This window comes from Triticum aestivum, chromosome 2A (genome assembly GCF_018294505.1).
Source record: "Triticum aestivum cultivar Chinese Spring chromosome 2A, IWGSC CS RefSeq v2.1, whole genome shotgun sequence".
Classification (NCBI taxonomy): Eukaryota; Viridiplantae; Streptophyta; class Magnoliopsida; order Poales; family Poaceae; genus Triticum; species Triticum aestivum.
In genome coordinates, this window is record NC_057797.1 from 110,252,323 (window position 1) to 110,313,270 (window position 60,948).

Genomic DNA, 60,948 nt, shown 5'->3' on the forward strand with positions numbered 1-60,948 from the left:
GCATCGAAAATGAAAAGGTTCATCGATTTTTGAAAAAGTTTAACAGATTTGAAAAAAGGATCATCAAATTCGATGAACTTTTTCCGTTGAATTAGAAAAATGAAAGAGAAAAAGAAAAAACGGAAGAAAGAACAAAATGATAAAAAAAAGGTTACAGATCACCACATCGGTGGGATTGGTGTGGTTGGCTATCGAAGCTAGCTTGCACGAGTACGTGGGGGGTTCGAATCCTGCCGATCGCTTTTTTTTTTGCGCCAGTTTAAAACAGAAAAGGAAGGGAGTATGGGCCAGCCCAGCTCGACGTGGGAGGTGTGCGCCGGAAAAGAATTCTATGAGACCAGGTCTCACGCGAGACTCATCCTGATGGATGACACGTGACATTCACAAATCACAAAGCATCCCCCACTTAAAATCAAGGGGGGAGAGAATAGATGCTTTGTGATTTGTGAATGCCACGTGTCATCCATCAGGACGGGTCTCACCTGTTAACCGTGAGACCTGGTCTCATATAATTTTTTCCCGTGTGCGCCCGTTTGCATAGATCGAAGGAACGGGCGCAAAGGGCGCCGTTTAGGGTTTGCCACGTCTTCGCGCCACGTAGATCGCCAAATAGGAAGCCCACATCGAGTCTTTGTCATACTAATAATCAGGCTGGTTGTGTTGTCTACAAATTTTCTAGGTTGGCTCGGCTATGGGGTTTTCTCTTTCTTTCTTTTTTGTCTGCAACATAACCAATTTTTCTTTTACAACATTGATTGCTTTCTGGTTCTTGAACTACAGTTCTTTTTGGCTCTGCCGGTTTCTCTTACCTCTCTACCTTTTCTTTTTTTCCGGTTTTTATTCTCTTTTTACCTATTTTTATTATTTCTTTTCATTTTATTATTTTCTTATATAAATCTATTTTTTATACATTTTTTAAAATGTATGTTGAACATTTTTAATACACTGAACATTTTTGTAATATATGCTAAAACAATTAAGTACACGGTGAATTTTTTTCAAATATACGGTGAATTTATTTTTTTCATAACATAATGAACAATTTTTCAAAAAAGGCGGACATTTTCTAAATGCACTTTGTACTTGTTTTGTCATATACATTGAACATATTTCAGCAGTAATTAAATGCATTTTCTTTTAATTTTTTAAACAATCAATTAGTCAAAATATGACTGCAACATGGTATCTTTCTATTTTTTTCGTCTAGCATTTACCTTTTACAATTCTTCTCATGTCAGCATTTTTGTTCAAGAAAAATGAATGCCCAAACAATCAACGCACGAATGAAATAGTAAATAAAAAACTGAAATAGTCAGCTAAACACAGTCAGAAAAATGGAGGAGGAACACACGCTAGAAAGAGAAACATAATGTATGAAACGGGAAAAAGGGGTAAAAAAGTTAATGGGCCACAAAATGGTTGATTTAGAATATCTATCTTTTGCCGAATCAGATTCAAAGAGTAATGGCTGAATCAGATTCCATGAAAGTTGTGAACTTTTGCACTGGGCAAACCCAATGATGGGATCCTGCAGCAGCAATGTGTGCATAATGTGTGGATGTGGTTACTATGATTGGGAAGGTCGACTTTCTACATTGTCCTTGAGAAGCTAATGGCCCGACTCATGAGATAGCTAAATGTAGTTTTTTGAATAAAACTTACTATACTTGAGATGATGATCCCCCTAGTTGGCTATACTCAAAATTTCTAGACGATGTAATGTTACTTAACAATCAATAAAGCTAGCCATGGAGTCCTTACAAAAAATAATATCTATCTTTTAATTATCAAAGAATTGTTCTATTTATTTTGACTATTTTTTATACTCCAAGCATAAAAAACTAAGCAGAAGAACAGTTGATGTGTATTTTAGATGGGCGACTCCCAGCCCACTATTAATGGACATATGCAGATGCGTCCGCCAGCGTTTGACACCGTTTATTTGGTAATCCCACATAGGAGTTGTTTTAGAGCATCTTTAATAGATGATGTAGATGCTTATACATCTTCAAGGCCTAAAAACCCATCTTCAGATGATATAAAATACAACATTTGAAGATGCAGATTTTGCATATCTATCTCTAGGAGATGTAAAACAGTCGGTTGCACACCAACCGTCCAACGACTTTCATTTTTGTTTCGCAAGCCGCCCACCGACCGCCGCCAGGGCCATGGCCGACTCCGACGACCCCGCCGCCTCCTCCGGCGCAGCCACCCACCCCGCGCGGCCTTCACGGCGCGACCACCTTCCCCAATCCTGCCTCCGCCTCCGCCTTGTCGTCGCCCCGGTTTTACCCCACCCCGGCCCGTCGCCATCGCGGGCGCACCGCCGGTGAGGAAGCAGCGGGCCGCCAATCCCCGCAGTGGAGGTGTGAAGCGGCCTTCAAGGCGCACCCCGACGATGAACCCATCTCGGGTGGCCAAAAAATCAAGGCGGCCGCGGTTGCGTCGGCCGATTCGCTGCCTCCGGTGGCCATGGCGTCCGCATCCGGTCAAGGAACTCCTACTCCAGTGGTCATGGAGGATGTCATGGGCACGCCCACGGCCACCGCATCCAACGTGTTCGACGAAATGCCGTAAAGGTAAAAAAAATCTGATTTCCTCTTGTTTGTTCTTTCAATTTCTGATACGAATAGAATGCGAGGATGATTATGTGTACGTCCATTTGTTTTCTTGATGATGAAACTTTCATGCACGCGACAAATGTGTCAAACGATGATTATTTCTCTCAAGAATATGCAACAAGACTTCAACGTATAAAAACGTCGACAAAGAAATCATTGATGATTATGATCATACCACCGTCCACAATGGCACTAGTGACAAGGAGAGGACGGAAATTGAGTGATATGTTTGATGTTCATGTGCATTTTAATTTGTTGGGCCAAGAAGCTTGTTTGAGACAACACACTTTTGGTTGTATGATTTCCAATTTTAATTGATATGATGCATTTTTATTGGTAGAAATCTGAAATTTATTGCTATTTGAATGTTCGGATGCGGCTGTACACATCTGCGCGGCAGTTGGCCGGTTTTACATCTCCAATTTGCATCATATATTGGAGTTGCCCTTTTTACATCATCAATATACGTCACGTGTTGAAGTTGCCTCTTTTTTAGGATGTAAAATACACTTTTTAGTGATGTAAATTACGTATACACCATCCAGTTTTACCTCTCCAAATTTGCCTGATGTTCTTACGTATAGCATTGCTCGCTTGAACCAGCTCAGCATAGGCGATGGCGTAACCTCTAACTCAGTATCCAAACAGGCCAATTTTTTTTTTTTTGCGGGTGCAAACAGGACCATTGTTCGTTGGTGCACCCAGCCATTTTCGTTCCGCTTCCGCTGGCTACACGTGTGGCATATACGACATGCACCCACACATCGTGTGTTATGTGAGTAGGAGGCAGCCCACACGGGCTGTGTATGGACGGACATTAGAATTGCTCATACGTGTGGACGCGGCTACTTCGTGCCACACGTCCAACAAATACTACTCATCTCCACCCCGTGCGTGTGGCACGAAACAAAAATGCCCACACGTCCTGACACAGCTACGTTTGGTACCCCGCGAGATGACGATTTAGTTGCCATCCTGGTTGGCAGATGTAGTTATTTGGGATGGCAAGTGTAGTTGTAAAAGCATGGCAACTCTATCTGTTTTGGTTAACTATAGTTGACATGTCTAATTTATGGTAGTTGTCGCGTGTAATCAAACCGTAGTTGCCGTGTGTGATTAACTACTTGCCACATATGGTCAAAACAGTAGTTATCATGTGTGTTTACCTAGTTGTCACGTGTGGTCCAACCATAGTTGCCATGTATTGTTAATCACAGTGTCCATGTATGTTTATCTGGTTGCCACGTACGCGCAACTGCAGTTGCCGTGTAGCAAAGAATCACAGTTGCCATGTGTATGTACCGAGTTGCCACGTTCACGTAACTGCAGTTGCCGTGTAGCAAAGAATCACAGTTGCTATGTGTGTGTACCGAGTTGCCACGTTCGCGTAACTGCAGTTGCCGTGTAGTAAAGAATCACAGTTGTCATGTGTGTGTACCGAGTTGCCACGTTCGCGTAAGTGCAGTTGCCATCCACAAGGTAGGAGTGTCGTGTGGGCGAAAAGCAGTTCGCCAACACGCGCATGACCTAGGTGGTGGCTGTGTGGGCGAAAAGCAGTTCGCCCACACAACGCAGCTGGCAAACAGCGTGGTGCGGGCGTGTGGGCAAAATCTCCAACGCCCACACACCAGCCCCGTCCTACGTGGCACACCAAATCCACCTTTTCGTGTCAAGATTCGTGTAAAAGACAGTGAACGGTGATCCGGACGTGTGGGCGAGTTGAGTAACGCCCACACGTGTGGGCGTTAGTGTTTTCGTAAAAGTAAAACAGTCATTCGTACCCCGGTCAAGGTCTTGACCCCCTGCTCCCTCGAAATTAGCACCGCTACAGAGAAAAGCACTGCTACAGAGAAGTGGACACTGCCAGACCATGCAGGCCAGCGCTAGCTGGAGCAGGATTTAATTTGTGAATAATCGCACACATGATGACGCATCCTTGTGCCCTGTGTCACGCTCGTGTACTCGTACCAAGGTGGTGGTGAAGTGGCCGGGTGGTCTTTGCGTTGCATAGGATGCCGCCGTTGGTGGACGCTTTCGGCACTGACAGCCGTAAAAGGACCCCATCAAAAGAGGCCGCCACTGAATCCGACTCCCACTGCCACTGCCCAGGTCCCAGCGCCAGCACCACCAGCAGCAGCTTTGAACGAAAAGAAAAGGACGGTGACTGACTGCGCTCGGAAAATTAACCGATTATAGATTCCGGCCCAAAAGGGCAGATGTGCCGGGCGAGGCAGGTCATTTGTGTGTGACGCCGAGCTCCGATCACATCACGCACGCTCGTGCGTTGCACCCCAGTCCGTGTGGCGAAGCCGGATGGATCATGGATGGACGGGCACTGCGAGCACCCAAGCGACGACACAGCCTATCTAAGTCTTCTATATTTTTTTTGCGGGTGCTCCCGAGTCTTCTTTGCAGAGGTAATAAAGAGGATGAAACCTACAAGCAGCTTTAACCACGCTGATTTCCCTAATTCGGTGGTAGTAGCTTCTTTGCCTTTTCTATTGCAGTAGTTTTCTATTAGCCGGCTATCATTTTACATCTTTCTGGCCATTTCATCCCCTGGCCATGGGTGCATGGTCGATCCCGGCTCTTGTCGACAGGAGGGATTCATTTTCAGATGCCTCTACAAGTCTTGTCAGAGTCTGTGTCCTGCTCAGAAACATGAGACGGCGGCGGCTTCTTGAAGATGAAATAAGGTTCTTTCTGCCTAGCTCTCGTCTCGGTGTTGCGTCTAATATCGTCGGAGGGCGCATGGAGGTGTGTCTCCGGCATATCTCATGGGATTCGGTCGTTGGTTGTCTTTGGTGGATCCGTTCGGACCCGATCTTTGTTCATGTCTTCAGGTTGGATCCTTCCGATCTAGTCTTCTCTTCATCGGTGGCGGTTGCTGTTCTGGTGCGTTGGTCCTATGGGGGCCTAGCACGACGACTTCCCGACTGTCTACTACAACAAGTTGTGCTCGGCTTCAGCAAGGGAGGGCAATGACAGCGGCGAGTCTTCGGCTCGCTTCAGTGCTTATAGTCGTCGCTAGGTGGTTTACGAATCTGAATGTATTTTTTATTATTTCTTATGTTCGTTGTACTCCCATGATTGGAGTTGAATAGATTGGAAGTTTTATGCGAAAAAAAACTTTGTGCTATCTTCTTCTGTTTTACGGTCTTCCTTGTATTTTGGGTCATATTTTGACCTTAATTTTAACTAATAGAATATAAATTATATGTAGCAAAAATTATATCATCAAAAACTATATTTAAATACAAATCCAACAATATAATTTTTAGCAACATGCATTAACATTTTGCTAATCAAATACGTAGTCAAATTCAAAACGCGACGGGGGCTGGTAAACTCGGACGAAGGTGTAACACGTAGGGGGGATTGATGTCGAGTAGTCCTGGCCATGGGCAGCCCAGCCCGGCCTGAAAAAGCCCGACCCGGCTCGGCCCGACCTTGTCCATGGGCCGGGCTCGGGCCTAGGTTTTGAGCCCAAAGCCCGGGCCGGGCCGGGCCCAGGCCCGTCGATTTTGCAATTTAAGGAAGAGGCCCGGCCCGTGGCCCGAGGCCTGACGGGCTTTTAGTATGATGGGCCGGGCTCGGGCCCGATTTTTAGGCCCGACGGCCGGGCCGGGCCTGGGTTTTTTGCGTCGGGCTTTGGTTGGCCCGGCCCGAAGCCTGGCCCGGCCCGAGGAATGGCTATGTATAATGTCGAGCATTTTTTTTGAAAGATCCAGCATCGCCGGCTTCATTGATTTAGCAGGAAGGAGAGTACAAAGGTTGATCGGAACGATCAGGAAGAGAAAATAAGGAAGAGATGGTCAAGCGACCATCATCTTGTGCAGGAAACATTGAAATTAATCTTCTCCCAACATTTCCCCGAACGGGGTCTCTAGTTTCTACGCTCCTGCCAATCTCCATTGTTCGAAGTTACTACTGATCTTTGCACATATCCGTTGATGACATGGGGTCGCCCCCCTGAAGGTGCAGTCATTCCTCTCATTCCAGATCTCCCACAAGATCATAATGATCATTGATCTGATTGCTCTTCTGTTTTGTGGTAAAGTCCGGTTGATGGTCTGCTGGCATACCTGAGCAGATGAGGTGGGGTCCCTGGTCGAGGGTGACAGGGAGGAGCATCCAGATCGCCTTGCCGTGTGCAGCCAAATTTCCCGCGCAAAACTGCAATCCCAAAACAAATGTGTGGACGTTTCAAGATTGTGGAGGCACAGTTGACAGAAGTAACTGTTCGGCCAACCCCTCCTCTGAAGTCGATCGTTGCACCAAAGCCTGTCCTGGAGGAGCAGCCACATGAACATCTTGTGCTTGTTTGGAGCCCACACCTTCCAGATTAGATAGTTGAACATGGGCTGACCCGAGAGATGAAATTATGTATTGTATGCTGAATTTGCAAAGTAGTAACCATTGTTGGTGTGCCGCCATCGAATGCGGTCGTCTTCTTGTGGGCTCAACACTGTGTTTTCGGCCTGTATCATGCGCCACATGGATAGAAAGTCTGGTGCAATGGCCATGGTGTCACCATGCTGCAGATCTTTAATCCACCGATCATTCCGGAGGGATGCTTCAACACTTCTACTTTTTCTGCGGGCGTGATTGTAGATTGTTGGGTAGGAGATTGCCAGCGGGGAATCGCCTAACCAATTGTCTTTCCAGAAGTTTGCTTTGCGGCCATTCCCAATCTGAACTTTTGTTGCCAAACTGAAGATCTGTCGGTCCTTCTCCGACACCGGGGGTTGTAGCTGCACCCACGGCCTTGCCGGTTGATCCCATGCTAGCCACTGCCATCTGAGGCGAAGGGCAATGCTGAACTTGTTTAGATCTAAGATGCCCAACCCTCCTTGACGCACTAGGGAGCAAACCTTCGACCAGGCCACCTTGCACTTACCCCCCGCGAGCTCGTCATCCTGGCTCCATAGGAATCGCCTTCGGGCCTTGTCTATCTCTCGTATGATCTTCTTTGGCACTTTTTGCACAGTCATGGCAAAAGTTGGCAGGGCGGAGAGGACGCTGCGTACCAGAACCCTCCTACCTGCCAAGTTGAGTAGTTTTCCTTTTCAACCTGCCAGACGCGCTTTAATCCTGTCTATCAAGAACTGGAAGTGGCTCAGCCTCAGCCTGGCCGTCGAGATCGGCAAGCCAAGGTAGGTCAGCGGGAACCCAGTCAGAGAGCCGCCGAAGCCCTGTAGCACTTCCGACAAATTGATGTCGTCGCACCGAATGGCTGCTACTGAAGATTTGGTTTGGTTGAGATGCAACCCCGTCGCTTCCCCAAATTTTGTCAGCAGATCGAGCGGCGCATCAACCTCGCCCTTGGATGGATTGGCGAATATGACCGCGTCATCTGCGTACAGGCAGACCCTCATACTCGTACCCCGGCCCGGCAACTGGGCCAGCGTCCCCCTCTCCGCAGCCGCTACTAGCAGACGATGAAGCGGTTCAATGGCGATGACGAAGAGGAGCGGGGAGAAAGGGTCTCCCTGACGCAGGCCTTGGCGGTGCCAGAACTTCTCACCCGGCTCGCCGTTCATCGGGATGAAGGAGGAGGCTGAAGATAGCAGCATGGCGGTCCAGTCCCTCCAACGTGAGCTAAAACCCAGTTTCTGCAGCAGTTCCAGTAAGTATTCCCAGGAAACTGAATTGAAGGCCTTGGCAATGTCCAGTTTGAAAAGAAGGGCTGATTTTTTGTCCCTGTGAAGCGCTCTAACGCAGCCCTGTACATACTGATAGCTATCATGGATGCACTTGCCCTTTTGGAAAGCAGTTTGCGCCGGGGAGATGAGGTCCTTGAGTTTTGGGGCCAGCCGCATAGAGAGAACCTTAGCTATCAGTTTCAACATGGAGTGTATGAGGCTGATAGGCCTGAAGTGGCACATCTCCGTTGCTCCATCTTTTTTCGGCAGCAGTGCTATGAACGCGTTGTTTAGATCATCAAAGTTTGCTCTGCTAGGTCATAGAATTTCTGAAAAACTGCCATAATGTCGTGCTTGATGATGTTCCAACTAGCCCTGAAAAAACAACCGGTGAAGCCGTCCGGTCCAGGCGCTTTTTCAGCCGCTGAGGCCTGAATTGCCGCCCACACTTCATGCTCGGTGAAAGGTAGATCGAGCCCCGTCATGTCGACTACCGGCAGGTGCAGTTCGTCCCAGTTTAGAGTGCAGTTGCGCTGCCAGCTCCTTCCCAAAGCCTCTATAAAGTGGTCTCGCACGGCTGATGCCTTCTCCTGGTGTTCAGTGATGTCTGCGATGCCCACCCTGATCGAATGAATGTAGTTCTTCCTCCTTCTTGCTCTGATTTTTGCATGGAAAAATTTTGAGTTTGCGTCGCCAGCTTTGAGCCACATGATCCTGGATGCCTGTCGTTTTCTGGCTCTCTCAATGGCGGCCAATCCAATCACCTTGAGTTTAAGCTGCTTGCGCAGCTGGCGCTCCTGCTCCGTCAGGTGCCTGGCCTCCTGTGCCAAGTCCAACTGCAATATCACCGTGTTTGCAATGTGGAACTGCATCTTGGCGCCTCCAAAGAGCGATCTACTCCAGATTTCTAGGTCAGCCCCAGTCCTCTGTAGCTTCCTGCCGATGTGAATGAATGGGCAGTCGTGATTCACCGGTCGATCCCAGGCGTGCTGCATTGTCTCGCGGAAGTGCGGAAATTGCGGGCAAAAGCTTTCAAACCTGAACCTAGCTTTCCTAACTAGCGGCGTACCATTGGCTAACAGGAGGGGGCAGTGATCGGAGAAGGACGTAGAGGCCGCCGTAAGCAACACGTCGGGGAACATGTCTTCCCATGCTAAGTTGCAAAAAACCTTGTCAATGTTGCGTAAAGTAGGTGCTTCTCGCTCATTACTCCAGGTGAATCGCCTATTTCTGCACTTGACTTCTCTGACCCCTGCGTAGTCGATCACTCGGCGAAAGCGGCCCACCATCCTTCTGTTGATCAGGCCGTTGCTTTTGTCTCTGGCTTGGTAAATCATGTTGAAGTCGCCATTAAGCATCCACGGATCCGATGGGGGAGGGGCCACGCTGGCAAGTTCAGAAAGGAAAGTTTTCTTTCTATTCATCCTCTGTCGGCCCATAGACGGTTGTCATCCAAAAGAAATCGCTGCTGCCGACGAATTGGACCCTAACCGTGATGGAGAAACTAGCGATCATGTGCGATACTATGTCGACTACTTGCTTATCCCAGAAAATGGTTGCACTGTCTCTAGTGCCTGTTGCGGGTAAAACCACACAGCCCTGAAGCGAAGGACCCCCTACTTGTACTGCTACTTGTGTGGACCAGGATTTGATCTTTGTTTCCTGTAAATTTAGGATTGAGATTTTGTTGGCGTGAGCCACCTAATGTCGAGCATTGGTTGTCTTACTATCACGATAGAAGAAATATGCACATATGTGGATACTTAAAAGTTATGAAGTTAGAACAACCATCCATTTTTGTAAGAAACTGACCAAGAGTCAACCAATAATGAGCAGAAAAATTAGAATGTTATTATTTGCACAAATTCAATCAATCAAAGTTATCTGTAGAGTCAAGATTGCCATGCATACGAGAAAGTATAAAATACATGAGGTACAGAAGGAGAAGAACCTCGACAACTTTTCCATATGATAAAATTAACAAATAAAGCAACGGAAACACAAACAATACTCTGAAAAGTTGGTGGGCAATTTGGAAACATATATGCTTTAAAAGAAGGTTCCTCGCAGGTTTGATGACAGCTTATTTGTTCTCGTCAAAATAGCAAGACAGAAGAGCGTGATTAAAGCTTATTTGTTCCCATCTATCCAGTAGTAACTTCCAAGGAAAAATATGCGAACATATCCTTGATGTAAACAAATTAATTTCCATCGGTAGTCACATCACATCATAGGCGATTTTGAAGTAAAGGTTTACCTCATACGAAGAACTAGACCCTCTTTTTTCTTAATTGGTGGATGAATGGAATCATTTCTTCCAATCAACCTCCATGCTACAAAAATCAAGTAAAACCTAGTGCAAATTCATGCGTTGGAACTGATTTTGCCTCGTCAACAGGTGGGTTCATTGGACCGTCGGTGGGCACCAATACATTCAAATCGGAGACTCGCAATATTAAGCAGCAACAACTTCACTAATTCTTTTGACGCCTAAGCAAAAGAAATACATTTTGAGTAGGCAATAACTCTTATGATTGATTATATTGGACATGTAAGCTAAAAAGTTTTTGGGTCTCCTGAATCAGAGAGTATCATTTACTAGAAGCTATGAATCTCACTATCATGATGCAAGCTAAAACATTTTTAATATCCAAAATCCGAGACTCTCCATTATATGGTTTCTCAGTTAAATGTTTGGTTTCCAATTGTAATTATGGTTTTCCAGGCCAGATAAAATATAATTAAATGTACAAAATAATTGTCCAACTCATAAAGACACAATCATGGCGCCCTTCGAATAGATAGGGATGATCCAATATAGGACCGATGACAACAATTGTCAGGGTAAATACATAGAAATAGTTCTCCCTCCGATCCATATTAGTTGACTTGATTTAGTACAAAGTTCTAAATCAAGCCTGACGCACCAGGTCATCGTCCGTTGCATATAGGCCCACAAGCGACCCCCGAAGGCCTGACGCACCAGGAGTCAACGGCCCTAGAGATCTTAGAATCTTAGAAGAAGCGAGCCCACATGTCGGTGTCAAAACCGGCGGATCTCGGGTAGGGGGTCCCGAACTGTGCGTCTAGGCCGGATGGTAACAGGAGGCAAGGGACACGAAGTTTTACCCAGGTTCGGGCCCTATCGATGGAGGTAAAACCCTACGTCCTGCTTGATTAATATTGATGATATGGGTAGTACAAGAGTAGATCTACCACGAGATCAGAGAGGCTAAACCCTAGAAGCTAGCCTATGGTATGATTGTTGTTATCTATGTTGTCCTACGGACTAAAACCCTCCGGTTTATATAGACACCGGAGAGGGTTAGGGTTACACAAAGTCGGTTACAATGGTAGGAGATCTGAATATCCGTATCGCCAAGCTTGCCTTCCACGCCAAGGAAACTCCCTTCCGAACACGGGACAATCTTGTATATTCATAGTCCAGGAGTCCGGCTGAAGGTATAGTTCGGCCATCCGGACACCCCCTAATCTAGGACTCCCTCAGTAGCCCCTGAACCAGGCTTCAATGACAACGAGTCCGACGCGCAGATTGTCTTCGGCATTGCAAGGCGGGTTCCTCCTCCAAGTACTTCATAGAAGATTTTGAACACAAAGATAGTGTCCGGCTCTGCAAAATAAGTTTCCACATATTGCCATAAAGAGAATAATATTTACACAAATCTAATCTGCTGACGTATGCCGTAGCGTGACACACCACGGCCAAGCCTTTATTCGAGTCGTTTCATTATCCCACCTCAGCGTGTTATGCGAGGCGGTTTCCTTGGCACGTCTTTGTCAAAGCAGAGATCGTGTCCCCTTATTCCGGTATTCTCATCAATACGGGCATGGGTAACCCAACTGCTTCTAGGACTCCTAAATCATAGGCAAGTCCAAACGGACACGGAGAGGACGCTTGATATTCACCCTCTTTATAAAGGGACAAGGCTTTTATTTTTCCCTCCCGTGCTCAATCGAGTCCTTCCCCCGCCTCAAGCTCAAACGCCCAAAGCTCAGGTCAGGTGCTCCGAACCTTCAGTCATGTCCGGATCTAGCCTTCAAGGCCGATGGGTGCCTTCCTCCGTCATGGAAGAAGATATCAAAAAGTTGAGGGAGGCCAGATATCTGACCGCCGAGATTTTGCATCGGCTGCCTCCCCGGGGCAGGCCGTCCCCTCCCCCGAACCCAACGAGAGCATCGTGTTTGTCTCCTACTTCCTCCGAGGTCTAGGCCTTGCTTTGGATCCTTTCGTCAGGGGCTTGATGTTTTACTACGGGCTAGATTTCCATGATCTGGCTCCGGACTCCTTTCTTCATATCATGACATTTATTGTCGTGTGCGAGGCCTTCCTCCAGGTTACCCCTCACTTTGGCCTATGGCTCAAGACCTTTGAAGTAAAGCCGAAGATGATCGAGGGGCAACATGCGGCGTGTGGAGGTGCCTCAATACGCAAGATGACGGGAGCTTCATGGCCCAAAGGTTCCATTCCAGAGGTGTCTGAATTGTGGCAACAGGAGTGGTTCTACATCACGGCCCCTAGAAGTGCCAAGTGGGCGGCCGCCCTTGTTTTCCGCCTGGGCCCTCCACCACAACTGATGTCATGGATTAGCAGAGGATTGAGCTGGGGTCCAGCCAAGGACGTACCTATACTGCAAAGCCGCATTCAAGATCTCTTCAATGGAGATTTCAGTTTGGTTGCGGTAACACAAGTTATGCTGGTTCGTCAAGTCCAGCCTTGCAAACGTCGGCCCCTTCGCTTGTGGGAGTTCAATCCCGAGGGACCGCGTGCCATTCAAAATTTCCTCGGCCTGACGCATGAGGATATGTACAAGTCATTCTTCGGACCTCGGGTAGAGTGTCCAGAAATCACCGAGGACATGGGCCTGAGCAGTAACCGTGCCGCCGAACAGGTAAGAAATCTTCCGGCCGAACATATTGTCTCTCATTTGTCACGAAGTTATTTCTGAGAGTTTGCTTTTTGATTAGGACTGGCTAGCAAAGGCGAAGTTGATTCGGTGTTCGGCCCCCCTCCCTGAGGGTTTGGAAAATCCGGTACTGGAAAAGATACTCCAGATCGCACCTTGCCCTAAGCCCTTGAAGGAAGATACTGCGGAGGACAATAAGGGCGGACACGGGCCCCCAACGCTGCCCATTCTAACCGAGGGAGCGGGCGTCTCCATGAAGGAAGACAACCGGAAGAGGAAAAGGACCGCGCCCGGGGATTCGGAAGCCGAAGCTTCCAAACGAGAGAAGAAGTCTCCCACCGAGGGTCCTACCTTATGGGGTGCTGTTGCCGCACAAAGTTCGTGGGGGGATCAATTCTCCCACGAGTCGTAAGTGACCCGAAATACTTTATCAGTACAGATATGCCATCTTTTTCTTCTGAGAAAATAAACACCGCATATATCTTTGCAGTTCGGGCCTTAGCCCCTCTCAAATGAGCTCGTCTTCGGGGATCTTCTTCCAGAGATGATGGAGAGCGAAACGCCTCCTTTGGACTCCTCCGCTCCGGAAGCGGGTGACCCTGAAGTGTCGTCGCGGAGGGCCTCTCCGAGTCCGGCGAGGCCAGAAGGTAATCCCGTCGACCCCCGGAGCTCCCAGTGTCCGGCTCCCAAAGAGAGCAGACAAAAGAGTCTGGTGTTGGGGAACGTAGCAGAAATTCAAAATTTTCCTACGCGTCACCAAGATCTATCTATGGAGAGACCAGCTACGAGTAGAAGGAGAGTGCATCTACATACCCTTGTAGATCTCTAAGCGGAAGCGTTCAAGTGAACGGGGTTGATGGAGTCGTACTCGTCGTGATTCAAATCACCGATGACCAAGTGCCGAACGGACGGCACCTCCGCGTTCAACACACGTACAGCCCGGTGACGTCTCCCACGCCTTGATCCAGCAAGGAGAGAGGGAGAGGTTGAGGAAGAATCCATCCAACAGCAGCACAACGGCGTGGTGGTGGTGGAGGAGCGTGGCAATCCCGCAGGGCTTCGCCAAGCACCATGGGAGAGGAGGAGGAGGGAGAGGGGCAGGGCTGCACCAACGAGAGATCAAATCGCGTGTTATGGGCAGCCCCTAGGCCTCATATATATAGGGGCAAGGGAGGGCTGCGCCCCCTTTAGGGTTTCCCACCCCAAGGGGCGGCGGCCAGCCTCCAGATGGCATCTGGTGCGACGGCCAAGAGGGGGGGGAGGAGTCCATCCTCCCCAAGGCACCTCGGAGGTGCCTTCCCCCTTGAGGACTCTTCCCTCTAGGGTTCCCTAGGCGCATGGGCCTCTTGGGGCTGGTGCCCTTGGCCCATGTAGGCCAAGGCGCACCCCCTACAACCCATGTGGCCCCCCGGGGCAGGTGGCCCCACCCGGTGGGCCCCCGGGACCCTTCCGGTGGTCCCGGTACAATACCGATGACCCCGAAACTTGTCCCGATGGCCGAAACAGGACTTCCTATATATATATCTTTACCTCCGGACCATTCCGGAGCTCCTCGTGACGTCCGAGATCTCATCCGGGACTCCGAACAACATTCGGTAACCACATACAAGCTTCCTTTATAACCCTAGCGTCATCGAACCTTAAGTGTGTAGACCCTACGGGTTCGGGAGACATGCAGACATGACCGAGACGTTCTCCGGTCAATAACCAACAGCGGGATCTGGATACCCATGTTGGCTCCCACATGTTCCACGATGATCTCATCGGATGAACCACGATGTCAAGGACTCAATCGATCCCGTATTCAATTCCCTTTGTCTATCGGTATGTTACTTGCCCGAGATTCGATCGTCGGTATCCAATACCTTGTTCAATCTCGTTACCGGCAAGTCACTTTACTCGTTCCGTAACACATCATCCCGTGATCAACTCCTTGGTCACATTGCGCATATGATGATGTCCTACCGAGTGGGCCCAGAGATACCTTTCCGTTTACACGGAGTGACAAATCCCAGTCTCGATCCGCATAAAACAATAGGTACTTTCGGAGATACCTGTAGTGCACCTTTATAGTCACCCAGTTACGTTGTGACGTTTGATACACCCAAAGCACTCCTACGGTATCCAGGAGTTACACGATCTCATGGTCAAAGGAAGAGATACTTGACATTGGCAAAGCTCTAGCAAACGAACTACACGATCTTTGTGCTATGCTTAGGATTGGGTCTTGTCCATCACATCATTCTCCTAATGATGTGATCCCGTTATCAATGACATCCAATGTCCATAGCCAGGAAACCATGACTATCTGTTGATCACAACGAGCTAGTCAACTAGAGGCTCACTAGGGACATATTGTGGTCTATGTATTCACACGTGTATTACGATTTCCGGATAATACAGTTATAGCATGAATAAAAGACAATTATCATGAACAAGGAAATATAATAATAATACTTTTATTATTGCCTCTAGGGCATATTTCCTACAGTCTCCCACTTGCACTAGAGTCAATAATCTAGTTCACATCGCCATGTGATTAACACTCACAGGTCACATCGCCATGTGACTAATACCCAAGAGTTTACTAGAGTCAGTAGTCTAGTTCACATCACTATGTGATTAACACTCAATGAGTTTTATGTTTGATCATGTTGCTTGTGAGAGAGGTTTTTAGTCAACGGGTCTGAACCTTTCAGATCCGTGTGTGCTTTACAAATCTCTATGTCATCTCCTAGATGCAGCTACCACGCTCTATTTGGAGCTATTCCAAACAACTGTTCTACTTGGAGCTATTCTAAATTATTGCTCCATTATATGTATCCGGTCTCTCTACTCAGAGCTATCCGGATAGGTGTCAAGCTTGCATCGTCTTAACCTTTACGACGAACTCTTTTACCACCTCCATAATCGAGAAAATTCCTTAGTCCACTAGTTACTAAGGATAACTTTGACCGCTGTCTTGTGAGCCATTCTTGGATCACTCTTGTACCCCTTGACTGACTCATGGCAAGGCACACTTCAGGTGCGGTACACAGCATAGCATACTGAAGAGCCTACGTCTTAAGCATAGGGGACGACCTTCGTCCTTTCTCTCTATTCTGCCGTGGTCGAGCTTTAAGTCTTAACTTCATACCTTACAACTCAGGCAAGAACTCCTTCTTTGACTGGTCCATCTTGAACACCTTCAAGATCATGTCAAGGTATGTGCTCATTTGAAAGTATTATTAAGCATTTTGATCTATCCTTATAGATCTTGATGCTCAATGTTCAAGTAGCTTAATCCAGGCTTTCCATTGAAAAACACTTTCAAAATAACCCTATATGCTTTCTAGAAATTCTACATCATCTCTGATCATCAATATGTCAACAACATATACTCATCAGAAATTCTATAGTGCTCCCACTCACTTCTTTGGAAATACAAGTTTCTCATAAACTTTGTACAAACCCAAAATCTTTGATCACCATCAAAGCATACATTCCAACTCCGAGATGCTCACTCCAGTCCTTAGAAGGATTGCTGGAGCTTTGCATACTTATTAGCATCTTTTGGGATTGACGAAACCTTCCGGTTGTATCACATACAACCTTTCCTCAAGAAAATCGTCGAGGAAACAATGTTTTGACATCCTATCTGCAAGATTTCATAAATAATGCAGTAATCGCTAATATAATTCCAACAGACTCTTAGCATTGCTACGAGTGAGAAAATCTCATCGTAGTCAACTCCTTGAACTTGTCGGAAAAACATCTAACGACAAGTCGAGCTTTCTTAATGGTGACATTTACCATCATTGTCCGTCTTCCTTTTGAAATCCATCTGTACTCATTAGCCTTACGACCATCGAGCCGTTCTGCCAAAGTCTACACTTTGTTTTCATACATGGATCCTCTCTCGGATTTTATGGCCTCAAGCCATTTATCGGAATCCGGGCCCACCATCGCTTCTCCATAGCTCGTAGGTTCATTGTTGTCTAGCAACATGACCTTCAAGACAGGATTACATACCACTCTGAAGTAGTACGCATCCTTGTCATCCTACGAGGTTTGGGAGTGACTTGATCCGAAGTTTCATGATCAATATCATAAGCTTCCACTTCAATTGGTGTAGGTGCCACAGGAACAACTTCCTGTGCTCTGCCACACACTAGTTGAAGAGACGGTTCAATAACCTCATCAAGTTTCCACCATCCTCCCACTCAATTCTTTCGAGAGAAACTTTTCCTCGAGAAAGGACTCGATTCTAGAAACAATCCATATTGCTTTCGGATCTGAATTAGGAGGTATACCCAACTGTTTTGGGTTTCCTATGAAGATGCATTTTTATCCGCTTTGGGTTCGAGCTTATCAATCCTGAAACTTTTTCACATAAGCGTCGTAGCCCCAAACCTTTAAGAAACGACAACTTAGGTTTCTCTAAACGGTGTCGTCTCAACGGAATTACGTGGTGCCCTATTTAAAGTGAATGTGGTTGTCTCTAATGCCTAACCCATGAAAGATAGTGGTAATTCGATAAGAGACATCATGGTACGCACCATACCCAATAGGGTGCAACTATGATGTTCGGACACACCATCACATTATGGTGTTCCAGGCGGTATTAATTGTGAAACAATTTCCACAATGTCTTAATTGTGTGCCAAAACTCGTAACTCAGATATTCATCTCTATGATCATATCATAGACATTTTATCCTCTTGTCACAATGATCTTTTACTTCACTCTAAAATTACTTGAACCATTCAATAATTCAGACTTGTGTTTCATCAAGTAAATATTCTCAACATCTACTCGAATCATCTGTGAAGTAAGAACATAACGATATTCACTGCATGCCTTAGCACTTATTGGACTGCACACATCAAAATGTGTTACTTCCAACAAGTTGCTATCTTGTTCCATCTTATTGAAACCGAGGCTTTTTAGTCATCTTGCCTATGTGGTATGATTTGCATATCTCAAGTGATTCAAAATCAAGTGAGTTCAAACGGTCCATTTGCATGGAGTTTCTTCATGCATATATACCAATAGACATGGTTCGCATGTCTCAAACTTTTCAAAAAATGAGTGAGTCCAAAGATCCATCAACATGGAGCTTCTTCATGCGTTTTATACCATTATGACTTACATGGCAGTGCCACAAGTAAGTGGTACTATCATTACTATCTTATATCTTTTGGCATGAAAATGTGTATCACTACGATCGAGATTCAATAAACCATTCCTTTAGGTGCAAGAGCACTTTATTCAGGTTTAATACTAATCTTGATGGTAGAGGGAGCGTGCGATGTTTGATCACATCAAACTTGGAAACACTTCCAACACATATCGTCAGCTCTCCTTTAGCTAGTCTTCGTTTATTCCGTAGCTTTTATTTCGAGTTACTAACACTTAGCAACCGAACCGGTATCTAATACCCTGGTGCTACTAGGAGTACTAGTAAAGTACACATTAACACAATGTATATCCAATATACTTCTATCGACCTTGCCAGCCTTCTCATCTACCAAGTATCTAGGGTAATTCTGCTCCAGTGGCTGTTCCCCTTATTACAGAAGCACTCAGTCTCGGGTTTGGGTTCAACCTTGGGTTTCTTCACTAGAGCAGCAGCTGGATTGCCGTTTCATGAAGTATCCCTTCTTGCCCTTGCCCTTCTTGAAACTAGTGGTCTCACTGACCATCAACGATTGATGCTCCTTCTTGATTTCTACTTTCGCGGTGTCAAACATCGCAAAAATCTCAAGGATCATCATATATGTCCCTGATATATTATAGTTCATCACGAAGCTCTAGCAGCTTGGTGGTAATGACTTCGGAGAAACTATCACTATTTCATCTGGAAGATCAACTCCCACTTGATTCAAGTGATTGTTGTACTCAGACAATCTGAGCACAAGCTCAACGATTGAGCTTTTCTCCCTTAGTTTGTAGGCTAAGAAAATTGTCGGAGGTCTTATACCTCTTGACGTGTGCACGAGCCTGAAATCCCAATTTCAGCCCTCGAAACATCTCATATGTTCCGCGACGTTTCGAAAACGTCTTTGGTGCCTCTACTTAAACCATTTAATTGAACTATCACGTAGTTATCAAAACGTGTATGTCCGATGTTCGCAACATCGACAAACGACGTTGGGGTTCAGCACACTGAGCGGTGCATTAAGGACATAAGCTTTCTACTGTCCGCATAATCGCTACTGTCAACTTTCAACTATATTTTCTCTAGGAACATAACTAAAACAGTAGAACTATAGCGTGAACTACGACATAATTTGCAAAAGGTCTTTTGACTATGCTCAGGATAATTAAGTTCATCTTATGAACTCCCACTCAGATAGACATCCCTCTGGTCATCTAAGTGATTACATGATCCGAGTCAACTAGGCCGTGTCCGATCATCACGTGAGACGGACTAGTCATCATCGGTGAACATCTTCATGTTGATCGTATCTGCTATACGACTCATGCTCGACCTTTCGGTCTCCGTGTTCCGAGGCCATGTCTGTACATGCTAGGCTCGTCAAGTTAACCCTAAGTGTTTTCGCTGTGTAAAACTGTCTTACACCCGTTGTATGTGAACGTAAGAATCCATCACACCCGATCATCACGTGGTGCTTAGAAGCGACGAACTGTATCAACGGTGCACAGTTAGGGGAGAACACTTCTTGAAATTTTGTAAGGGATCATCTTATTTACTACCGTCGTTCTAAGCAAACAAGATGCATAAACATGATAAACATCACATGCAATCAAATAGAGTAGTGACATGATATGGCCAATATCATATAGCTCCTTTGATCTTCATCTTCGGGGCTCCATGATCATCTTGTCACCGGCTGACACCATGATCTCCATCATCATGATCTCCATCATCGTGTCTTCATGAAGTTGTCACGCCAACGACTACTTCTACTTCTATGACTAACGCGTTTAGCAATAAAGTAAAGTAGTTTACATGGCATTCTTCAATGACACGCAGGTCATACAATAAATAAAGACAACTCCTATGGCTCCTGCCGGTTGTCATACTCATCGACATGCAAGTCGTGAATCCTATTACAAGAACATGATCAATCTCATACATCACATATATCATTCATCACATCCTTTTGGCCATATCACATCACATAGCATACCCTGCAAAAACAAGTTAGACGTCATCTAATTGTTGTTGCATGTTTTACGTGGCTGCTATGGGTTTCTAGCAAGAACGTTTCTTACCTACGCAAGACCACAACGTGATATGCCAATTGCTATTTACCCTTCATAAGGACCCTTTTCATCGAATCCGTTCCAACTAAAGTGGGAGAGACTGGCACCCGCTAGCCACCTTATGCACCAAGTGCATGTCAATCGGTGGAACCTGTCTCACGTAAGAGTACGTGTAAGGTCGGTCCGGGCCGCTTCATCCCACAATACCGTCGAAACAAGATTGGACTAGTAACGGTAAGCATATTGAACAACATCAACGCCCACAACTACTTTGTGTTCTACTCATGCAAAGAATCTACGCAATAGACCTAGCTCATGATGCCACTATTGGGGAACGTAGCAGAAATTCAAAATTTTCCTACGCGTCACCAAGATCTATCTGTGGAGAGACCAGCTACGAGTAGAAGGAGAGTGCATCTACATACCCTTGTAGATCTCTAAGCGGAAGCGTTCAAGTGAACGGGGTTGATGGAGTCGTACTCGTCGTGATTCAAATCACCGATGACCAAGTGCCGAACGGACGGCACCTCCGCGTTCAACACACGTACAGCCCGGTGACGTCTCCCACGCCTTGATCCAGCAAGGAGAGAGGGAGAGGTTGAGGAAGAATCCATCCAACAGCAGCACAACGGCGTGGTGGTGGTGGAGGAGCGTGGCAATCCCGCAGGGCTTCGCCAAGCACCATGGGAGAGGAGGAGGAGGGAGAGGGGCAGGGCTGCACCAACGAGAGATCAAATCGCGTGTTATGGGCAGCCCCTAGGCCTCATATATATAGGGGCAAGGGAGGGCTGCGCCCCCTTTAGGGTTTCCCACCCCAAGGGGCGGCGGCCAGCCTCCAGATGGCATCTGGTGCGGCGGCCAAGAGGGGGGGGGGAGGAGTCCATCCTCCCCAAGGCACCTCGGAGGTGCCTTCCCCCTTGAGGACTCTTCCCTCTAGGGTTCCCTAGGCGCATGGGCCTCTTGGGGCTGGTGCCCTTGGCCCATGTAGGCCAAGGCGCACCCCCTACAGCCCATGTGGCCCCCCGGGGCAGGTGGCCCCACCCGGTGGGCCCCCGGGACCCTTCCGGTGGTCCCGGTACAATACCGATGACCCCGAAACTTGTCCCGATGGCCGAAACAGGACTTCATATATATAAATCTTTACCTCCGGACCATTCCGGAGCTCCTCGTGACGTCCGGGATCTCATCCGGGACTCCGAACAACATTCGGTAACCACATACAAGCTTCCTTTATAACCCTAGTGTCATCGAACCTTAAGTGTGTAGACCCTACGGGTTCGGGAGACATGCAGACATGACCGAGACGTTCTCCGGTCAATAACCAACAGCGGGATCTGGATACCCATGTTGGCTCCCACATGTTCCACGATGATCTCATCGGATGAACCACGATGTCAAGGACTCAATCGATCCCGTATTCAATTCCCTTTGTCTATCGGTATGTTACTTGCCCGAGATTCGATCGTCGGTATCCAATACCTTGTTCAATCTCGTTACCGGCAAGTCACTTTACTCGTTCCGTAACACATCATCCCGTGATCAACTCCTTGGTCACATTGCGCATATGATGATGTCCTACCGAGTGGGCCCAGAGATACCTTTCCGTTTACACGGAGTGACAAATCCCAGTCTCGATCCGCATAAAACAATAGGTACTTTCGGAGATACCTGTAGTGCACCTTTATAGTCACCCAGTTACGTTGTGACGTTTGATACACCCAAAGCACTCCTACGGTATCCAGGAGTTACACGATCTCATGGTCAAAGGAAGAGATACTTGACATTGGCAAAGCTCTAGCAAACGAACTACACGATCTTTGTGCTATGCTTAGGATTGGGTCTTGTCCATCACATCATTCTCCTAATGATGTGATCCCGTTATCAATGACATCCAATGTCCATAGCCAGGAAACCATGACTATCTGTTGATCACAACGAGCTAGTCAACTAGAGGCTCACTAGGGACATATTGTGGTCTATGTATTCACATGTGTATTACGATTTCCGGATAATACAGTTATAGCATGAATAAAAGACAATTATCATGAACAAGGAAATATAATAATAATACTTTTATTATTGCCTCTAGGGCATATTTCCAACATCCGGCACCGTCTAGTGTGCGATCGGATGTTCTGAGGGAGTTGGTGGGGCGAGCGTCCATCTCAGATGAACACCGTATGCTGATGGATACGGTGGTGGAGAGAATCGCGTCCGCCGAAAGCGGATTGCATGAAGCTTTTATGAGTCTACTGACAGGCTTTGAGGTACGTAAAAATAATGTATGATAGTCCTGCACATGCTAGGTGTGCCCTGTGTAGATAGTAGCCCTTGAGACTCTGGTTGTCGTCGGAAACGATGACGAACAGAGGATCGTATTCTCAGGTAATAATCGAACTGCCTTTATGTGCAGGTGATGGAAACTCCGGTGGCTGGCCGGACTAGCGAGTTTGCCCATTTAAAATGGCAGTTGGATGCGGCACACGCCGACATCGAGCTTGTTGACAAAAGGCTTGACGAGGCACAGGGTAAGCGTTATAATCTGGTAAACGCCACACAGGAAGAGCAGCATGATGCCAGTATCTTTAACATGTTGTGACTGCAGATGGAGCTGCCACTGTTGAAGCCTTGTGGGCAGAACTTGCCCGAGCCAAGGAACAAGCGAGGTTGGGTAATGCGGCTGCTTTGAAGGCAGCCGAAGAGTTGCGAGCCGAGAAGGCCGCGCATGGCGAGAGCCGAGATAAGATGGCTAAAATGGCTATAGAATTAAAAGCCGCTGCCGACCGTTGCCGGGTTCACGAAAAGGAAAACCAAGCGAAGGCATCGGACCTTGAGAAGGCTGCGGCAACGAGAAAATACCTCCGCTCTGCTATGAGGGCGAAGACGGAGGAGCTGCGGGAAGTCGGGAAAATTGTAGCTGGGAAATCCTTTATGTTGCGGAGGAAGTTCGGAGATCAACGGTATGCCCCTCTGGATCGGCTATGGAGTTCGGAGGATGTGTATATGGATTTGGCAGCGAGCGCTGCCGATGCGGCCAAGTACTTCCGGGGTCAGACGGACCGTGAAGTAGACCAGCTGTTTTGGAGACAATTCCATTCTCCCGAGCGTCCGCTTTCATTGACTGATCAATTAGCCGAATGGGCCGAACTAAATAGGTTGTCCGGACTCTCCATGAGGTCTGTTGTGGATCAGCTATGGCCGGAAGGGTCAAAACCGAACAACTATTTCAGCTTGGTGCAGCGATTCCTTGATGTGGTGTCGCGCATTGATGCGATGAAGAGGTCGGCGTGCATAGAGGGCGCATGGATGGCCTTTGCCCGTGTGAAAGCACACTGGGTGGAGATGGATGCTACCGCTGCTGCAGCGCGGGATTCGGCCATAGGTCGAAGGGCTGTTGAGCACTACTTTGAAGAAGTTCTTGAGGGTGCTCGTTTGATAGAGACCCAGTGCTCAAAAAATATTATGTTTGAGTGATATGTAATCTCATTGTAAGCGAAATGCTTTTATAAATTTTCATAAGGCTACTTTTATAATTTTGCCTGAAAGTAATATGATGCCTCCTGGGCGGCCGTTTATGTATACATGTGTATAACCTAAAAGATTGCAGTCGTCGGCTTCAACCCACACGCATATAATGCGGAGGTGTTCGCAGAAACACACGTTCACACTTAACCCAATGTCTTGGTCCTATTAAGGAGGTGATAGCGGAGCGAGCGAGGCAACCAGACTATAACACTTTAACACTTTCACTTAGCCATAGGAGTTTGACAGTGGGGCTACTAGATAGCCCCTGGTTGCTCCGCACTCTCCCGATCCCGGGGTGCGTACATGCCTGGCCAGAAGACGGCCCATCGTTAAGGCGGAGGAATTCTAACATTCCCATAGGTCATCGAGTGGTTGACCAGTCTCACACTATATCATGACAGTCAGTTTTCGGCTTTCTCTACTGAGGTCCTCATCCGGATGAACCAGGGCACAATCGCAGTAGTTCTCCTGGTGCTACCTTAGCCGGTAAAGCGGAACGTAAGGCATCAAAACACAGGAGCCGGGCAAAACCAACATTTGACCAAATACAATGATTCGGAGCTGATGCATATAGGGCCAAACTCGCGATGGCGAACACTCCCTAAGGTATTCAGTCTTTGTGGTATAAATCGGGCCTAAATAATGGCCTTTGTAAGAAGCCCCTTGTGTCTAGGTACGTGCATTGTTCTGGCGTGGCCACATGCCAAGACGTCAGCATCCTTCTCAACGGTGGATATGTATCAACAAGAGACAGTAAAAAAGGTTTACGCGGGGTCTTAATATAAAAAGAATCCTTGGAGCGGGTCCCAGCTGCACATCTGCGCCTGTGTCTTCGTTGTGCCGTATCCTGGACGGGTGTAGCACGATGATCGTCTATAAAAGAGAGGAATTTAGGTGAAAAAAGTTGTCGTGCAAAAGGATAGTTTGTTAAAGAAACCATGCATAATTCAAGATGAGGAGAAATTGCCACATGTCTGCGTGCGTTGAGCCCCTTGTATTGACGAGTAGGGGTGTGACCATTTATTCGGTATAAGTAGCGGCGCCGGACTCGATTAGTTGTGTGTGAGGTCTTGACGACCTATTGGATGCTTTCGCTTGTCCGGGCGCTTTTAGTGTGCGACTGCCAAGGCCGCCTCACTCTCTTCGGCATGCAGAGATCGCTTGATATTTCCGTGCACTGTAATGATGCCACGTGGACCGGGCATCTTGAGTATGAGGGAGGCGTAGTGTGGTATTGCATTAAAGCGAGCAAAAGCTTCACGTCCGAGCAGTGCTTGATAGCCACTTTGAAACGGAGCGATGTGGAAAGTTAAATTCTCGCGACGGAAGTTATCGGGGGAGCCGAATATAACTTGTAGTAGGAGGGAGCCCGTACAACGAGCCCCTGGGCCTGGCGTTACTCCTTTAAAGATAGTATTGCTATGGCGAATTTGTGTTGGGTCTAACCCCATCCCGCGGATTGTATCCTGATATATTAGGTTTAGGCTACTGCCGCCGTCCATCAAGACTTGTGTGAAGTGATATCCACCAATTACTGGGTCTAGTACCAGGGCAGCCCACCCTGCGTGTCGGATACTTGCAGAGTAATCGTGATGGTCGAAAGTGATCGGTTGAGACGACCAGTGGCAGGACTTCGCGGTGACAGGCACTTGGGTATGTTTTCCTCGGAGTGCCGCGTTGTTTTTTCCCTTGATTACGTGTAGCACGTTTACTGTTTTGACTTCTGGTGGAAATTTCTTTTGTTCCCCCGTGTCTTGCTTGGGAGGCTCGTCCTCATCTTCACTTGGCGTATCCTCCTCCTTGTGTACGGCGTTGAGCTTGCCGGACTGCTTGAAGACCCAACATTCTCTGTGGGTATGATTAGAAGTTTTGCCAGGGGTACTATGGATCTGACATACTTGGTCCAGAATTTTGTTGAGGCTGGACAGTTCATCCCTGGTGCCTTTAGGGGGCGGCTTTTGACATGGCCGAGAGCTTTTGAATCCGCCATTTACTGTCATGCCCTTCGTGCTATCTTCTTTATTTCGACGTTTGTTATTGCTGTTGCGCCGTGATTTCCCGTTTCCATCTCTAACTTCAGATGTACTGGAGTCGCTGGTGCTGCATCTGGCGAGCCAGCTGTCCTCACCCGTGCAAAAGCGGGTCATGAGGTTTGTTAGTGCGGCCATCGTTCTCGGCTTATTTTGGCCGAGGTGTCTGGCGAGCCATTCGTCACGGACGCTATGCTTGAAAGCCGCTAAGGCTTCGGCGTCTGGACAGTCGACAATCTAGTTCTTTTTAGTAAGAAACCTATTCCAAAGCTTTCGGGCTGACTCTCCGGGCTGTTGAGTTATATGACTCAAATCGTCCGCATCCGGAGGTCGAACATAAGTCCCTTGAAAATTTGCTCGAAAGGCGTCTTCGAGCTCTTCCCAACTTCCAATGGAGCTTTCGGGGAGGCCTTTGAGCCAGTGACGAGCTGGCCCTTTGAGCTTGAGGGGTAAGTATTTGATGGCGTGGAGATCATCTTCTCGAGCCATATGGATGTGAAGGATATAGTCCTCAATCCAAACCCCAGGGTATGTTGTTCCATCGTATGCCTCTATATTTACGGGCTTGAATCCCTCTGGAAATTCATGGTCCAGCACCTCATCGGTGAAACATAGGGGGTGTGCGGCACCCATGTAGCTGGGTGTACCGCGTTGTTCGGATGTTTGTTGTGTTGCATTGTATGCTTGGGCGTGCTTGCGTGGTCCATAGATGGATCTTGTTGCGCCATCCTTTGGGTGCGAACCCTCGCCTGGGTCGCGTGTTGTATTGTGAGCGGCGTTGTATGCCGCTTTGTGTTGGTAGAGGGGTCGTCTATCCGACCAGGTGGCTGCTTTGATTGGTTGTGGGGGGTCTGAGGCTTCCTCATCGAATTCGGGTAGCAGTTTCCACTTTGGATAGCTCTTGGAGGAGCGATTGTCGCCGTACCTTGCTGCAGTGTTGAGTATTTTGCTCCATCTTAATTGGAGTGTGTCTTGCGCGGCTTTGAGCCTTCGCTTCTGCTTTTTAAGGCTCCTCACGGTGGCAACAAGCCTTTTGCGGGCGTTCTGCTGCTCCGGGTGCCTGTCCGGCGTTATGTCGTCCGGACCATTATCCTTGATAGGATTTGTTTGTTCGCTTTGATTATTCGGATTGCCGTTGTCCGGCAGCGGTTTGCCCTGCTCCAGCGCTGGGTCTGTGTGATCGCTATTTCTGTTGAGGCGGGATTTGGGGCGGCGCTTGTGTCGCCGTTTTGATTGCTTTTCGAGGGAACAAGCCTTCGGTGCGTCGTTCCGCTCCTCGTCGTCATCCTTTGGTGCGTCCACCATGTATACGTCGTATGACGAGGTGGCGTTCCAGGGCTTAGTAGGCGCTGGTTCTTCATCGTCTCCTTCATCGGCGTCAATACCGTCGATGTCGTCGGAGTCGAGGTCGAGCATGTCGGTTAAATCGTCGACAGTGGCTACAAAGTGGGTGGTGGGTGGGTTTTGAATTTCTTCATCGTCCGAACCCCAACCTTGCTGACCGTAGTTCGGCCAGGGCTCTCCTGATAAAGAGAGAGATTCTAGTGTCTTCAGAATATCACCGAAAGGCGAGTGCTGAAAGATGTCCGCGGCAGTGAACTCCATGATCGGCGCCCAATCGGATTCGATCGACGGGGGCGCGGAGGGTTCGGAGTCTGGAGAGGAGTCCGGCTCCTTTGAATCACGAGTCTCGCGGAGTGCGGGGCTGGTGTTCGGCTCAATCGCCGTTGGGATCGCAGCCCCCGAGGTGGCGTCCAACCGCCCATCCTCGATCGGCTCAGTTGGCTCCGAATTAAGGGTCGAAGCTGATGGGGTTGCGCCTCCAGGGCACTGTTCGGCGGCAGAGCTAGATCATGCTCGTCGGGACAGTGCGGCGCGCTCGGCAGTGGCTCGAATCCGTCAAAGATCAAGTCCCCGCGGATGTCAGCCGTGTAGTTTAAACTTCCGAATCTGACCTGACGGCCAGGGGCGTAGCTTTCGATCTGCTCCAGATGGCCAAGTGAATTGGCCCGCAGTGCGAAGCCGCCGAAGACGAAGATCTGTCCGGGGAGGAAGGTCTCACCCTGGACTGCATCGCTATCGATGATCGTAGGAGCCATCGAGCCTGACGGCGACGACCCAGAGGAACTCTCAATGAAAGCACCAATGTCGGTGTCAAAACCGGCGGATCTCGGGTAGGGGGTCCCGAACTGTGCGTTTAGGCCGGATGGTAACAGGAGGCAAGGGACACGAAGTTTTACCCAGGTTCGGGCCCTCTCGATGGAGGTAAAACCCTACGTCCTGCTTGATTAATATTGATGATATGGGTAATACAAGAGTAGATCTACCAAGAGATCAGAGAGGCTAAACCCTAGAAGCTAGCCTATGGTATGATTGTTGTTGTCTATGTTGTCCTACGGACTAAAACCCTCTGGTTTATATAGACACCGGAGAGGGTTAGAGTTACACAAAGTCGGTTACAATGGTAGGAGATCTGAATATCCGTATCGCCAAGCTTGCCTTCCACGCCAAGGAAAGTCCCTTCCGAACACGGGACAATCTTGTATCTTCATAATCCAGGAGTCCGGCTGAAGGTATAGTCCGGCCATCCGGACACCCCCTAATCCAGAACTCCCTCACCACATAACCAAGATCTAGATGTATTCAACCAGTGTCGGCCGACGGTATCAGAAATTCGTCAGCATGACACATGGCAAGCAAAACCCAAAGCACTGGAAAATGGATGAAGATACGCGATCACATGGAGGTGATGGTGAAGGGTAATGATCCACGGCCGACCGCTTGACCGTCTCGTTGGTTAATCTTATGGCTGACATGAAGAAGAAAGAAAGAACTACGATAGGGAACCTTCGGGATTAATAAAGTGGTGTTGATGGAGAACCTTTTGCAGAGAAATAATCTATTGATGGGAGGGGAAAAAATGATGTCAGCAAATGACACGACATCATCAAAACATAGGGAAAATTTAAATTCTATAGTGGGAGGCACATACTTAGAATTTATAAGATGCAGAAATGTAGTTTGGTGCTCGAGCTTCATGGAGCTCATTTTAAAAAAAATCAAAGAAAATATTTCAATGTTTCACAAAAAAATCACTCTAGAAGATGGCTTTCTCCATGATATGTGATCTAAGGATTACGATGGTTGCTGATTTGTGAAACAAATTGCTACCTGCTTTGTGCGATGCCAGCCAGCTTTCTCGCGCAATTGCAATGCGCGCATGGAAAAATCTGCTAGTGACAGTGATGTATACCAGCAAACAGTGGTCGCACGAACTCAAGAAATATCCGTCAATTAGCCGTTGTATCACCTTTTGAAATCGCTCACTAGGAATTATAAAACAAATGGCTAGGCGGTCACGATCACACCACACCGCGGACAAACAAGACTTTCACGATCAGCATAGCTAGGTTGGTCGCCGAACCCCTGACCTTAGTGCTCGTTCAAATCCTACCGGTTACGTACTCCCGCTGCTTATTTTTCACGAGCACCGCTCGCCTTGCGTATCCATTCAAATTCTCGAGCTCTTCTTCCTTTTGGAAGCGGCCGGCGGGGACGGCTGTTGTGTTGCGCGGCGTCGTCCAAGCGTCAATTTATGCCAACCTTTGAATTAACTTTCACGAACTCCTCTTTCCGTTGGGCAACGACTGGAGTACTCAACGTACGAACAACCATATCTGCCGTATAGTACGTTCGATCGGGTGACATGCACCGTAGATGTATGCATGCAACATGCACCGTAGATGTATGCATGCAACATGCATGCTTCATTTTTGGAATAGTGTCAGTCAACATGGTTACTGTATTTACCCGCAAATAAAAACATGGTTAGTGTATTGATTAGGATCGCACGTGTCCCGGTTAACCCTAAATTAACATGGATTCGTGTCGAGGCTAGGTTAGCTAAATTAAATGCAGTGCTCCAACAGCCCAAATTAAATGCAGTATCCCAGTTCAAATTCAGCTAGCTAGCGGTAGGAGTAACCTTTTTTGGTGTGTGTGTGTGTGAATAGATGAAACGATTTCACAAGATTCCTGTGCTTCTCGCCACCTTCCACGCACAAAAAAGTTGTTTCTTCAAACAAAGGCACACGAATCTTCTAGCAAAACGTAGCCGGAGCGTGGCACCATAAACAGAGTCACACGAACTCACCGCTAGCTGCCTCCTACATGCATGCATGGCACGAAGCACGTACGCATTATGACGCCAAGTCATGAACACAACTCACAAGAGGAAAAATAAAAATAAATGGGAAAATAATATAGAAGTAGTAGTACGTAAAAGCTTGGCATACTGTCTGAAACACATCGCGATACAGTTTGTGTATGGAATGGGAATGCTATGTCGTTTTGAGCGCAATGTCATCAACATATATGTGCATACTCCCGGCTAACCCTAAAGGAGTATCTTACGGTCAGTTTCTCCTTCGTGGATTTGTATCGTGTTACTGATCCACATTAGGCAGCATCATTCTCTTGATTTAGATGAAATTAGTTAGGTCAGTCATTTCTTCTTTTATCTTCTAGGCAAGATGCATTGGCTATGTCATTTGGATTTAATGTTTCATCAATTGTGTTTGTATTTGTGTAGTCATGAAGATGAAAACAATATATACATCTTTTAAATAATTATAGGCACATTTGATCTTATTGGCAAAAAAACCAAATTTAAACTAATATAAAATGCAACCTTTTTGCATTGCTTCATTGATTGTGATATCTATCGAAAGCATTCAATATATCTACTATGTTATCTTTCTTTTTCTGGTCATCGTCTCTTGCCCCATCACACCCTTAAGTTCAAATTCTGGCTCCGCCCCTGGACCCAAGTTGAAGCCAAACATGAAAACATTACATACACTTTCTAGTTGAAGAGTAGAAACAATGTGTTTTTGGAACAAAAAAAATGAGTTTACATTACATTATTTCTCCTTAATTATTTGTGGGAACTAAAGTGTTTCTTGTGAATGATATTCTTTTTGACATGGCATGCACAATTAAAGCCCCTGACACAATCCCCATAGATATTTGTGTTAGATAAGTAAGAACTCATTCAAACAAAAATTCCAACTTGATTTCCTAAAGGATTCTAAAACCCACACTTTAGAGTTAAAAGCAAAAGCCCAAATTATAGACTTTTATGTCAAAATCCAAAGCCGGATATTTTGGATAAAAGCAAAAAGTCCAAATTATACACTTTATAGACTTTTATGTCTAATTCAACTTGAAGGCAAATCTCATTAGTAGAAGATATTTTGGATAAAAAAGTTTTAAATGCCTAGATCACCACAACCTTTTGGTTTGGAAACATTTTTCCAAGTGATAAGACACTAAGCTCCACTGCAAGTTTTGTTGGTCATCCAGAAAAAGGCCCTACGAATCGTGTCTAGCTCTTTCAGAACTTTTTTAGGAAGATGGAAAACAGACATGGAGTAGATTGATAGGGAGACTAAGACAAAAGAAAAAAGAGTTAACCTAGTACCTTTGGTAAGTAAGACAACTACCCATTGCAACGGAAATTTGTAAAGGTTTGCACGACGGGGTGGAAGACCGAGGAGGGGAGCTTAGTGTGAGAGGGCGGTAAACTAAGGTAGGTTTGAGGAAAGGAGGAAATAGGGGAACCGATGGCGTCGACAACGGAAGGGTCTGTATGAAGAGCTAACCTGAGGGCCAGCTCTTTGGGGGCTTATGGGTTAGTGCCACAATAAGCTACCCCTACCCAGCTTATTCTGGTAGGCCAACATAAAAATTTATTCTAGAAGCCTACTAAGTAGGTTGCTTCTTGCTCTGAGTATGTAAGAGGCGACTAAGATTTGAAATAGGTTGGTTCTTGTCACGTTGTTGCAAAGAAGAAGGGCATGTTGGCTTCATGTAGAAGGCAAGGATGTTTTTTACCCGGTGGAGGTGTTATCTCGGGACGGTAGATCCCAACACATTTTTCTCCTTTCTGCCAAGTGCCGGTGGAGGTCTTATCTCGAGATGATAGATCCCAACACGTTTTTCTCCTCTCCGCCACGTGTTTCTCACCCCCTTCGCATTTTCCCTCTTGCATCACGACTTCTTCCCTTTCCTTTTCCCCTCGGCATAGTAAAAAGGAACGGGTGGATCACCCCCTGGCTCGCCCCTTCTCTCATGGTTATTGGGTTTAATTACTGCCTTGTTATCACATTAGTATCTCAATGGTACCTATCATCCTTATCACACCAGCACCGCTTGGTTATCATATTCATCAATTCTTTGATACCCTTATCTCATCGCCATACCGTTCAAAGTTCTTCAACTCTAACGCCCATTGGCACTACTCCATAATTTTGTGCTATTGGTGGCATCATCGGCCGAGCATTGTTAGACACAAGCTGAAGCGGATCAAACCATGACATGACCAAACATTTTATTTGACAACCGTGGTTAAAAGAAAACCAGTGGTCTTCAAATGAATACTTGAGCCTATACCTGGCCAAACCTCGGGCCGGGCCTAGCCAAGCCCGAGCCAAAAAACCTGGGCCCGAGCCCGGCCTGGCCCGGCCATCGGGCCTAATTTTTGGGCCCAAGCCCGGCCTGAACATGCAAAAGCCCGCCGGGCCTCGGGCCTCGGGCCGGGCCCCTTCAAAAAACGGCAAAAATGACGGGCCCGGGCCCGGCCCGGCCAGGCCACCGGGCACAAAATCTAGGCCCGAGCCCGGTCCAGAAGCAGCGTCGGGCCGAGCCGGGTCGGGCTTTTTCGGGCCGGGCCGGGCTGCCCATGGCCAGGTCTACTTAAGCCTACTCTACCAACAGCAATGCAGTGTGATAATAGTAACCTTGTTCCCACTACTACTGGACGATGAGATCTACTGTATTGGTTCTCTTGTACCCTTTGCAATCTCTGCACGTGGCTTTTGGGACAAAGTTTTTGGCACTCACACGCTGTCACGCAGTAGGGGTGTAGGGGGGTCGTCGTCTCTCTCCCAAAGAACACTTCCCTTTCACGCCATGGCCCCCATCTTTAAAAAAAACCTCCACTCCACTCCCGAGAGAGGAAATTCCCTCACCCTCTTCCTACTCTACTCACCCACACCACCGCCCACCCCACTCTTCTTCCGGTCTTCCTCGCTGTCTTCTTCCCCAGCCCTCCAGTTCGAAAATTCCCACCCTCGCGCCCAAACTCCAAACCCTAGCCGGTCCGGTCCGGCCCAGCCCCCCCTCCGCCCCGCCGGCCCCGCGCGCGGAACATGCGGGATCTGGGCCCATGGCGACCGGCCCCGATCTGACCTCCTCCTCCGCCGCCGACGCCGCCGCCGCCGCCGCCTCGTCGGCGGCCAAGAAGGACCGCCACATCGTCAGTTGGAGCGCCCAGGTGCGCAACTGCTGTGCTCTTCTCTCCGTCTCGCGGTTGCGGAATTTCTTTTGCGTTTGTTTGCGCTTCCCCACTGGATTTTGGGATTTCTCTGGCTTGCCTCGGATTTGGGACTTTGCTTCTGTTCCCCTTTTTGATTTGGCGAAAAAAGAGAGAAGCGATTTTGGGCGTGTTTGGGCTATAATCCGCTGTTGTCACAGTTCTATTGTTGATTCTTGGACTTCATAGCCCAATTCCCCCTTTCCCCATGCTAACCGTGACAAATTGTTCCTTCCAACATGCCACTCCTTGGATTGCCTTCGAGTTTATCCTTGGAGTACCTCTGCGGTTCTACTCGATGGTTAAATTGCTCTCTGATGCTTCCAACTTCTTCCCTGTAGGAGGATGACGTGCTTCGCGCTCAGATTGCGCACCATGGAACTGACAAGTATGGACTACTCCTGTTTGTTACCTATCCTCACTTGCAGCAAGGCTTCTCAAATTAATCACGGCGTTTTCTTTTGCAGTTGGACAGTCATAGCCACACAATTCAAGGATAAGACTGCCAGGCAGTGCAGGAGGAGGTGTGTACCTCCCTCTTCCGACGGGGATCTCTTGTTCTAACATTTCTGGTGTTATAACACTTGTTCAGTTCTATTGTTTAAAGCATTTGTTCCGCTTGATTTTTGCTGCAGATGGTACAATTATTTGAATACAGAGTGCAAGAAAGGCGGGTGGTCTCGTGAAGAGGATATGCTTTTATGTGAGGTGAGAACTTGGTGTGTTTCTAGCATTTTAATTACTATAGGCGGCTAGGCGTAGGCAGTGAGTCTGCTTGAAATTAAGCACTGCTGCATCAGATAGTTAATTTTTAAGGGCCAAATTTCATCTCTGGGAGTAGGACAGTATGCTTCGTGTCATGGTCCTCAACCTCATATGACATGAAGAAAGGGGTTGGAGATAGAAATCGAGTTCAGGACATTGGCTAGAAAGGAAAAATAGTTATCACCTTTAGCTTAACTTGTGTGCAGATTGGATCCTATCCTTGATTGCGTTCCTTTGGGAAAATGATGGATTTGTTTTATGAACTGTAGGACGTATGATTGTTATGTTCTTTTGTAGATGAGTAACTGCGTGAAGGGACCATGCATTGCTTAACGTCTCATAATACCATTATCATTCCTTTGATTAGACTGCAATTTGTGTTATGATACATTTGCAATGTTGCAAAAAGAAATTAGAAACCACCTGATGTACATTGTGCTGGTGTCTTCATAACTATCAGTTATTGCCGTACAACTCCTGCAACACCAAATGATAATCTTGGACTTGTCATGCAGGCTCAAAAGCTTCTTGGTAACAAATGGACTGAAATAGCAAAGGTTGTCTCAGGCAGGTGAGTTTCTTGCATTTGGTTGCTGTTTGCTGTAAGGTGAAAAGGATATTAGTTACTCCCTCTCTACCGGTTTATAAGGCCTGCGCGTATCACTAGATCATCCATTTTATCAATGAAATATGAGTTATATGCCACAAAGAGTATACCATTGAAGTCATATTCGATAGAAGTTTCTAACAGTATACCTTTTGTAATACGTTTGTCGAATTGGCGATCTAGGGATACACGCAGGCCTTACCGACCGGGAGGGAGTATGTGAAACAAGATATCTGACATGTGAATGTTTGGTTTGCCTACTACAGAACTGATAATGCAGTGAAGAATCGATTTTCTACGTTATGCAAAAGGCGGGCTAAGGATGATGAACTATTGGAGGAAAATGGCACAGTATGCTCCAATGCAAGTGCAAAGAGGGTACTGACACAGTCTGGTGGCGTCACATGTGCTGCACCTGGCTCCTCACCACCTATTAAGAACATGAGGTACACACAGTACCAGCAGAAGCTGTTGGTTAATTATGTGAATGAACTTACACACTTTAACTTGTTCTTTCTGCAACCAGCTCTTGCAAACCTGATTTCAAGGAGAACTTAGCACCAAATATGAAGTCATTTGGACAGCAAAAGAGCATACAACAGGATTCTCGGCAACCCCTTGCTAGCATTTGTCCAGACAATCAGAGTGTGAATATTGTAAAAACCCAGAGTCTTGTCACTAAAACCTCAACAAAGCAATTACATGGCGAAGAACAGAGCTGTGAGCCTATTATCCCAGATTCTGAATGTTTAACTTGATTCATGTGTTGTGTCAATGTTTGAACCTGCTCCATGTGCATAATTTCAGGTGTGAAGCATGAGGGTAATTTTTTGAAAAGGAATGATCCAAAACTTGCTACTTTACTTCAGCAAGCTGACTTGCTTTCTTCCCTAGCAACAAAAGTAAATACTGAAAATACAAGCCAAAGCATGGATGAAGCCTGGCAGGTATGGCATCGCCAGTTTGATGGTCTGAAGTAGATTTGTAGTTTTACATTTTAAAATAACTGTTTTATGCTTGACCTTTCAGAAACTACAGCATCATTTGGTTAAGAAAGATGATAATGACATGTCAGAGAGCAGTATGTCTGGAACAGCTTCACTCCTAGACGATCTCGACGATTTAATTGTTGATCCCTATGAGAATGAAGAAGAAGATGAACAGAAGTCCAGGTATATAATGAATAATATCTCATCCTTTTGGTTACTATTCTATGGCCTCAGCTATTGATCCACCACCATTCTGATGAACAGAGAGCAGAACGGAGCAACATCACAAATGGCTCCTGATCAAATAATGGATAATTGCCCAGTAGATCAAATCGCAGAAGAAAGTAGCCTTTGTGGAAACACACTATCTAGTACTATGGAACCTTGCCCAGGTAACCTATGCTCTTAATCTGAATTTAGTTACATGCCTTTCCATCCACATCGAAGAAGATTAATTGAAATTTGAAGCTAAATCAGTTGCAGAAATTCTAGCTCATATAAACTTGGGTGAGGCTGCGGAAGATATGGGGCTTCATTTCATGGAATACAGTTCTCCTACTCGTGCAGCTCAAGCTCAGCAAGCTAAAGCAGATGCAGAAATACCAGCGTCTGTAGACTTGAGTGAGTCTGCCGAAGGTAGCTGGTCTCAGTTTATGGAATACACATCTCCCGCTCATACAGTTTTGCATGCTAACAGTTCTCCTGCTCATACAGTTCAAGCTGAGCAGGCTAAAGCAGATGCAGAAATACCAGTGTCCGTAGACTTGAGTGAGGCTGCCGAAGGTAGCTGGTCTCAGTTTATGGAATACACGTCTCCTGCTCATACAGTTTTGCATGCTGAAGGAGATGCAGAAACACCAGCATCTGTAAAGTTGAGGGAGGCTGCTGAAGGTAGCCTGCCTCAGTGTATGGAACATATGTCTCCTGCTCATACACTTCTGCGAGCTAAAAGAGATTCTGAAATACCAGCATCCGCAAACTCGAATGAGGCTGCAGAAGGTAGCTGGTCTCAATTTATGGAATACATGTCTCCTGCTCATATAGTTTTACATGCTAAAGCAGATGCAGAAACACCAGCATCCGTAAATTTGGGTGAGGCTGCCGAAGGTAGCCTGCCTCAATGTATGGAACCCATGTCTCCTGCTCATACACTTCTGCGAGCTAAAACAGATTATGAAATACCAGCATCAGCAAACTTGAGTGAGGCTGCCAAATATGACAGTCTTCAGTGTACAGAATGCACCTCTCCTGCTCGTGCAGATTTGCAAGCTAAAGCAGATGAAGAAATATCGGAGAATTTCAGTGAGGTTGCCCAAGATAGCAGGCTTCAATGTGCTAAATTTACTTCCCTTGCTCACACTGCTAGCAAAGGTAAAGCAGTTGCGAAGAAAGGAACTTCAGAGAACTGCAGCGACGTTCCCGAAGATAGCAGCACCCAGCCATGCATGGAATTCACCTCTCCTGCTCACACAGTTCCAACTTTCCATCCATTCACAGATAACGTGCCAACTCCAAAAATTACTGCCAGTGTAAGCTTTTGACTTATGTAGCCTGTCATTGTTAGTCTTATTTCACACACAATAACATACCTGAATCAAACACTTGGTAGTTACACATGTATTGTATTTGTTGAACTTTTCAGGAGAGAAATTTTTTGCTGTCTGTGCTTGAGTTGGCCTCACCTGGATCGAAGCCAGAAACTTCTCAGCAGCCTTCTTGCAAAAGGGCTCTTCTTAATAGCCTTTGAAGGGTATATATATGTTCGATGCAAATACATTTTGCATTTTTCGGTTCTCACCGTATCCAGCTCCAAGCCCGCCATGCTCCTCAGCATGTATACCTTGGCTCCCCTAGATCTAATTTTAACTAGGGTAGTTCTCCCTACTCCTATTTGCATCAAAGTGTGCCTAGCTCGTGTCATAGTTCAGCTGTTTGTATGAGGTCTCAATAGCTTGGTTTGTTGTCGTTGGTTGTACATATCGCATTGGCGGTGTTGTAGTAGCATACAAAATTTGGAAAAAAGGGGGGTGATGTACCCTGAGAGTTACAGCTTGTATTCAAAATATAGAATAAGGTATTCTTTGTGTAATTAACCCTTTGTAACTTCTATCCGGGCGCGGAATATATTGGCTTGGTTTGTGGTGTGACGTGATGACTTTCTTGTTGTTGGACATATGTGGTTGAATGAAACAATATATTTCTTCATCAGGTTGGATACTTGATAATACCATCAATGCCCAGTTTTTTGTCCATTTTACGTACTCGTCTTTGCATGAGTTGAAAGACTTGATGCTGTTATGAACTGTTGGCTATCTGTCCTGATTCTAGAAAGAGGAATTGGTCTTTCAGGGCCATTTGCAGTGCCTTGGATTTCACAGAAAACTTATAAGTGAAAATCCTCACTGTTTCGTAGGAGTGTTTAGTTTTTATAAACTGGAACTTGATGCTTTTTGGTATGACTGTGCAAGATTTCAAGAGGTTAATCCTGGTGGGGTGTGTGGTGTCACGTTAAAGTTTTTTTTAAACACCATACGCACGCAAACTCTTGTACACATGCACATATATCCACCCTTACGAAGGCACACTCATCGCCACACACGCTTTCATAGGAACACCTTCTCCTAGCGAACGTACATCATTGAAAGGTCTGAAATAAATTTAGAAAAATGCGACCACGAGTCTATAATTTGAACCCTAGTGGATTGGTTTCACCACAAGGAATCTAACTATGTAAACTACACTCAATTCACATGTCATGTTAAAGTCATGAAGGTTAACATGAAGGATAGTGAGATCATGCTCAGGTCTTGTTAGCTAAGTCTTGCGTTTCAGTGCCGGCCTACTCCCCCCGTTCGGAATTACTTGTCGCAGAAATGGATGTATCTAGATGTATTTTAGTTCTAGATACATCCATATCCGAGTCAAGTAATACCGAATGGAGGGAGTACATGTCCGGCGGAAGATTGTAGTATCTTTGTTGATTAATTAATACTCCCTGTAATCTGAATTAATTGATGCAACCTCTATATAATATAGCATTGAGATTTTTTTTGCGGGTGAATATAGTATTGAGATTGTATAGAGGTTGCTCCAATTAATTTGGACCAAAGGAAGTATACAATTTCTTTTTAGAAGAGAGAAGATGAACGAATCAGTCTATGGTTGGATGGTTAGGAGAATAGTGATATCCGTAATCTATCATAATTCAAGTCTTAGATTTGACACAGGTGTTCGCATTTTCTTGAATTTATTCCAGATCTTCGGGCGATGCGTGTTCAGTACTTTTTTAATCTTAAGATAATGTGCTGGCTTAGTCTCTCGGAGGGGCTCATATGAGTATGGTGTGCATGCTTGCATTCATAGAGGCGAGCATATATGCGTATGTATGAGCGTATACATGGTATATTTTTTTAGGGAATATACATGGTACATGTTGGCAAATACACGTATAAGAAGTGATTTTGTTTTTTTGGAAACAGGGTCAAACATAAGGGAAGGTCAAACTCAAACCAGCCCAAGCCCACCCAGAGGCATCAACAATTGTAGTACTCCCTTCGATCCTTTTTACTTTGCATATTAGAATTCTCTGAAGTCAAACTTCATAAAATTTAACCGTATTTATATGAAAAAATATCAACATCTGCCATGCTAAAGTTATACAATATGAAACTTTAAGTCATGACACATCTATTGATATTGATTTCAGATTGTGAAGGTTGGTACTTTTTCCTATAAAGTTGGTCAAACTTTACGAGGCTTGACTTCAGCCAAATCTTATATGGGAACTAAAAAAAACCGGAAGGAGTACACCCCTTGCCACACATGGAATACTGCCAAGCCCAAACAAATGGAAGCATCATGGTCGGCCACGTGTACTTGACCTGGCCCGGCGGCCGCCCCCTCTCCTCCTATTCTCGGTTCGTCTCCACTTCCCGCCCGCCCGCCCGCCCGAGCACCAATGGGAGGAGCGTGACCTGCCTCGCTTCTCTAGCGAGCGCGACGGGGACGAGGGTCTCTAGAAGGCTCCGCTCCACTCCACGGCCACAAGGTGAACCTGCTGCTCAACTTCTCATCATAGCCCAGCAAGCTTTTGAACTTTGCCGTGCGTTTCGGGGCTGATTTTCAGCCGGGTTTTCGGGATCTTTTTGGGCGCCAGTAACTCACAGCACTCGCCGTCCAATCAAGCTGCTGCTTTTCTTGAGGTTTCTTTTTGGGTTTTTTCTCCCGGGATCGACAGGGGAGATCGGGACAGAGCCCGCATGAGACTCGATCGATTTCTCAAACTTATTTTGCCTTGCCTCCTCTACTAGATCCGCCTGTTCGTCCGGCACGGCTGTAGATTTTGGAGATGGAGATCACTCCTATCCCGTTCAATAAACTACTGCAGATGCCATTCCTTGTCGATTTCTGCCGCATTTTTTGTTGTTTTTTTCGAATTTATTCCTTTTTTCTTCTCTTCGCGATTTTGAATTTCATCATCGGATTCCTCCCTCGTGCGCGCACGGCTAATCGCGAGCTCGCAACCGCCGCCCGCTTGGCCGCATGCAGGCTTCCCGAGAAATTTAAGGCGATTCTTTTTCTCCCCCCTTTTCCCTGGTCTCGGTGGGAGCCCTAATTTCAGTTTCAGTTTTAAATTTCAGTTTTTGTTTTCCCCGGAACCGTCGCCGCCTCCCCCCCCAAATCTCGCCGCGGCTCCCGGCCGGTGCTCTGCGCGAGCGAGCGAGCGGGCGATGGACTTCGACTTCGACTGCGCCGCCGCCTCGCCCGGCGGCCAGTGGATGGGCGAGACGGCGTCGCGGCGCCGGCAGCGCCGCCTCTCGTCCTCGTCGCTCAGGGCGTACCTCACGCCGGCCTTCGACGCCGTCGCCGCCGCCGGCCAGGGGGGCATCTCCCCTTCCTCGTACTCGTCGGGCGGGCTGGAGCTCGGGTTCGACACGTCGCTCCTCCGCCTCCGCCGCACCTGCTTCTCCGCCAACGCCGAGCTGGACAGCCGCCGCCTCCTCTACTCGCCGCAGTCGCCGCCGCCGCCGCAGCAGCAGCAGGCGCGGCCACGGCCGATGTACGCGATGGCGGACCATGAGGCGGCCTACCTCTACGCGCCGAAACGCCAGGTGATTAAGCCGCTCTCCAGATCTAACCCTCAGTGTCGCTATGGTCTTGCATTGCTGTCCGATGAAGTATTGAACTGATGCCTGGAGTAGTGGTCAGTGTCTTTAGCCCTTGGTTCTACTACTAGCTTGGTTAATATTGTGCATATCTCAATGCTCTTGATCTCTATAATGCCATGGTTACATGATTTCAATACTTCATCTGGTTAATCACAGAGAGAAAGACCACGGGTGTGGTGATGCATTGCAATGCAGAACTCTGGATTGTGTTCTTAGGGGGAAATGTTTCCATATATTTACTCAATTAGTTATAGTTTCTTCTTTTAGATAAGGGAAAACTCCCTGGGCCTCTGCATCCCAAGATGCACACAGCCTAATTAGCTATTGTGCAGACTGTCATATCACATACACCCGCAATACGAGCGCATGACTTATTTCTGACTGTGAAGGTTGTCTGAGGATGTACAAAACTGGAAACTAGTTACACCAAGCCATCCATTTTTCATTTGGGATGATGTCATCTATGTTTCCTAATGTCCTAACGCCACATATCAGACTATCTGTGGACTATGGTCATAGTACAGTCCACTAATTTACTAGTATATGGCAGTTTATGTTGTGGTCTTTATTAATTTAATGCCATGTTATTTGATAATGCATATGATCTACTAAGTTACTACCTACCGTAAATCCTATGAACTCACAATACAAGTGCATGATTTAGTTCTGACAGTAAAGGTTGCCTGAGAATGTACAAACTAGGAAACAAATTAAACCGAGCCATCCAATTTTCATTTGGGGATAGTGTCATCTATGTTCCTATGCCCTAACGCAACTTATCAGACTGTATGTAGACTCTGGCCATAATACAGTCATTAGTTTACTGTGGTAGCTCAGTTGTGGTCTTTAGTAATTTGATGTCGTGGTATTTGATAATGCATTTGAGCTACTAGTTACTACCCCCTGCGTCCCACAAAATAAGAGCGTTTTTGACACCACTAGTGTCAAAAATGCTCTTATATTATGATACAGAGGGAGTACTTATTACAAATTCTACTTAGTTCTTTACTTTGTCATACTGCATGATAGTTCAAGTTCTCCTTCAGTAATTCAGTTACTTGTAGCTTCAGTGTACAATTGCTTGTTCCCTAGCTCTCTCTTGTTGCTAGGAAAGGACAATTTCTGATCGGTCAGATAGGCATGACTCGTTAGATCATGGACTTTTTGTTTGCTCTTCTATCTAGAATAGAAAGAAATTGTTACTATATTGATCTGGTACATTGCCAAATAATTTTCTCATTTCCTTAGCTAGTCACTCTTGCTAGCCAGAGAAGAAACAATTTCTCATGTTTCAGATAAACATAAATTGATTAGCCCTTAAATGTTGTTGAAATCAAGTCGGTTCACCAGACTGCAGCATATCGACATTGTTTTAGGCCCTGTTTGGTTCATAAGTCCTAGGACTTTTTTTAGTCCCAACTTATAAGTCTTAAGTCCCTAAAAAGTCCCTACCTGTTTGGTTCCTGGGACTTAACATGGACTAAAAGACCATATTACAACTATAAGTCCCTATAAGTCCCTCCTTGAGAGTCTTATTTCATAAGTCCCAAATGCCCACTTTAAGTCCCTAAAAAGTCCCTACCTGTTTGGTTCCTGGGACTTAACATGGACTAAAAGACCATATTACAACTATAAGTCCCTATAAGTCCCTCCTTGAGAGTCTTATTTCATAAGTCCCAAATGCCCACTTTAAGTCCCTATAAGTCCCTCCTGTTTGGTTTAGATGGGACTTATAGGGACTTTTTTAAGTCCCTAAACCAATAAGTCCCTGAAAACAAACACCCTCTTAGATCCAGTTCCTTTGTCAAGCTTTAGCACAAATTTTATATGCCTTTACCTTGAACACAACATATGTGCCTGATTTTGGATCTTGTTCCATCGTTAAGCTCCAGATAAGTGGATAATTGTGTTCCTGGTACAGTTGCAATTTTTAGATTGGAATATTTCTTTCTAGCTCAACAGCAGGATCTCCAGTGTCAGGATCTAAACGCATTCATATACGCAGAGACAATTTTATCTTTTTGCAGCACGAGGGGTATGCGAGCAATCGATTCTCATTACCTGCTATATATTATCTCCATTTACTCATTACTTGCTATTCTTCTCTTCATCCTATAGCTGAAATTGTTAGCATGTTCATGCAGCCTCCCTCTAAACCAACACAACCATAAGATGATTTACTAGAATCATTCTCTTAAGCTAGTTTGGTGACTAGCCTAATATATTTCCCTTTTTGACAGTCCTTTATCATCAAAATCTACAGTGTGCTATATGCAGTAACATCTGTTCTGTCTTGTTTCATGTTGCATAGGCTGGCGGGCTCACTGGCGCACCAGGTTTTCCCGAACTCAAGCAAACATTTTCCAACTTCCGATCACCAGATGGTGCTGTCATCCTAGGAAACAGGCCGGACCTTCTGTCGACACCGAAACCTGGTTCGACGACACCTTCAGGGCAGGCGGTGTCTGCAGCAGCACAGCCAACCGAGGAGGAAGACGACCTGATAGCCGAGGCCCTCTACGGGCGCAGCGGCCGACGCAGGCTGCCCATCTTCAGGGAAATCTGCCCGGAATAGAGCGACGCGGCGATGCCGGTCCTCCGCGACATGGATGAAATGGATTGCATTGCCCTGTATATTCCGTGTACCCCTCCTGTGTCCATACCATAGGCCTGTGAGATCAGATGTTATGTTACTCCTGAAGGAAGAAGACTGTTTACTAGTTTCCCAGTGGAGAATCTCTCTCCACTCTAGTCTCTGAGAAAATCATGCTATGGTCGACTTGAGCCGGCAGCGGACCCATTCGCTTGCCGTTTGTTAAAGAGTATTGCAAGGAGTTGCAGCAACAAATGCCATTGTGCTGCTCCATTGATGCAACTGCTACTAATTCTGTTACCAACACCTGGGCTCTGACCTCTCATCGACATGGCTGCAGATTGGTGACAATGCAACTTTTCGCAGCCAAAATGCATTTCCTTTTTTTTTTTGCCGAGAAAACTTCCGATCTAGACCGTCTCATATTCACAAGCAGGGTACAGAGAAAAACAGAATCGCAGGATATTCATACGCATACATATCGCCGAGGGGGCCATCTTTTCTTCTCGCACTAGTAGAAAGCTACAGCTTACAGGTAACATAAAGTGGAGGGATACAGCTCGGAAAATTTTGGCGCTTGCGTCGACCTGCATGCAGATCACAGGTCTCCATCGGCGAGTGGCGCCGACGACGTCGACGGCGACGGGGAGACCTTCCTCCGCACCTTCTCGGTGGTCCTCCCGATGGTCTCCTCGGCGGCCCTCGCCGCCGACACCGCCGTCTGCTCCACGGCCTCCTTGCCCATCGCCAGGCTCTGCTTGGCCGCCTTCTTCATCGACCCCGAGCTCCTCAGATCACACCTTCATCAGCCGCCACGCAAAAACAAGTAACCAACACGCCATGAGATGAGGGCACGCGTGCTTGGACCCGTGCACGGAGAAAGAAAGAAGAGAGCACGATATGTACCTTGGCTCGAGCGGGCGGAGCTTGAGGCACGCCAGCTTGGCCCACGCCCGGAGCGCGTCCAGCCAGCCCTCGTGCCCGGCGACGCCGATGGCGAGCTCCACCGGCTCGGGGGGCTTCTCGTCCGCCGCCGGCGCCGGCGGCGACACGAGGAAGACGACGACCGAGGCCGCGAGGAGCAGCGACGCGAGGGCGACGATGGCGGTCGCCGTGCCGCTTGTCCCCGCCGGCGACGCGAGCCCGTTGTTCCGGCCCTTTCCGCACATTTTTTTTGCGGCTGGTGGTGGTGGCGGAGAGAAATGATCGGGACGGGAGGGAGGAGGGCTCGGCGGCGCTCCTGGATTGGCTCGGACGGTCGGACCGTACGTGGTGGTGTTGGGTGGGAGTTTTGATCGCTGGGGCGGACACGTGAGGCACCACGTACGTGCGGCGGTTGGAGAGGACAGGTCGCCGAGCGAGGCTGCCGACTTCCGGGACACGTGTCGCGGCACGTACACGCAGCTGCTTTGGTAAAAGTAAAACAAATGAACCGGGCCGTGACATGTCGTGTCAGATGTCAAAAGGTTAGTGCATCAGCCTATTGTGCCCGCCGGTCTAGCCTCCTGATACGAATCATCTCACGGCCGATACCATTGGAGCATCTACAATCAGACTTAAATCCGATCTCTCAAACGTCGCGTGTCGGCAGTCTCAAATATTTGATTCTATAATTGGATATTTTAAATTAGATATCTTAAATTCATGTTATTACATGAAACGTGAAACCTAATCTCAGCGGAGCTCGCCCAGTTTTGCCATGTCCATGTCCGGCGACCGGCTGCGCTTCTTAGAGTGTTGGTCCGGTCACCGGTAAGGTAGAGTAGGGCATGGGACACGAGCCGGCTCACGAGACTCAAGGCGCCGTCTCCCATGTCCTACTCTTTCTCGTCGGAGCCCGAAAATTGAAAGGTGTCTGTGGACGTCAGATAGATGATGGATTCCCGATAAAAGGAGTCTGAGCGCCGCCTCGCACGGGCCTCCTCCCGGGAACGGCAGAGCGCAAGCCGGACAACCATCTCCTCCTTGGGGCCGCATGGGATGAGCTAGGGGTCGACGGGTCTGGAGGTGAAGAACTTGGATCCGCCGCCTGCCATGCCGAAGAAGACCAGACGAGAGCTTGGGTAGTGAAGGGGAGTGGAATGAAGAGACTAGGGTTTGGTTTGGCAAGCAGACGAGGAGGAATATATGTTGGGTCGGATGGGCCATCATGGGCCGGGTCTATGTTGGTTGGCTATAATTAAAAGAAATTATGAGCACATGCCGATAAAAAAGAATATGCTGATTTGGCTTTGATGAAAATATATGGGCAAATGAGCGCTAAAATAAGTAAAGAGAATACACCCTGGTAAAGTAAGGACTACCTGGTTATGTGCTGTGCTGATTATGCTAATGAAACTTGATTCATTGTAATTAGTAATCTATCCAGTTACACCATCATACAAGAGAGTGCTCGAAGCAACTATGCCCCGAAGTCGTCGTGAAGCCACAAAGTGAAAAGGCAACCACAACCTCAGAGGCGGACTCGAAGAAAAAAAAGGCATGAGTTTGGTGGTGGCCGCCATTCGAACCAACTCGACCACTATTCAGATGTCGTCGACCAAACATGACCCGCGAGAACACCGCAGATCCTCGCTCTGTCGCCCCACCGTTGCGGCGACCGTTTTGATGGACACACCAATTATCTCTCCTGATGCTTCTTGCAAAAAGTATCTCTCCTGTTACAACGCACGGGCATATGTGCTAGTATTAGAAAAATAAAACTTATGATATATCACTGAAATGGTGATCAGATTTTCGAAATTGATACTTGTGACATATATCACTGGAATGGTGACATGATTTGTGAAAATTGTGAAATCTGTGAATGGTACCACAATGTAACTGGAATGGGACTACTGAGTTCGTGAAATTATTGACATTCATGATTGTAAATTAGTTAACTATGGATTTGTGTTTATGGAATATTGAAATTTGTGCTCTCCGTATTCATGAAAATATTTTAAGAAATGTGTTTTGATATTTGCGAGATAAGATTTCATGTTTATGAAATTATCAAAATCCCCGTTTCTGATTTTTTTTTGTAAAATATTGCTATTTTTTGTATATTGCAGATAGAGTGAAACTATTGAAAAATCTTTACCAAAAAAGAAAATAAAATGAAAATCATTTTGAAACTTTTGTAAGCATTACTTTAATATTTCAATTAATAAAGCTAGCTTACTTAGTGTTTGTGGTATACAAATACTGAAAATCGCTTGGGAATTGCTCTGATTCAACCGGTTGAAAAGAGATGTTGCGTTGTGCTTGTGTCGCGTCGGCCGGCTCCTCCACACATCATTTCCCTTTTTCCATCTGCCTCGCTCGTCATACCGAAGAGAGGGCTCCCATGGCGGGACAGAGATCAGGTGACAGACACATTTGCATGTTACCATGTGCCTTGCGGCTGGAATTTAAATTTAAACATTGCGAAAAAATCTGAAAAAAATCATGCATGTTCACATTACATAGTAAGATAACCCCTAAAAAATTCAGATCAAAATTCGAAATATACATCGAGAAGCCAAAAAGAGAAATCTTTCATGAATAGTTCGCGAATGGTTCTCTGTAGACTATTCACATCTGAGTTTCTCTTTTTTGCTACCTCTTGAGCACTGCGTTGGTTTTCCCTTGAAAAGGAAAGGGTGATGCAGCAAAGTAGCGTAAGTATTTCCCTCAGTTTTTGAGAACCAAGGTATCAATCCGGTAGGAGGCCATGCACGAGTCCCTCACACCTACACAAACAAATAAAATTCTGGCAACCAACGCAATAAAGGGGTTGTCAATCCCTTTACGGTAACTTACGAAAGTGAGATCTGATAGATATGATAAGATAATATTTTTGGTATTTTTATGATAAAGATGCAAAGTAAATAAAGCGAAATAAAAACGGCACCAGAAATAGCTTGTTGACGGGAGATTAATATGATGGAAAATAAACCCGGGGGCCATAGATTTCACTAGTGGCTTCTCTCGAGAGCATAAGTATTACGGTGGGTAAACAAATTACTGTTGAACAGTTGACAGAATTGAGCATAGTTATGAGAATATCTAGGTATGATCATGTATATAGGCATCACGTCCGAGACAAATAGACCGACTCCTGCCTGCATCTACTATTATTACTCCACACATCGACCGCTATCCAGCATGCATCTAGAGTATTAAGTTCAAAGGAACAAAGTAACGCTTTAAGTAAGATGAAATGATGTAGAGGGATAAACTCATGCAATATGATATAAACCCCATCTTGTTATCCTCGATGGCAACAGTACAATACGTGCATTGCTGCCCTACTGTCACTGGGAAAGGACACCGCAAGATTGAACCCAAAGCTAAGCACTTCTCCCATTGCAAGAAAGAGCAATCTAGTAGGCCAAACCAAACTGATAATTCGAAGAGACTTGCAAAGACAACCAATCATACACAAAAGAATTTAGAGAAGATTCAAATATTGTTCATAGATAAACTTGATCATAAACCCATAATTTATCGGTCTCAACAAACACACCGCAAAAGAAGATTGCATCGAATAGATCTCCACGAGAATCATGGAGAACTTTGTATTAAGATCCAAAGAGGGAGAAGAAGCCATCTAGCTATATGGACCCGAAGATCTGAGGTAAACTACTCACACATCATTGGAGAGGCTATGGTGTTGATGTAGAAGCCCTCCGTGATCGATGCCCCCTCCGGCGGAGCTCCGGAAAAGGCTCCAAGATGGGATCTCACAGGTACAAAAGGTTGCAGCGGTGGAATTAGGTTTTTGGCTCCATATCTGATAGTTTGTGGGTACGTAGGTATATATAGGAGGAAGAAGTACGCCGGAAGAGGGCCGTCATCACGGAGGGCTTCTACATCATCATAGCCTCTCCGATGAAGTGTGAGTAGTTTACCTCAGACCTTCGGGTCCATAGTTAGTAGCTAGATGGCTTCTTCTCTCTCTTTGAATCTCAATAGAAAGTTCTCCCCCTCTCTTGTGGAGATCTATTCGATGTAATCTTCTTTTTGCGGTGTGTTTGTTGAGACTGATGAATTGTGGGTTTATGATCAAGTCTATCTATGAATAATATTTGAATCTTCTCTGAATTCTTTTATGTATGATTGGTTATCTTTGCAAGTCTCTTAGAATTATCCGTTTGGTTTGGCCAACTAGATTGGTAGTTCTTGCCATGGGAGAAGCGCTTAGCTTTGGGTTCGATCTTGCGGTGTCCTTACCCAGTGACAGAAGGGGCAGCAAGACACGTATTGTATCGTTGCCATCGAGGATAACAAGATGGGGTTTATTTCATATTGCATGAATTTATCTCTCTACATCATGTCATCTTGCTTAAGGCGTTACTCTATTTTTAACTTAATACTCTAGATGCATGCTGGATAGCGGTCGATGAGTGGAGTAATAGTAGTAGATGCAGAATCGTTTCGATCTACTTGTCACGGACGTGATGCCTATATACATAATCATGCCTAGATATTCTCATAACTATGCTCAATTCTGTCAATTGATCAACAATAATTTGTTCACCCACCGTAGAATACTTATGCTCTTGAGAGAAGCCACTAGTGAAACCTATGGCCCCCGGGTCTATTCTCATCATATCAATCTCCATCACTTTAATATTGTTTTGCTTTTTACTTTGTCTTTACTTTTTACTTTGCATCTTTATATCAAAAATACCAAAAATATTATATCTATCAGATCTCACTCTCGTAAGTGACCGTGAAGGGCTTGACAACCCCTAATCGCGTTGGTTGCGAGTAGCTATCGCTTTGTGTAGGTACGAGGGACTTGAGCGTGGGCTCCTACTGGATTGATACCTTGGTTCTCAAAAACTGAGGGAAATACTTACGCTACTCTGCTGCATCATCCCTTCCTCTTCGGGGAAAACCAACGCAAGCTCAAGACGTAGCATGCTCCTCGTTGGGTTCGACACTCTTACTTATCAAAAGGACTACGATAGATCCCCTATACTTGTGGGTCATCAAGACTCTTTTCTGGCGCCGTTGCCGTGTTGGGGATCGTTGCCGAAATTAAAAAATTTCTATGCATCACCAAGATCAATCTATGAAGTAACTAGAAACGAGAGAGAAGGGAGTGCATCTTCATACCCTTGAAGATCGCGAGTCGGAAGCATTGCAAGAACGCGGTTGGAGGAGTCGTACACGTAGCGATTCAGATCACGGCCGAATCCGATCTAAGCACCGAACAATGGCGCCTCCGCGTTCAACACACGTGCAGTCCGGTGACGTCTCCCGTGCCTTGATCCAGCAAGAAGGAGGGAGAGGTTGAGGAAGAAGGCTCCAACAGCAGCACGGCGGTGTGGTGGTGATGGAGTGGCAGTTCTCCGGTAGGGCTTCGCCAAGCTCACGCGGAGGAGGAGAGGTGTTGGGGAGGGGAGGGGCTGCACCTTGGATGTGGTCCTGCAGCCCTCCCCTCGCCCCTCTATTTATAGGGACAAGGGGGAAGGGGGCCGGCCCCTCTAGATGAGATCTAGAGGGGGGGCGGCGGCCAAGGGGGAGGGGGCTTGCCCCCCAAGCAAGGGTGGCGCCCCCCTTTAGGGTTCCCCCCAAACCCTAGGCGCATGGGCCCTAGGGTGGGATGGCGCCCAGCCCACTAGGGGCTGGTTCCCTTCCACCTACAACCCATAAGGCCCTCTAGGGCAGGTGGACCCTCTCGGTGGACCCCCGGAACCCCTCCGGTGGTCCCGGTACAATACCAGCATACCCCCGAATATTTCCGGTGACCGTATGATGACTTCCCATATATAAATCTTCACCTCCGGACTATTACGGAACTCCTCGTGACGTCCGGGATCTCATCTAGGACTCCGAACAACATTCGGTAATCACATACAAATCTTTCTAATAACCCTAGCGTCATCGAACCTTAAGTGTGTAGACCCTACAGGTTCGGGAACCATGCAGACATGACCGAGACAACTCTCCGGCCAATAACCAACAGCGGGATCTGGATACCCATGTTGGCTCCCACATGTTCCATGATGATCTCATTGGATGAACCACGATATCGAGGATTCAAGCAATCCCGTATACAATTCCCTTTGTCAATCGGTACGTTACTTGCCCGAGATTCGATCGTCGGTATACCAATACCTCGTTCAATCTTGTTACCGGCAAGTCACTTTACCCGTTCCATAACACATCATCCCGCGACCAAACCTTTAGTCACATCGAGCTCATTACGATGATGTCTTACCGAGTGGGCCCAGAGATACCTCTCCGTCATACGGAGTGACAAATCCCAGTCTCGATTTGTGCCAACCCAACAGACACTTTCGGAGATACCCGTACTGCACCTTTATAGCCACCCAATTACGTTGTGACGTTTGGCACACCCAAAGTATTCCTACAGTATCCAGGAGTTGCACAATCTCATGGTCTAAGGAAAAGATACTTGACATTAGAAAAGCTCTAGCAGACGAACTACACGATCTTGTGCTATGCTTAGGATTGGGTCTTGTCCATCACATCTTTCCCTTAATGATGTGATCCCGTTATCAATGACATCCAATGTCCATAGTCAGGAAACCATGACCATCTGTTGATCAACGAGCTAGTCAACTAGAGGCTCACTAGGGACATGTTGTCGTCTATGTATTCACACATGTGTCATGATTTCCGGATAATACAATTATAACATGAACAATAGACAATTATCATGAACAAGGAAATATAATAATAACCATTTTATTATTGCCTCTAGGGCATATTTCCAACATGTCGGGGAGTGAAGCGCCTTTGGTAGGTGGAATTTGGTAAGGAAAATTTATATAGTGTGCTGAAATTTACTATCACTTGTTACTATGGAAAGTAATCCTTTGAGGGGCTTGTTCGGGGTATCTTCACCCCGACCAGTAGAGCAAAGAGTTGCTCCTCAACCTACTGAACCTACTGAAAATGAAAATGAAAATGAAAATGTCTGCTTTGAAATTCCTTCGGGTATGATAGAAAAACTGCTAGCTAATCCTTTTGCAGGAGATGGAACAAAGCATCCTGATGAGCACCTAATATATGTTGATGAAGTTTGTGGATTATTTAAGCTTGCAGGTGTACCCGGAGATGTTGTTAAGAAGAATGTCTTCCCTTTATCTTTGAAGGAAGATGCATTGACATGGTATAGGCTATGAGATGATACGGGGTCATGGAACTACAAACGATTGAAATTGGAATTTCATCAGAAGTTTTATCCTATGTATCTTGTTCATCGTGATCGCAATTATATATATAATTTTTGGCCTCGCGAAGGAGAAAGCATCGCTCAAGCTTGGGGGAAGCTTAAATCAATGTTATATTCATGCCCCAATCATGAGCTCTCAAGAGAAATGATTATTCAAAATTTATATGCTCGGTTTTCTGATAACAATCGCACCATGCTCGATACTTCTTGTGCTGGCTCTTTTGTGACAAAGACTATTGAATTCAAATGGGATTTATTGGAAAGAATTAAACGCAACTCTGAAGATTGGGACCTCGACGAAGGTAAGAAGTCAGGTATGACACCTAAGTTTGATTGTGTTAAATCTTTTATGGATACCGATGTTTTCCGTAAATTTAGCACTAAATATGGACTTGACTCTGAAATAGTAGCTTCTTTCTGTGAATCTTTTGCTACTTATGTTGATCTCCCCAAGGAGAAGTGGTTTAAATATCATCCTCCCATAGAAGTAAAAGTAGTTGCACATATTAAAGTTGAAGAAAAGACTAGCACTTATAATGATCCTATTGTTCCTACTTCTTATGTTGAGAAACCACCTTTCCCTGTTAGGATAAAGGATCATGCTAAAGTTTCAACTGTGGTTCATAAAAGCAATATTAAAACATATACACCTCTTGAGCAAGTTAAAGTTGAACCTAATATTGCTATTGTTAAAAATCTTTTGGCTGATAATATTGATGGGCATGTTATTCATTTCCTTGATGAGACTGCTAGAATTGCTAAACCTTGTGCTAAAGATAAAAACAAACCCGTGGTAGGCATGCCTGTTATTTCTATTAAAATAGGAGATCATTGTTATCATGGCTTATGTGATATGGGTGCTAGTGCTAGTGCAATACCTTACGACTTATACAAAGAAATTATGCATGATATTCCACCTGCTGAGATAGAAGATATTGATGTCACAATTAAACTAGCCAATAGAGATACTGTTTCACCAATGGGAATTGTTAGAGATGTTGAAGTCTTGTGTGGGAAAACTAAATATCCTACTGACTTTCTTGTTCTTGGTTCCCAACAAGATAGCTTTTGTCCCATTATATTTGGTAGACCCTTCTTAAACACTGTTAATGCTAAGATAGATTGCAAAAAGGATGTTGTTACTATCGGTTTAGATGATATGTCTCATGAATTTAATTTCTCTAAATTTAGTAGACAACACCGTGAAGAAGAATTGCCTAGTAAGGATGAAATTATTGGTCTTGCTTCTATTGCCGTACCTCCTAGTGATCCTTTAGAACAATATTAGCTAGACCATGAAAATGATATGTTTATGAATGAAAGAAGGGAAATAGATGAAGTATTCTTTAAACAGGAACCTATTCTAAAACACAATTTGCCTGTTGAAATCCTAGGGGATCCTCCTCCACCCAAGGGTGTGTTGGGTTTCGTAGTAATTTCAAAAAAATTCCTACGCACACGCAAGATCATGTGATGCATAGCAACGAGAGGGGAGAGTGTAGTCGACGTACCCACGCAGACCGACTGCGGAAGCGTTGACGCAACATAGAGGAAGTAGTCGTACGTCTTCACGATCCAACCGATCAAGCACCGAAACTACGGCACCTCCGAGTTCGAGCACACGTTCAGCTCGATGACGATCCCCGGACTCCGATCCAGCAAAGTGTCGGGGAAGAGTTCCGTCAGCACGACGGCGTGGTGACGATCTTGATGTACTACAGCAGCAGGGCTTCGCCTAAACTCCGCTACAGTATTATCGAGGAATATGGTGGCTGGGGGCACCGCACACGGCTAAGGAATAGATCACGTGGATCAACTTGTGTGTTCTAGGGTGCCTCTGCCTCAGTATATAAAGGACTAGAGGGGGGGAGGCTGGCCGGCCAAGGTGTGGCGCGCCAGGAGAGTCCTACTCCCTCTGGGAGTAGGATCCCCCCCAATCCTAGTTGGAATAGGATTCGCGGAGGGGGAAGAGAGAGAGAGGGGGGGCCGGCCACCTCTCCTAGTCCTAATAGGACTAGGGGAAGGGGGAGGCGCGCAGCCCATGTAGGGCTGCCTCTTCTCTTTTCCACTAAGGCCCATCATGGCCCATTTAGCTCCCGGGGGGTTCCGGTAACCTTCCCGGTACTCCGGTAAAATCCCGATTTCACCCGGAACACTTCCGATATCCAAACATAGGCTTCCAATATATCAATCTTTACATCTCGACCATTTCGAGACTACTCGTCATGTCCGTGATCACATCCGGGACTCCGAACAACCTTCGGTACATCAAAATGCATAAACTCATAATATAACTGTCATCGTAACCTTAAGCGTGCGGACCCTACGGGTTCGAGAACAATATAGACAAGACCGAGACATGTCTCCGGTCAATAACCAATAGCGGGACCTAGATGCCCATATTGGGTGCTACATATTCTACGAAGATATTTATCGGTCAGACCGCATAACAACATACGTTGTTCCCTTTGTCATCGGTATGTTACTTGCCCGAGATTCGATCGTCGGTATCCAATACCTAGTTCAATCTCGTTACCGGAAAGTCTCTTTACTCGTTCCGTAATACATCATCTCACAACTAACATATTAGTTGTAATGCTTGCAAGGCTTATGTGATGTGCATTACCGAGAGGGCCCAGAGATACATCTCCGACAATCGGAGTGACAAATCCTAATCTTGAAATACGCCAACCCAACATGTACCTTTGGAGACACCTGTAATGCTCCTTTATAATCACCCAGTTACGTTGTGACGTTTGGTAGCACCCAAAGTGTTCCTCCGGCAAACGGGAGTTGCATAATCTCATAGTTATAGGAACATGTATGTCATGAAGAAAGCAATAGCAACATACTAAACGATCGGGTGCTAAGCTAATGGAATGGGTCATGTCAATCAGATCATTCAACTAATGATGTGACCTCGCTAATCAAATAACAACTCATTGTTCATGGTTAGGAAACATAACCATCTTTGATTAACGAGCTAGTCAAGTAGAGGCATACTAGTGACACTTTGTTTGTCTATGTATTCACACATGTATTATGTTTCCGGTTAATACAATTCTAGCATGAATAATAAACATTTATCATGATTATAAGGAAATAAATAATAACTTTATTATTGCCTCTAGGGCATATTTCCTTCAGTCTCCCACTTGCACTAGAGTCAATAATCTAGATTACACCGTAATGATTCTAACACCCATGGAGCCTTGGTGCTGATCATGTTTTGCTCGTGGAAGAGGCTTAGTCAATGGGTCTGCAACATTCAGATCCGTATGTATCTTGCAAATCTCTATGTCTCCCACCTGGACTAGATCCCGGATGGAATTGAAGCGTCTCTTGATGTGCTTGGTCCTCTTGTGAAATCTGGATTCCTTTGCCAAGGCAATTGCACCAGTATTGTCACAAAAGATTTTTATTGGTCCCGATGCACTAGGTATGACACCTAGATCGGATATGAACTCCTTCATCCAGACTCCTTCGTTTGCTGCTTCCGAAGCAGCTATGTACTCCGCTTCACATGTAGATCCCGCTATGACACTTTGTTTAGAACTGCACCAACTGACAGCTCCACCGTTTAATGTAAACACGTATCCGGTTTGCGATTTAGAATCGTCCGGATCAGTGTCAAAGCTTGCATCAACGTAACCTTTTACGACAAGCTCTTTGTCACCTCCATATACGAGAAGCATATCCTTAGTCCTTTTCAGGTATTTCAGGATGTTCTTGACCGCTGTCCAGTGATCCACTCCTGGATTACTTTGGTACCTCCCTGCTAGACTTATAGCAAGGCACACATCAGGTCTGGTACACAGCATTGCATACATGATAGATCCTATTGCTGATGCATAGGGAACATCTTTCATATTCTCTCTATCTTCTGCAGTGGTCGGGCATTGAGTCTTACTCAATTTCACACCTTGTAACACAGGCAAGAATCCTTTCTTTGCTTGATCCATTTTGAACTTTTTCAAATTTTTGTCAAGGTATGTTGTTTGTGAAAGTCCAATTAAGCGTCTTGATCTATCTCTATAGATCTTTATGCCTAATATGTAAGCAGCTTCACCGAGGTCTTTCATTGAAAAACTCTTATTCAAGTATTCCTTTATGCTATCCAGAAATTCTATATCATTTCCAATTAGTAATATGTCATCCACATATAATATCAGAAATGCTACAGAGCTCCCACTCACTTTCTTGTAAATACAGGCTTCTCCGAAAGTCTATATAAAACCAAATGCTTTGATCACACTATCAAAGCGTTTATTCCAACTGCGAGAGGCTTGCACCAGTCCATAAATGGATCGCTGGAGCTTGCACACTTTGTTAGCTCCTTTTGGATCGACAAAACCTTCTGGTTGCATCATATACAACTCTTCTTCCAGAAATCCATTCAGGAATGCAGTTTTGACATCCATCTGCCAAATTTCATAATCATAAAATGCGGCAATTGCTAACATGATTCGGACAGACTTAAGCATCGCTACGGGTGAGAAGGTCTCATCGTAGTCAATCCCTTGAACTTGCCGAAAACCTTTCGCGACAAGTCGAGCTTTGTAGACAGTAACATTACCGTCAGCGTCAGTCTTCTTCTTGAAGATCCATTTATTCTCAATTGCTTGCCGATCATCGGGCAAGTCAACCAAAGTCCATACTTTGTTCTCATACATGGATCCCATCTCAGATTTCATGGCTTCAAGCCACTTTGCGGAATCTGGGCTCACCATCGCTTCTTCATAGTTCGTAGGTTCATCATGATCTAGTAGCATGACTTCCAGAACGGGATTACCGTACCACTCTGGTGCGGATCTTACTCTGGTTGATCTACGAGGTTCAGTAGTATCTTGTTCTGAAGTTTCATGATCATCATCATTAGCTTCCTCACTAACTGGTGTAGGTGTCATAGAAACAGTTTTCTGTGATGCACTACTTTCCAATAAGGGAGCAGGTACAGTTACCTCGTCAAGTTCTACTTTCCTCCCACTCACTTCTTTCGAGAGAAACTCCTTCTCCAGAAAGTTTCCAAATTTAGCAACAAAAGTCTTGCCTTCGGATCTGTGATAGAAGGTGTATCCAATAGTTTCCTTTGGATATCCTATGAAGACACATTTCTCCGATTTGGGTTCGAGCTTATCAGGTTGAAGCTTTTTCACATAAGCATCGCAGCCCCAAACTTTCAGAAACGACAACTTTGGTTTCTTGCCAAACCACAGTTCATAAGGCGTCGTCTCAATGGATTTTGATGGTGCCCTATTTAACGTGAATGCGGCCGTCTCTAGAGCGTATCCCCAAAACGATAGCGGTAAATCAGTAAGAGACATCATAGATCGTACCATATCCAGTAAAGTACGATTACGACGTTCGGACACACCATTACGCTGAGGTGTTCCGGGTGGCGTGAGTTGTGAAACTATTCCACAATTTTTCAAATGTACACCAAACTCGTAACTCAAATATTCTCCTGCACGATAGATCGTAGAAACTTTATTTTCTTGTTACGATGATTTTCAACTTCACTCTGAAATTCTTTGAACCTTTCAAATGTTTCAGACTTATGTTTCATTAAGTAAATATACCCATATCTGCTTAAATCATCTGTGAAGGTGAGAAAATAATGATATCCGCCACGAGCCTCAATATTCATCGGACCACATACATCTGTATGTATGATTTCCAACAAATCTGTTGCTCTCTCCATAGTACCGGAGAACGGTGTTTTAGTCATCTTGCCCATGAGGCACGGTTCGCAAGTACCAAGTGATTCATAATCAAGTGGTTCCAAAAGTCCATCAGAATGGAGTTTCTTCATGTGCTTTACACCGATATGACCTAAATGGCAGTGCCACAAATAAGTTGCACTCTCATTATCAACTCTTCATCTTTTGGCTTCAACATTATAAATATGTGTGTTACTACTATCGAGATTCAACAAGAATAGACCACTCTTCAAGGGTGCATGACCATAAAAGATATTACTCATATAAATAGAACAACCATTATTCTCTGTTTTAAATGAATAACCGTCTCGCATCAAACAAGATCCAGATATAATGTTCATGCTCAACGCTGGCACCAAATAACAATTATTTAGGTCTAATACTAATCCCGAAGGTATATGTAGAGGTAGCGTGCCGACCGCGATCACATCGACTTTGGAACCGTTTCCCACGCGCATCGTCACCTCGTCCTTAACCAATCTTCGCTTGATCCGTAGTCCCTGTTTTGAGTTGCAAATATTAGCAACAGAACCAGTATCAAATACCCAGGTGCTACTGCGAGCATTAGTAAGGTACACATCAATAACATGTATATCACATATACCTTTGTTCACCTTGCCATCCTTCTTGTCCGCCAAATACTTGGGGCAGTTCCGCTTCCAGTGACCAGTCTGCTTGCAATAGAAGCACTCAGTTTCAGGCTTAGGTCCAGGCTTGGGTTTCTTCTCTTGAGTAGCAACTTGCTTGCCGCTCTTTTTGAAGTTCCCCTTCTTCTTCCCTTTGCCCTTTTTATTGAAACTAGTGGTCTTGTTGACCATCAACACTTGATGCTCCTTCTTGATTTCTACCTCCGCAACTTTTAGCATCGCGAAGAGCTCGGGAATAGTTTTGTTCATCCCTTGCATATTATAGTTCATCACGAAGCTCTTGTAGCTTCGTGGCAGTGATTGAAGAATTCTGTCAATGACGCTATCATCTGGAAGATTAACTCCCAATTGAATCAAGTGATTATTATACCCAGACATTTTGAGTATATGCTCACTGACAGAACTGTTCTCCTCCATCTTGCAACTATAGAACTTATTGGAGACTTCATATCTCTCAATTCGGGCATTTTCTTGAAATATTAACTTCAACTCCTGGAACATCTCATATGCTCCATGACGTTCAAAACGTCGTTGAAGTCCCGATTCTAAGCCGTAAAGCATGGCACACTGAACTATCGAGTAGTCATCAGCTTTGCTCTGCCAGACGTTCATAACATCTGGCGTTGCTCCTGCAGCAGGCCTGGCACCCAGCGGTGCTTCCAGGACGTAATTCTTCTGTGCAGCAATGAGGATAATCCTCAAGTTATGGACCCAGTCCATGTAATTGCTACCATCATCTTTCAACTTTGCTTTCTCAAGGAACACATTAAAATTCAACGGAACAACAACACGAGCCATCTATCTACAATCAAACATAAACAAGCAAGATACTAATCATGTACTAAGTTTCATGATAAATTTAAGTTCAATTTAATCAAGTTAATTAAAGAACTCCCACTTAGATAGACATCCCTCTAATCTTCTAAGTGATTACGTGATCCAAATCAACTAAACCATAACCGATCATCACGTGAGATGGAGTAGTTTTCAATGGTGAACATCGTTATGTTGATCATATCTACTATATGATTCACGCTCGACCTTTCGGTCTCCGTGTTCCGAGGCCATATCTGTATATGCTTGGCTCGTCAAGTATAATCTGAGTATTCCGCGTGTGCAACTGTTTTGCACCCGTTGTATTTGAACGTAGAACCTATCACACCCGATCATCACGTGGTGTCTCAGCACAAAGAACTTTCGCAACGGTGCATAATCAGGGAGAACACTTCTTGATAATTTAGTGAGAGATCATCTTATAATGCTACCATCAATCAAAGCAAGATAAGATGCATAAAAAGGATAAACATCACATGCAATCAATATAAGTGATATGATATGGCCATCATCATCATCTCCGAAGCACCGTCGTGACCACCATCGTCACCGGCGTGACACCTTGATCTCCATCATAGCATTGTTGTTGTCTCGCCAAGCTTATGCTTCCACGACTATCACTACCGCTTAGTAATAAAGTAAAGCATTACATCACAATTTCATTGCATACAATAAAACGACAACCATAAGGCTCCTGCCAGTTGCCGATAACTCGGTTACAAAACATCATCATCTCATACAACAAAATTCATCATCATGTCTTGACCATATCACATCACAACATGCCCTGCAAAAACAAGTTAGACGTCCTCTACTTTGTTGTTGCAAGTTTTACGTGGCTGCTACGGGCTTAAGCAAGAACCAATCTCACCTACGCATCAAAACCACAACGATAGTTTGTCAAATAGACTCCGTTTTAACCTTCGCAAGGACCGGGCGTAGCCATACTTGGTTCAACTAAAGTTGGAGAGACAGTCACCCGCAAGCCACCTATGTGCAAAGCACGTCGGGGGAACCGGTCTCGCGTAAGCGTACGCGTAATGTTGGTCCGGGTCATCTCGTCCAACAATGCCGCCAAACCAAAGTATGACATGCTGGTAGGCAGTATGACTTATATCGCCCACAACTCACTTGTGTTCTACTCGTGCATATAACATCAACATAAATAACCTAGGCTCGGATGCCACTGTTGGGTTTTGTAGTAATTTCAAAAAATTTCCTACGCACACGCAAGATCATGTGATGCATAGCAATGAGAGGGGAGAGTGTAGTCTACGTACCCACGCAGACCGACTGTGGAAGCGTTGACGCAATGTAGAGGAAGTAGTCGTACGTCTTCACGATCCAACCGATCAAGCACCGAAACTACGGCACCTCCGAGTTCGAGCACACGTTCAGCTCGATGACGATCCCCGGACTCCGATCCAGCAAAGTGTCGGGGAAGAGTTCCGTCAGCACAACGGCGTGGTGACGATCTTGATGTACTATAGCAGCGGGGCTTCGCCTAAACTCCGCTACAGTATTATCGAGGAATATGGTGGCTGGGGGCACCGCACACGGCTAAGGAATAGATCACGTGGATCAACTTGTGTGTTCTAGGGTGCCTCTGCCTCAGTATATAAAGGACTAGAGGGGGGAGGCTGGCCTGCCAAGGTGTGGCGCGCCAGGAGAGTCCTACTCCCTCTGGGAGTAGGATTCCCCCCCAATCCTAGTTGGAATAGGATTCGCGGAGGGGGAAGAGAGAGAGAGAGAGGGGGCCGGCCACCTCTCCTAGTCCTAATAGGACTAGGGGAAGGGGGAGGCGCGCAGCCCATGTAGGGCTGCCTCTTCTCTTTTCCACTAAGGCCCATCATGGCCCATTTAGCTCCCGGGGGGTTCCGGTAACCTTCCCGGTACTCCGGTAAAATCCCGATTTCACCCGGAACACTTCCGATATCCAAACATAGGCTTCCAATATATCAATCTTTACGTCTCGACTATTTCGAGACTCCTCGTCATGTCCGTGATCACATCCGGGACTCCGAACAACCTTCGGTACATCAAAATGCATAAACTCATAATATAACTGTCATCGTAACCTTAAGCGTGCGGACCCTACGGGTTCGAGAACAAT

The 60,948-nt window shown here is 46.1% G+C and overlaps 3 protein-coding genes across 7 annotated transcripts; 2 read left to right on the forward strand and 1 right to left on the reverse strand.

The window, feature by feature from the left end:
- Positions 1 to 32,972: 32,972 nt before the first annotated feature.
- LOC123187866 (transcription factor MYB88) lies at positions 32,973 to 37,852 on the forward strand. 4 transcript variants are annotated; one of them, XM_044599834.1, is made up of 13 exons: positions 32,974 to 33,297; positions 33,678 to 33,724; positions 33,804 to 33,860; positions 33,972 to 34,044; positions 34,617 to 34,672; positions 34,975 to 35,154; positions 35,235 to 35,428; positions 35,516 to 35,655; positions 35,738 to 35,880; positions 35,962 to 36,089; positions 36,181 to 36,333; positions 36,412 to 37,226; positions 37,340 to 37,852. In XM_044599834.1, the coding sequence occupies exons 1-13, from the start codon at positions 33,190 to 33,192 to the stop codon at positions 37,442 to 37,444; spliced, it is 2,199 nt and encodes a 732-aa protein (XP_044455769.1). In that variant the 5' UTR covers positions 32,974 to 33,189; the 3' UTR covers positions 37,445 to 37,852. The 4 variants fall into 4 exon arrangements, with proteins under 4 accessions (XP_044455767.1, XP_044455769.1, XP_044455766.1 ...); XM_044599833.1 differs by having other exon boundaries at positions 32,975 to 33,297; positions 36,175 to 36,333; XM_044599832.1 differs by having other exon boundaries at positions 32,973 to 33,297; positions 36,181 to 37,226.
- Positions 37,853 to 39,620: 1,768 nt separating this feature from the next.
- LOC123187868 (uncharacterized) lies at positions 39,621 to 43,713 on the forward strand. Of its 2 annotated transcripts, none has more exons than XM_044599835.1 (3): positions 39,621 to 39,745; positions 40,325 to 40,808; positions 43,177 to 43,713. In XM_044599835.1, the coding sequence occupies exons 2-3, from the start codon at positions 40,428 to 40,430 to the stop codon at positions 43,438 to 43,440; spliced, it is 645 nt and encodes a 214-aa protein (XP_044455770.1). In that variant the 5' UTR covers positions 39,621 to 39,745; positions 40,325 to 40,427; the 3' UTR covers positions 43,441 to 43,713. The 2 variants fall into 2 exon arrangements, with proteins under 2 accessions (XP_044455770.1, XP_044455771.1); XM_044599836.1 differs by having other exon boundaries at positions 40,338 to 40,808.
- A 108-nt stretch (positions 43,714 to 43,821) lies between these two features.
- Positions 43,822 to 44,745, reverse strand: LOC123187869 (uncharacterized). The gene is made up of 2 exons (XM_044599837.1): positions 44,365 to 44,745; positions 43,822 to 44,258 (listed from the first exon to the last, which is right to left on the reverse strand). Exons 1-2 carry the CDS (start codon positions 44,625 to 44,627, stop codon positions 44,057 to 44,059), a joined length of 465 nt encoding a protein of 154 aa, XP_044455772.1. The 5' UTR covers positions 44,628 to 44,745; the 3' UTR covers positions 43,822 to 44,056.
- Between the last annotated feature and the right edge of the window lie 16,203 nt (positions 44,746 to 60,948).

Excerpts from the sequence above, each read along its gene's own strand:
- LOC123187866 (XM_044599831.1), top strand. The coding sequence starts at position 33,190 with ATGGCGACCGGCCCCGATCTGACCTCCTCCTCCGCCGCCGACGCCGCC. Across the intron at positions 33,298-33,677 it reads TCGTCAGTTGGAGCGCCCAG|GAGGATGACGTGCTTCGCGC; the intron begins GTGCGCAACTGC and ends TCTTCCCTGTAG. Across the intron at positions 33,861-33,971 it reads GCCAGGCAGTGCAGGAGGAG|ATGGTACAATTATTTGAATA; the intron begins GTGTGTACCTCC and ends TTTTTGCTGCAG.
- LOC123187868 (XM_044599835.1), top strand. The coding sequence starts at position 40,428 with ATGGACTTCGACTTCGACTGCGCCGCCGCCTCGCCCGGCGGCCAGTGG. Across the intron at positions 40,809-43,176 it reads TCTACGCGCCGAAACGCCAG|GCTGGCGGGCTCACTGGCGC; the intron begins GTGATTAAGCCG and ends CATGTTGCATAG.
- LOC123187869 (XM_044599837.1), bottom strand. The coding sequence starts at position 44,627 with ATGTGCGGAAAGGGCCGGAACAACGGGCTCGCGTCGCCGGCGGGGACA. Across the intron at positions 44,259-44,364 it reads CTCCGCCCGCTCGAGCCAAG|GTGTGATCTGAGGAGCTCGG; the intron begins GTACATATCGTG and ends CGGCTGATGAAG.